This window comes from Idiotropiscis lumnitzeri, chromosome 1 (genome assembly GCF_059441095.1).
Source record: "Idiotropiscis lumnitzeri isolate Australia: NSW breed Sydney's pygmy pipehorse chromosome 1, RoL_Ilum_1.0, whole genome shotgun sequence".
Lineage (NCBI taxonomy): Eukaryota > Metazoa > Chordata > Actinopteri > Syngnathiformes > Syngnathidae > Idiotropiscis > Idiotropiscis lumnitzeri.
The window spans coordinates 10680274-10752362 of NC_142391.1; the positions used below are offsets into that span (position 1 = coordinate 10680274).

The window sequence follows — 72089 nt, forward strand, 5'->3', positions numbered from 1 at the left end:
CGGCAAAGAGGATTAGCCAGCAGGCACATTAGACTTATCATCGTATGTTAATGAGAATGATTAGTAATCAGTAGCTCCCCGAAAAGCAGCAATAGAAAGTAAAAAAAGAGAAGAAACTAAATGAGATTAGTTAGTTTTGAACACAATAAAGCCCAATAACTTCAGGGATAGACTGTCTCTCTGCTTCAAAAATATAATGTATTGCCCATTCAAACAAAAACAAAAAAATTAAAACTGAAAAAAAAAATGTTACATGCGTTTCAGTGAACAGCAAAGAATCACACTGCTTTTGCACCATTGACATTTGTTCGGCTTTAGAATATAACATCAACTTCTTGTCCAGTGAAACCCAAAAAATAACAGATGCCGGTACCTTTTTATATATATATTATTTATTTTATTATTTTATATATATATATATATTTTTTTTTTAATATATATAGTTTAAGAATTTCCACTATAAATAGAACATTTGTTCTAATATGTGAGACAGTGTGAATGTTTGATGTCTCCATTGCTGAATTATTTTATTGGCATGCCATTTACATTTTCTCCGCTATCGTCACGGATGCCGGAGTGCATATTTAAGTCTCTACATGTTGGCTGCTGCATCCAAATCTATAGCATCTGAAGGCTCCTTGCAGCCTCTTCCTGGTCCCTGCAGCTCCCTTGACAAGGGTTTTCTTCTCTGGGTGAGTGGTCTCTGAGGGCTTCATTTAGAATGGCTGGTCACCCCTGCTTTAGTTTCATGTTGGAGCACTGGGCCAATTCGCATAGATTTGCTCTGGCATGTTCACTAGGGTGTGTTAAAGGTCTCGGAGAAACAAAGTGTGACACGGGTGTTAAGGCAATACATGTGTATTCACAGTCGTGTGGTCACTGACGCTTTCTCCCTCCTGGCCTTTGTCCATCCGACAACAGGCGCTGATTCATAAATAAATCCGGCCGACACAAGCTATCTCGTTGAAATGGTGTGTGCAGGCATCGCGAAGGCTAACTCTAATCCCCAGCCTCCTTATGAAATCATCATGCCACAAATTATCTACAGTCCTAGGGCAGACTACGACTTCTTTTCCCGCCTTTCACCTCCAGGGACTCCAAAGTAGCTTCAGGAAGTTTTAACTTGAGGATGCAAGGACCTCCATCGACCACCTCTTCCCAATAATGAAGTGGTCTGGGAAAAAAATGTGATCCAAATTTCAGAGTGTACACATTCCTCAATTGGTGGAATATATTATCATGACAACTTTCACATGCTGAATCAATTTATTGTCTTGTGAGGGGTTGCTTTTCAGTCGTCTTCCATAAATAAGGCATATTAGGCTCCAGCGAATTCACATAGAGAAAGATAATGAGTCATTTAATGAAATGTGAGGAACAGGTCATCGTGGCTTTAACCCCATTGACTACTTATATGAAACCCAGCGCGTACTTTTAAGTCCAATCAAAGCTCTGAGGAGGCCGAGAGATGAGCTAATCCAAACATGGCGCTTCTACGAAACGATGGACTTTTGTAGTATTCAAAGCGAGACACATCATGAAACCACTTCAATATGTTCCCTTTCCAAGTGTGACATCCTCCAAAGCGTTTGTTTGACACGGACGAAACTAAAGCGACGGATGCTCTTGCATTCAGAAATCTCATTATTATGAAAGCCCCTTATATAATTGAGTTAGACGTTTCACAGTCTATTACTAATCAAGCAGTGAGAACATTTTAAAAGTCAGCTTCCGTGTCCGACACCGTCTACTCCGTCCTTTTAATGTACCAGAGCCGAACAGTTCGCTTGACTTACTTAGTTAAGGCCGATAGGTTCCTCTCGCTCTCTAGCTCTCCTTCAGTTTCTCTTGCAGCTATATTGAAAGGACAGTGTATGAAACATGCAAGGAACGATGTTTTACTCTGGAGAAAACTTTTTCCCGGCTATATACACCATGTCCTTGTTAGGGGTTTTGCTTTCTAAAGCAAGGTCAGAGCATCCAGCAACTTTTAGCTTTATTAGCCGAGGGCTTGTCCTGAGGCGCAAAGTGGCTCTCACACAACAGCATAGATTGCAACCTCTCTGATTGTGCCTTATGTCTGGCTCTCTTACTTTTTCATGTTGCGCCTTCTTTTTTTTTTTTCTCTCTCCCTCCTCTCTGCTGCTGCTTTCTGTATTGAAGTTTTCCCGCAGCTCAGCCTCAGCAGCATGGCTCCTCTTCTCTTCCAATCCTCCTCATTAGATTCTCCCCGGATAACCTGAGAAGAAGCCCCTCTGCCCCCTCCCCCCCGCTCCCCACCCTCCAACCGTATCTCCATCCCCTTTTCCAACCCCGACCACAGGATTCATCAGCTGGCGACGAGCGACCTTTGACACCGGCGCCTCGCAGGCAGGATTACCATTGAGTCCGGCTCACGCTTTGTTCCTCGCAGCCGAGGGAGCAGAAAGACTCTTTAATGAAATTCAAACTTTGGGCGTGTGGAGAGCTAGACATCTGAAGACCTTCTTGGCAATGTGTGGAGATCAAAACACCTTGAGCCAAGCCGAGAAGCAGAGAAGTATGTTGCTTTGCTTCGGCGAATGCACAATGATAATGAGACACAATGGTTGCCTTGGATGAGAGCCAAGGACTCAAACAAGTGCCTTCAATTACTTTTCATTTACTACTCTGACAAGTCAGACGGTTTAAATCAAACAAGAAACAAGGGTGTGAGAAGAAGTTATTGCACATTTGATAGGTAAGCATCACTTCCCACTTGAGGTGCATTTCCTGCTCGATTGAATCAAGGACGCGTATGTGTTTTCATTTTAACACAGTTCCTATCCCCGAGACTGCCAACGTACCAAACAGTATAAGTGGGCGGATCGATCCAAGTATCGATTCAATACCGAGTCAGTATCAATATTTGATCAATACTAGCACAATCAAGCGTTTCAGTTTCTTACTGTATGCAAACAGGCAGCAGAGTCACCCGGCAGGTTGCCGGAATCACCGGTTCTGTCTCAAGGGCCAAGGAGGCACAGTTTGCTCCCCAAACTCCCCCACCTCCCTCCAAATCCCCTCCCCTTTTTGTGTTGTGTCCGTTATGTGACTGAGCAGTGCAAACAAGGAAGCCACTGGCTCGGATCTGCCCATCCACCAGCAAGCATTCACAGAAATGTAGACTAGCTCGCTGGAGGTTGCTGACAAAAACATGCAACCAAAACATTTGTTCGGCACAGGGTGGCTTTTATTTTAACTAATAGTGTAGGGAGTTGTTTATACAATAGAATATAATACATTTTTACTTGTATAGAACATTTCACAACAGCTGCAGCTAAAAGATAAAGTTCAATGTTTACACTTCATTGATTATCTTTTTGTCAGTTGTTTGTACATTGTACTTGTAAACGAATTGGGTCATTAAATATTTTACAATGTTTGATTTTTTTTTCAATTTAATTTCATTTGTGGCGTGATATTGAACAGCTAGGTTGATTAAAAAATAAATAAATTAATAAATTTTAAAAAAGTCCAGAAAATAAGTTCAACAAGAGGACATTTTTTATTTAGTAGTTTGAACAAAACCTGGATTTTTTTTTTGTTTTTTGGTTCTGACTTTGTGTACTTTGTTTATTTAAGGGGCAAAAAAAAAAAAGAAAAAATCAAAATATTGTCATGAATGGGAATTTTTTTTTCTGTTTACCAAAAAATGTCCAAATTAGGTCCTGGGTTTTAACTGTAATAAAAAAAAAAAAAAATAAATAATAAAACAAAAATAATAATAATAAAAAAGGAAACATTTCAACAGCTTCCTAAGGGCATGGTAATAATTAAGAAATATCTATTTTAATGATGTATCAACCGTAAATATTAAAAAGTATCAGGATCTGCGACACTATAGGGCTGTATTTACTCTGTATCAGATCAATATCAAAATATGCAGTATAGCACACCCAGCAGTCCGAAAGAAATTGATGGATACAACTTACCAATCACAGGATGGTCTAGTGGTGGTAATGTGTGTTAATGAAACTGTCCATGTACAGTGGCAGTCCTCGCGTGGATGGCAGCTTGTGCGAAAACCGCCTTCACGCCCTCTCTGCTACCGACGCCACCTGCGTGAACACACGTTTCAAAGTAGGGTTGGCTTTGCAAAGCAGGATTAGGCTTACCAAGTAGATTTGACGTGTTTTCAAAGTCGGTTCAGTGTTTCAAAGTCGGGTTTTTTAAAGTAGGGTTAGCGTTTGAAAATAGGGTTTGCAAGTAAGGTTTCTAAGTAGGGTTACACTTTCCCAGAAAGGTTTTAAAGAAGGGTGACAATTTATTAAAATAGTTATTGTGCTGTTTATATCTTTTTTTTTGTGTTGGTTGGATGACTTTCTGTGCCATGTTACTTGTTATTATGATGAATTTATTTTATTTCTTTCTTTATTTCCTTGTTTTGGTTCATGTTGGGCAAGGGCAGTTTAGGAGCCAGTCTGATGATGATCACAACTTTGTGTAGCTTTGTGTTTCAAGTGTCCTTTCACTGTTTGATTTCTTGTTCCTCTTCAAAAGATGGATAGCGGACGAGTCCCTGGTCCAAACTTGTTCCACCTTGTCACCTTGAGTTCCACAATTCCGAAGTAGACTCACAGGATACCACATCTGGGCAGTACATTCCCGGCTTCGACCCCAAAATACTCCTAATGGCTTGAATAGTTCCCGCAACCTGTTCACATACGATTATTTTATGTATAGAAAATTGTAGTCCGACTAAAATTGGGTTTGAAAATTCAACTGTTCGAATGTTAGGTTTCAAAGGAGAATTTTGGTTTCAATTTAGGGTTCAATTTTAGGGTTTTCAATGTAGGTTCAGGGTTTCAAATAGGGTCAGAATTTATGTCAGTGTTTATAAAATTACACTGATTTAAGGTTTCAGGGTATGTTTTCAATGTATGGTTGTGGTTTCAACGTAGCATCAGCATTTTCAGCATTTGCAGTGTTAACGTTTCAAATTCGGTTTAGGCTCTCAAAGTAGGGTTTTCAATGTCGGGTTAAGACTGGGTCAGGCTTTTAAATGAGGGTTTAAAAGCCGGCTTTCAAACTCGAGTTAGGCTTTCAAAGAAGGTTTAGGCTTTCCAGGACGGGTCACAATAATGACAGTAGTTATGAAATTGACTTTAAAAAAATGTAGTTGTCAGAATGTGTAAACTCAGGTTTCAAAGTAGTTACAGTTTCAAAATAGGGTTTGAAATGCTTAATCCAAGTCGGTTTTGGGTTTCAAAGTAGGCTTTTAATGTAGAGTAGTCCATAGGATGTGACCCGGAATCAGTGAAATAAGTGACCTTAAAGTGAACATTGAAAAGATCTGATCTTCTAATCGGTCTATTAGGACGTGCTAAGCATTATTAGTTTACAATACAATACATACAGTACATTAAAACACTAACAATTAAAAGTATCAATAATTTGACTTAAAATAAAAAATATTTCATTTTCTATTTTATTGCTGCTCTATTCCCCATTCTTGTCCGACAAAGATAACGTAACAGTCTGTTTTGCAAATTTCCAATATGAAGAAGCAGTTTATTGAGAAGAGAAAAAAAAGGGAATCTAAAGCCTGATAAGCTCGTCCATATGGTACATTGAGATGAGACTCCAAAATCCCGAAAAAAAAAAAAAACAGAAAGGCAAGGAAGTAAAAAGAATAGCAAATCCTAAAGGCCTCATCAATCACCAGGGAGCAGACTCCATCGCTGGAAGCCCTGCTCTGCTTTTGTCATTGACAAAAAATGGCTTTCCATAGAAAAATGAGGGAGATCACACAGCCCGGTCGTGTATTGATTTTTATGGCGGATGATGGGGATGCTGGGTAGTGGAGGCAATGCTCTCGGAGCAGATGTCTAATGGTGTTTAGAGACTCTCTACTTTATCAAGCCAGGCCAGCACTGACAGTTAGATGCTGGAGGGCAATTAAAATTAAAGCCTGGCTGATTAGAATATCATATTCATCTGGATGGTAATTACTATGTCTGGCTCCGTATAAATAATTAATTATGCAAAACCCATGCAGCTGCCACTGGCTAGAGTTAACTGACTTTCTGTCAATGTCTCACAGTTCGAGAAAGGATAAAGAGATTTGGGAAATAAGCTCTTTAGCCGCTATCTGGAAGCCCGCTGGGTGCGCACGCCATGCCCGTTGAAACAGTGGCGGCGTGCCCTCTGTGTGTGCAGGTGGCGTTAACGACGCACGGCGAGGTTTCTTGTTGCGCATGTCGTCACATTTGAATGAAAAAAAAATGCTCCTTGCTCTCGCTAACTCTTCAGATTGTCTCACTCTGGGATACAACATCTCTCCATCGTTTCACCCACAAAGAACTAAGAGAAGTGGGAAAAGAAATTGAAAGAAACTTTTGAGGTCATAAAATATTTGTTAACTGCACAGACAAAAAAAACATTCTAACCTTCCCCACTGTCATATTAACATTCACTGCCAGCTGTGTTTAAAAAAAATGGATCTTTGACGTCTTTAGCCGTCAATGGGAGTAAATGAGTTGATGTAAAAATAATTCCCATTGAAAATTTTAGAGTGACGAGTGTATTTAACATTCTTACTTTTTAATCACAGTAAATTCAGAACCAAACCAGTCTGCTTATTTATTTCATCATACAACATTGACCAGAGGGTTTGTTTACTCAACTGCAAATATGGAAAAGCCTCGGTTAGGGTTTTTAAGCATCTACTCGGGGGAGTTTGTTATTTGCGCAAACACATGTTTGGAAAGTTTCTAGCAAAATATTTCCATTTATGTGAAGTGAAATTGAAGAATAAAGCAAAATATTACAAGGGGGAATGGAGTCAAATACCAAGAACCGAGGAAGACAATTAATAAACCTGTAGATAACTGTCTTAAAGAGTATCTTGTGTCTGTGGAGAGAATGGGAAATTTCAGTGTAGTTTATTAATTTATTTTTACAATTTATTACAATTTTCTTTTCGTTGGGGCAGGAAAGAATTAATGGAATTTCAATTCATTTTAAAGTTGGTCTGATTTAAAAGTGAATTGAGTTTCAAGCTTGGTCACAGATCACAAGACAAGGTACCACTGTCGTGGGGGGGGGGTGGATTGGGGAGTGTGGGGGAAGGAGGTTAATGGGGTGGGGCCACATTCATAGGTCTTAGCTTTTTTCTCTTTCCAATCACGCAAATACAAACAATTACTGAATGTTTAATAAGTGATACTGAAATCACGTTTGTGGTCTACTCTTCATTACTGTGACCTTCTCCCAAAGACAGCCATTGCACCACAAATTAGCTTCATGCTGTTAAAGACGTTAATATGGTAATCAAATTCCGAAGGTTATATAAGCAGGGAAGGTTATTCTGTTTCATGTGGGGGAAAGTGGAAAAGGCAAATTGAAAACAGCTAAAAGACCCCAGGATGACTTTTGTGTGTATTCTCCATTAGGACTTGTCCACTCTGTCACGCTTTCATATTTCCTCAACACAGTAAACAACAAATTCTATTCAGAAAGTTATGCAAAAAGGAGTCATGCTGGAAAACTGGAATATGTTTTCCATCTTAAAGAAAATATGCGACAGCGCCCCCCCCCAAAAAAAAAAACAACAACATTCAGCAACACCCATTGCTGCAGCTTAGTACTTCCCATACGTCGAGGAAGCAATCCTGCATGCACTTTTTCAATGTTCTTATTGATTTTATGGTTCCGTTGACCACTGGGATGAGGTAGCTAATTGTGTTTACCAATGTTTAACTTGATGTATGCATGTTTCCCCGTTAGCCTGGAGGAGTGCTACATGTGTTCTTTGATAATCTCTACACAGAGGGAGGTTTGGTGATTATGGAAATTTCAAGGCTGAAGCTAAGCTATGTGAGCTCCAAATGAGCATCATTGTACCACGGTAAAATTGTATTTCTGTCAATGCCTGCTTGGTTTACAAAAACTAGGAATTCAATTTCCATAATGAAGCAAATTGATTTAGATTTTATTTCAGTGGATGTCCGCTTTCAAAAACTGATCAATAATAAACCACAATGCAGATTAGGGGGGTTATTTATATTGATTTGTGTAGAATAAACAGAATTTAATTGGATGGAAATAAAAAAGGAACATGAGGTTTGTACAAGAGCAGAAATATGAAGAAATTACACAATAAATAATGGCTTCAAAATTATTATTGCGCGTGCTTTGGTTTGTATTAGTGATATAAACATTTCTGTAATTGCCATGGCAACTGCACACTTAGTGTTCTATATAACACATGGGTCACACATGGAGACAAAAAAAAAGCAGTCTCCGAGGGTTCACTGGCCAAGTTTATAGCCCATGAAAGTCTTCTTGCACGTCCTTAAAAACATATTTTGCATGCTTATATATTCTGTGTAGACTCCAGAAAATCAATTTCTGCTTCCACCATCAAGGACTATGCCACAATTTAATAGAAAATGAGAGCAGCCACTTCTATTGACTGTGAATTAAGTCGACTGTGTTCACACCCACAGCGGCGCTGCGTGTGTCTGCGAAAGTACCAAAACTAGCCCACAAACCAAATCAGGGCAAGAACTGTAGAAATGTAATGGTTAATTCATTTTATTTTCCACATGTAGAATATAACAGTTAATAATAGGTTTATTGGGCTGGATAAAGCACAAAACCCGCTTTCAAATATGACAGTCTCCATTACTTTTACATCTGTTGCCAACAGAGTGCGTAAAATGTTAGGACAAAATTTAGCACCCGCTAGTAGGGATCTTAATAAAAGAGCTCAATCTTGGTAGATCATGTGCAGTATGTCCATCAACGGTGCGGGCAATCCGAGTGAATATGTAAATTAGCACCCACTATTTAGGATCTTTCAAAATCGGGCCCTAAGTGTTAATCGGAAGTGCGAATACAGTCTTGGTTTCTTTCTGTGCTGACAATTACTTTTATATGTTTATTTCCTTCAGTTTCAAGTCATAAAAGTCACCAAAGAACTGAATTGGATGTTTTTAAATCTTTGAGCCGAATGCTGGTGTAACAAGCGTATTGTTCAGTCAAAAGAAATCCACAGTAATTGTGCAAATCATTGAACCACTAAGCCAATCAGTCAAAACCATCTATCCTGTGCGCTGTATTCTGATGTAAATCAGACCCTGAATGGCAGCCCATAGTTCCACTTGTGTGAAGGCACCTGCTGCTGCTGGCACACTGAACCTCACCACGGGGAACCTTAGCGTGAGCTTTTGGCATCAGCTCAACGCTTCTGTTTGCAAGGTCACACCGGTCTCCTAAGCGCCTTCGACAGCCTCACTGCTGCAGTGCTTGCCACCTCCTTGTGAGGGCAGACTGTGTGTTGTCATCGCAGTCATACCTGAGAAGGGAAGGCTAGTCGGCTCCAGAAGGTAGAGAAAAATGACAAGCATAGGCGAAGAAATGGACTGGTTTTATTGAGATACAAGCGACACATCAGCATCATTCACCCACACAGACTATCAATAAGACATTCAAAGAAATACTTTTTTTTTTTTTACATTTTGCAGCCGATAGATTTTGGGATGAAAAACACTAGCTTTCGATCTCCCCGGCAGAAAAGAGTAATGTGCACCCACAAACACAGACGGAGCAGCGGCTGATAATAAAGTGTGTCATCCGGCTTTGCCCGGAATAAGATGAAGAACGGTTATGTGAGCAGAGTGTAAATAAAGTTCCCAGTACTTTGCCTCTTTTTTAATATCACAGCTATCTTTGCGCTTGACTCGACACCTGCTGTGGACAGATATGGACTGGAGGGAAAAGGAAAAGGCTCAGTGGAAGAGAGGTGCCGCAGGACCATGGCAACCGTCCACAGTACATTTCCCCATTGCTTTGACTGGATGTTGAAAGGCGTGATTCCAGCCGTGGAGGGGGGAGGGGGGGTTGTGTTTGAAGATTTAGGAAGAAAAGCGGAGGGAAAATAAATCAAGACTGTTTCATGTAAGATATGAGTTTTGCATTGAGCCCTTTCAAATGAGCTCCTTTATGTTGGAACATGAGTGACAGTCATAATAGCCCCGGCAAGTCAAAGAAAGAGGAGAATGGGAATGGGCAGCCAGCCAGGTCTTCTTTCTTATTGGCAAAAAATGTGGCTTCCAAAATAAAACAACCAGCTAAGCTCATAAAAAAAGAAGAGAAAAAGTGACTACTCTACATTGAAAGTGAAAGGGAAAATATATTGTTTTGGTTGCACAAATTAAAATAGTGGAGAAACTAACACGTAAAAAAAAAAAAAAAAATTGGAGCTGGAGAGCAAAGCGGGAGAATAACTTGTGTGTGGTTTCGAGGAATGTGGACCAACAGTTGGCACGCACAATAATCACAATATCTTTTAGTGTCTGATAACAGACACGTGCACAAAATGTTTTTGTGCAATTGCAAATTGGAAGCTTGGGCTCTAGTGACGTCTTGTGACCAAAGAATTGTTCAGCTGAGTTGTGGAGATTTCTTAAAAGAGTCACCAGCCACCACATTGTACCAACTACACAGGTGCTGCGCCAGGATTTTCTTCTGTCCTGGGCTGAGAAAATAATCGATCACATTTTATTTGTGATAAAATCATAATACGTAACACGAGGATGTTTTAACTGAATTTGGCCCAAAAATATCCAACAAAAACAAAAAGAAAATACAATGTTGGTGACCACAGGCCGGGTAATCAATAATCTTCAATCAGCAAATGGCTACTTGTGAGTTTCTTAATGATTTGAAATTTTAATAAATGAATACAAAACTGTACTGTAATATTAGAGTAAGTGTAATATTTCACTCCATTCATTGTTTTATTCTTTTTTTTAAACCATTGCACTATTTACAGCAGTTACCTTGTACTTCTTCTATACATCATTTATTTTTATTTGTTATAACAGTCTTATTAATGTATTATTATTATTATTATTATTAGTGAGTTTCTTAATGATTTGAAATTTTATTAACAAAACTGTAATGTAATATTAGAGTAAGTGTAATATTTCACTCCATTCATTGTTTTATTCTTTTTTTAAACCATTGCACTATTTACAGAAGTTACCTTGTACTTCTTCTATACATCATTTATTTTTATTTGTTATAACAGTCTTATTAATATTATTAATGTATTATTATTATTATTAATTCTTTTTATAATATTTCCTATGGGAAACATTTTCAAAGTCTGAACACACGACAGTTCAATCAGCATCTCAGAACAGATTGGGTCCAACTATAGAGTTTCCAGATACTTTTGCTGTCCAATTACAAGCACACTCAACAGAAAGGTCTGTATTCGATATATAAACGAGATATATGAGAGAGAGACAGACTGTGACCACTCTGTATTGCTTCATATGGTGCAGTGTCCAATTAATCCCGCATTATCATGATTATCAGACGCTCCATCGTCAAGAATATAAATAGTATGTGATTTAAATTGATAATTCAGGACTGGGTACTCTGTTGGCAAAACCATCCATTGTTGTATCCGAACGCTTGCAAGTAAAAAGAAAGACAATTCCCAGCTCGTGGTATGAAACATATAAACGCTATGGTGTTTCATCACCAAACTCTGTGAGGTGTTGCAGACAAATGGAACAGGGAAAGGCTTGCTAATTGAAGCGGTCACACTTCCTGCTTCCCATTAGTGTAATTGGCATATCTATTTAGGATGTACATATTTTGTGAGGATGTGCAACTGAGCCATACAAGATATATGAAAGCGCCACTCAACAGATACCAAGACAACGATTCAAGTCTTTTAGATCATGTCAGTGAACAAAATGTTTCAAGTAAAAACATTTAACCACTCTGACGATATAATATAATATACCAGGTACAGTATGAATTAGTATTCACCCCTTTTTAGAGTCTTCACTGAACCTAAAACGAAACAAACTTTGCAAAAAATTAAATGAATAAATGTTTTATTTTCTAAATACTGTGGTTTTTCAACGACATACATTTTGTTGAAAAACTTTTGTTCACTGTCATTAAAAATTAAATATATTTTTTCTCTCCGATGAGGTGAGGTGATCAAAACACTCCATCCATCTGCTCCTGGTCTGGCCCCTCTGTCAAATTTTAGAACCCATTGTGGCCCGACAATCAAAAAGTTTGCCCACCCCTGGTGTACAGTATGTTGCGTTTGCGGAAGACTCGAGAAAATGGTAGCACACAAATAATGAATGACAGTGGGCGAACAATTGACCCTTGGGGGACGCAAGTTATTATGTCCTTCTTGTGGAAGGCAATATTCCGAATAGGCATACGACATAGTACCTCTCATGGAAATAAAAGTTTCAAACCAGTTTAGAAATAACCTGGTGCAGCAAGGGTCATTTTTTGCAGCTGGTGTTGTGTGGAGGTTATTTACAAATGTGATGAGTGCTGCTTCTGTATCATGGTGGGAGTAAAAAACAGACTTATGCATATCCAAGTGTACTTGCATCCAAATGATTCTTTTTCGAGAGTGCTTGGATGACAGCTGTTTAAATTGATGTGGGGAAATGTACCTCAGCGAAGAGAGCAGTTAATGATATCTAAGCCCTCCGGTGCTAAGCAGTTAGATTACTGTATTAAAATAAATAAATAAATAAAATAAAAAGCCGGGAGGGGATCAGAGCAGCAGGTGGAGTAGTTGCCCACTAAACAAAACAAATAGTCGACAAATAATAAAATAAAAGAGGTAAAATACACCCTTTTATTTACCAACAGGCACACTATAACTATAAACAACTATATGTTTTGGAAGCAGTTTTAAATTCCTCGGAATTTTCAGCGCATGCTGAACATAACTGAAAAAGTCATTTGCAGTCTAACTTATTTGCTTTTAATATTAAGTAAATAGTGATTACAATTGCAAACGTTATCATTAAAATTTTATTTGAAACTGAGTTTCCCACTTCATTTAAATACTTGAATGACCAAGAAATGAAGTAAATTTAAATAAATAATCCTAAAAATATGTTGCTTGATTGCAAAAAAACTGCTTTACTTGCTCTTCTCTGCAATTTCTCAACACCTTCCAGATTGGAAGCATTGGCGCTCGCTGTCATGTCTTGGCTCCTTCCTGCATTCCTTAAACACTTTCTGGAGCACTCCCATCGGTCGTCACCTGATGGTGGTGGTCTAATGGCGGAGATGACCCTGTGGAAACAGGAGTGGTGCCACCCTGGATCTTTCCCATCTGCTGCAAACAGGGTGTTGGGCATTATCTCGTGGTGCCCTTGAACAGAAATGGCTTCAAACTAACTCTGTGACCGGGAATGGGGAATTAAAAAAAAAAAAGAGATGAAAAACCAATGAGCCAGGCACAACTCATCGGTATGAGCCCTTTTCAATTAAAATGTTTGTTATTGCCAGTTTATTTCTTTGTCCATACAGCTCTTGAATATGTGCATTTTTATGTTGATTATGTCCCTGCTGGTTTCATCAGTAAGGCGTGTTTGGACCACAAGAATAAAGTTGCAGAATTATGAGAATGAACTAGGCCAGGTGTTGAGCAAACTACGGCCCGGGGGCCACATGCGGCCCATTAAATGTTTGAATCCGGCCCGCCAAACTTGAAAAATATTAAATGAATAAACCTTGTTAATGTTTTATTTTCTAAATACTGTGGTTTTTCGAAGACATATATATTGTTGGATTTGCTTTTATTTACTTTCATTTAAAATTAAATATATCTTTTTTTCTCCAATGAGGTGAGGTTACCAAAACACTATCCATCTGCTCCTGGAAATCAAATTTTAGAACCCATTGTGGCCCGCCAATCAAAAAGTTTGCCCCCCCCCCCCCCTGAACTCGGCGATTACATGAGAAAAGAGAGTGATAAAACGTTAGGAGGAGATTACTGATGTCAGAGTTTTGACAACAGCCATTAATATTACAAATGTACTCTGTTAATATTACTGCTGTTTTAGTTTAGTAACATGATCTCTTTTCTGACAAAAATGTAGAAATGCATTCTTGCAGTATTATTGCCATCATATTTCATATTAGCAAGCTGTCATTTTCTAATAAAATGTTATTCTTTGAATTCTGCAAATTTTTCTTTTACTATCTAGACTTTGAAGTCACTTAAGATTGTGACATTACAACTCTATTTATATCCCATCGTTCGACTTGTGATATTCTTGTAACAAAACATATTCATTTAAATTATTTACAATTATTTTTCGTGGTCATTTAGTGATATTTTTTCCCCTCAAAATATGAATTTAGCTCATAAAGTTTATTTTTTTATCATAACATTAAGATGTTTTGTTCATAGTATTCAAATTTCAGTCTTGTTTTATGACTTTTTGTCTCGCAATATACAGTATATATAATAAAAATACCACAGGTTTATTTTTGTAATTACCCTAATGCTCATTTGAATCAAGCAGTCCATTCAAAAGGTTTTTTATATGAGCAGAACAGAAATACTATCGGTGCTCATTTTGAAGTTGGCAGACAGATACTCACTTTAAAAGAGTAATCTGCTGGAATAGACGGAGTAAAAATAAATAGATGGAGGTGTTTGTGCCGATAAAATGACGGTCCAAGGTGATCTGCATATCCATGTGGTAGAATACTAGTCAATCAAAAATAACATCACCCACACACAAAACATTCCAAACAAGACCATGTGCTCCATTTGTTTACATAATTTGGCAGTGTTCAGCACCATCAGTGCTTAAGACTTCCATTGTTGTTGCTACTATTCTTTCCTCTTCCTTCCACACATGTGGAGGCAGCTATCTGAAGCGTCCACGCCGCCGGATTATCCCGCTAACCACCAATCCTTTTGCAACAGTTGAGAGGATGAGAGCGCCTGTTGGATCACCTCCAGTGTCTGCTGCTGCTGCTGCTGTCGCTTCTTTTGCTCCCCTTTCCCGAGCGGCTCCAGGCGGCCGCCCCAATCCCGCATCTCATCATCCACTCTCCCATCCCTTGGCCCTGCGGGCCGCGTCCCAGCAGCGGTTGGCACAGACGACGCTCTGAAGGGGAGCAACGGGTACAGATGGTTTTGCTTCATGATGGTCTGTTCTCACTCGCACCTGTCAGGACGGCACAGGTGGGAGCTTTTACACACAGAGGGAGGAGGGCTGCCATGTTTACATACCATGTAGTCGTAGGACCATTATTCGTAGCGTAACATAGTGCTAGGTTTACACACACTCAAAATGTTCCGTATTTTTCAGACTATAAGCCGCTACTTTTTTCCTAGATTTTGAACCATGCGGCTAATACAAAGGTGCAACTTTTCTGTGGATATTTCTTTCACCGGTAGAGGGCGCTCTATAGTTAGGAAAATACGCTAAATAAATCTCGATTTTTTTTTTCTCTTGGGTCTGTTCTGTTTTATTTAGCAAAGTTGTTGCCGTGTTAAAAGGCACTGTTTTAACAATCTGTTTATGAACCTTTATGTGCATTGACAGTACAAAATTGTTCTGTACATGCCGTAAACAACAATTTTTTTTCAACATAGAAAACTGCGGCTTATGGTCTGTATATCGTTTTTTTTTTTTGTTTGTTTTGTTTTGTTTTTTTTTCAAAAATAGTTTCCGCTGTGCTTATATGCGCCTTTTTGTCCGGAAAATGCGGTAATTTTTCTGCAATTTATTCACAGATTTTTTTGCTTTGGTTTATTCCTGCATGTACTCTGAGTATGTTTTGCATTTTATTTGATGAAACCATGACTGTGATTGTTGCCATGAAATAGCACAAAGTGACGACAAACTGACTTATTAATTCCTGCGCCTGTTCATTTTCTATCTACCTCGATAATCATGGGTTGCTGCAGCTAATTCCATCTGAGCCTGGCTAAAAACCCTGGACTGGTTGCCACTCAGTTATCGGACGACCTTTCAAATCTCACACTCTGAACCCGTGTTAGCTGCACCAAAGTCAGTCAAATAAATGTGCCACTCAACCATCTACTCACCATTGGAGCACTGGGAAGCCCCGCCTCCATGCACCTCATTAGACATGGGCCTCACAATGTTCCACAGACATGCAAATACCTTCAGACAATCAAGCCAATGATGAGGAGATGCTGTTCTGCATGTACAATCAACCCTCGAGGCTTTAGTTTAAACAATATGTAATCAGACAAAATAACTGCAAACGACACGGGGAGAGAAATGGATGAATGGGTCGATGGGGAGTGAATTGTTGTATATGTCACTTCCAGAGCCCGAAGGGTGATATTTTATTTCAGAGAAATACACTAACATGTCTCACTTGCAGTTTATGAGGGGGACTTCTCAACTCAAATCAACTCAACTTAACTGAGGTTATGGGTTAAGGTTTGGGTTAAGTTAATGTTTTGTCAGTTCCAGACACATTGTAATTTTTTTTTTTTTTGGTAGGGGTTGGATTTCATATCTAGATTACGGTTCAGCAACAGGCCATGACTTAAAATGTTTGGTTCAGGGATTTGTCAGTTGTGGACCGGTTGGCAAACCATGTTATGGTTAGAGTTTTGAGTTTGGGTTTTGTCTAGTCCAGACAATATTGGAGCATCCCATTTACGGGGTTATAAATTTTCGGAGTTGTGTTTGTTGCATCTAGATATGTTATTTTTGTTTTTCCAGGAACTGACGACAAGTCCCTTTGCAGCAAACTAAATATTGTTCAATAAAAAAAAAACATTTTGATCCTTTGTTGAGATAAGAGTTGCTACAAAAAACGCAACTCTGACCCTTTCAGCTGACACACAAACTCGGTGGAGGAGGCACAACGATATTTGTTGAATGTCTATCTTTGATTTCCCTGCTGGGAAACACTTTTTAAGTAAGCAATTATTTAAAATTGAGGACCGTTCCTTCCTGTTGCAGTGATGCTATATATAAAGTTGTATTGTGTTGTATGATAAATTCAGTCAGCAGCAACTTCTGTTAATATCGCGAGAGTTAAAAATGGAAAAATAAATGTTATTAATAAAATGTAATACCAACAAACACATATCACTGAAACCATCAATGGCATTTTACGGCCCTCACAACCCTAACGCCAATTGAATATAACCCTGTGAAACTGTAAATGCCACGGGAATTATTGTGGTTTTTTTTTTATGTTTCAAGCTAAATATTCATGACCTGTTTAATAGAAATGAGACAAATCAATGTGAATTCACTTCAATATTTATCCATCCTCCAGCGGTGACATGCAAAGCTTCCACTAAGAACGCAGTGCTGTGAACAAAGAGCGACATCGTCAATGTTACAGATTTTGGCAGTTGCAGGGATAACAGATTTATTGTTTTTTTAAACTTTAAAGTGAACCAAAGCCGAGTAATACATTTCACATGTATGTATGTTTTATTTGTGGGCCAGTCTCCAAAAGTCTGAATGCACCTTTTTAATGGTATAACCCATTAATTTATTACTAATTATTATGAGGACCCCCCCAAGTTACAGCATGTGGACCACAGGAAAGAGAATGTGATACTGCGATTTCTTTGTTACATTTCTTTGATTAGTTAAGCTTTGTAAGTTGGCCTTACGGTCAAATTTCAGTCGTTCAGGTATAGACATGAAACCATTTTAATTTATTTTTCAACCGTGACTACAATCTCACTTGTAGGAAGTCAGTCCATGTTTTTGAAGTCCTTCACTTGAGCAGGTTTTTAAGACAGTTGCTAAGACTTGAACGCTTATTCTGCAACATAAGTCTCCCGAGGGATCAATAAAGTATTCAGATTGACTGAATTCCATGAAGGTAGCTCGCATTGGAAAGCAGGAAATAAAGAGCAATGAAATGTCAATTGGAAAAGTTTACCGACTATTGCTAGTGCATGTTTTTTTAGCAAACAAACTCGTTTGAAGCTGATTTGTATGCATTTTTTTTTTTTACTGAGACCTTAATTCCTCATGCCGTCTCACCAGCAATGGACAGATTGGCTTCTAATGGTTATCCAATACTATGCAGCTGTGCACCTATGTGTTCTTTAATAAGGTGAACTGACCTTTCATCATGGTTATAAATCAATGCCATCGTCACACTTTAAAGCACTGCTAGAAATGCATATTGTTATCGGCCTGCCCCAATCTACCAAAATAAAACCACAAACACAAGAAGTCAATTCCGGCCTTTAATTCTGCTCACGCGTAACTTCTCTTTCTTATTGACGCAATTTTAAAAAGTGCCTTGAATCACACGTTTAGTAATAGCAGGATCGGAGGGGGGGGGGGAGCCACAGTTCATCTCCAAGTGACGCAGAGCAGTTTTTGGATCAAAGGAGCTGTGAAATTACCTTGACAAGTGGAACAAGGTAAAAGAACTAGATGATTGTGTTTGATTGCAGGTAAATGCCCTATGTTTTTGTTAAAGGTCTGTACTACGCCGCTATCTAAAGGAAGTGCCGGCTTTTATTTCTGGCATGATTATCCCTCGGCTGAGGCGTAATGGCCGAGGTACGCACTTCTGCAATAATGGCATTACAAGAAAGCCAAATGGAACAACCATCATGTCCAGAATCCACCCATTTAGCCTCCCAAATAATACTTAACTTCAGCCCAGAAGCGGTGGCGGTATTACCGGCAAAATCACATCGAATGCCATCTGCTCTGTCAGAGAACGCAATATAAAAACAATGTTATCATTATTACAATAGTTTGAGCACTTTAAGAGCAACAAATTGCTCCAGCCGCTGACTTAAAATGTCTTTTTGAATCATTAACACACGTGCGGTACCAAAAAATAATAATAATACAGCTTTCTGTGCGCATATTCTCCTCAAGGGCCTTGCCACAAGCCGATGTGTGGGGTGGGGTAGGAGAGGGGGTGTGTATTGAATTTGGGATACATTCCCTGCTTTCCTAATAAGCCACCGGCATGATGCCACTATCCTGCCTGGGATGAGATAAGAACTGGCAGAGCGGTGGCGTGGATTCCCATTCAAACCCAGTGTGCTGCTAAGTCCCCACACCGCATAGGGCAGCACACACACACACACCTGAACACACACTTCACAGAGGCAGTCAGCCAGTGAGGTAATGTTGTCATTACAGATGCAAGAGCAGACACACTGCTTTGGGAATATGAGGTGGGAGAGAGAAAATAAGAAATATTAAGTCCACTGAGACCGGATTAAAAAGCGTGTATATTCAAAAAAAACAAAAAAAAAAACATCTTTTTAAATTCATGCAGCCTTTAAATAAATTACCACACCAGCAATATTTCCTTTTTATGTTTCCGCAACAATCCCCGTTTGTGTGGGATTTCATTTGTATATCAAACCATATATAATGTTTTTGCCCACAGGGGAGTTAAGTTTGGTTAAGATTAACCCCATGCAAACGCAGCAGATTGCCCATTCCTCCAATAAGTTAACACTTTTAAAAAAAATTAAATAAAAAGAAAGCATGCATCTGTGGAATACATTGTTATGGAGAGCGAGTGGCATCTTCCACACCCGGCATGTAATTGCCAAACTGTTGCTGCTCCATCTGTGGAGTGTTTTGTCAAGGAAAAGAGGCGAGAGGCAGCTATTGTGTTGAAGAAATGTAAAAGTGCTCTTTTGCCTTTGTGGGAGCCCGTTAACACATTTAGCGGCCAGTCAGCCACTCTCGGGAGATGCCGTCAACTCGAGGATGCCTTGATTTGCAAATATTTTGGAGGAACCGACAACTGCTTTATCAGGCATTGTCACTTTTCATGCCTGCAGTTATAGTATTTGTTGCTTTTAGAGCGGGTCAACAAACATAAAAAACAATCACTTCATAGGGTTTCATAAGCGGAAAAAGGTGATGATAAAATAGTATGATCAACTTATAATTTATCATATTATTGGGTTTTACTTTTTACCTTAGTGAAAGGCTGACTTTGAGTGATAGGCAGGGTACACACTGAACTGGTCGCCAGTCAATCACAGTCCAGAAGAAACCAGTAAAAATTGCTTATCTTTACCCTTTTATATTTTGGGAAGAAAAAAAACCCACCCCTGCAGGAGGATGGCACAAATTATTCAGGGGGCAAAACTTTGAAGGGGAAAATAAATATACCAGGGTCATACTGAGATAGTAAAATACAAAATAATAACCTCACACTATAAAGGGGAAGTCAACCCCAAAAATGACTGCAATAAAAGCTGCACTCACCAAACAAGGCATTCAGATTAATATGGTGTTCATGGAATATGAGTTAAGTGGCAAAATTCACCCGCTTTTAGACATCTTAGGGGGCGGCCATTTTGTCACTTCTGTTGACTGAAAATGACATCTCAGTTGCTCTGGGCTCGGGTAAAGACCAATCACGGCTCACTTATTTTCTGAATCTGTGTCATGATTGGTCGTTACCTGAGCAACTGTGAAGTCATTTTCAGTTGACAGAAGTGATAAAATGGCCGCCCCCTGAGATGGCTAAAAATGGGTGGATTTTACTCCTTGACTTATCTAAATGTAATATTAATTAAAAAAAACATATATACAATAGTGAAGGTACATAGAATATATATACTATAAGAACTATTTTGGATTGAGTTCCCTTTTAAAAATAATGCAGTCAGAGCAGCAGGAACAAACTACTTTCTGAATCATTTTTTCACTTGCAACATCCTTTCCTGCACTATTATATCGGTTGGTGGCAGTTTTAGGGCACAAGCTGACTATCTAAAAGCAGGTGTGGGCAAACTACGGCCCGGGGGCCACACGTGGCCCGTTAAACGTTTTAATCCGGCCCGCTGAACTTGAAAAAAATGTAATGAATAAATCTAGTTAATGTTTTATTTTCTAAATACTGTGTTTTTTTTCAAAGACATACAAATTGTTGTAATGTTTTTGTTCACTTTCATTTAAAATTATTATTATTTTTTTTTTTCTCCGATGAGGTGAGGTTTCCAAAACACTCCATCCATCTGCTCCTGGTCTGGCCCCTCTGTCAAATTTTAGAACCCATTGCCCACCACTGGTCTAAAGCAAGAGAAAAAAAAACACCTTAGGAATTCCCCTAATAACAAAAACGTCCCGTCCGAATGTGGCCGCAATAGCCAGAGAGCAAACTGATTTTGAGAGCGGCTTGTGAAATAGAGAGCGCCATATAAGAACGGCAATACTGTACATGAGCAGGAAGAACGGAAAATATTTGAAGGGGTTTAGTATGTCATTTTTGCTGACAATATTATGAGCTCCTAAAACAAACTTGAGCATGCGTCTGAGGACACAGCTGCCTGTCAGCTGCACAATGAGGTCTGAAATAAGTCGTGTCGGAAGGAAATCTGGATTAACCATTCCTTTAAATGCAGATTTAATGTCCTGTGGTAGACATTCGGTTTTACTACGACATTACTTTGATGTCAAGAAACGGTTACGTTGGGAATCAAGGTGGGTTATGATGGTTTAAAGTGAAGTTATGGTGAGAGGGTGGGGTGGGGGGGGCAATGGACCCTCTTAAAAATTTCCCTCAACTGCCAAACAGGTTTTTATGATTCAACGATGTCATCACATATTACATTTTAATCGTACAATATTACATCCAGATACCAAGTTGCCAACATGGAAGCATATGGGACCATCAACTTCAGCATGTGACTTACGTCTTTGGAATGCTTTAACTGATTTAAAAAGCCTTTTTCCCACTGGCCATTGTCATTGAGATTGTACATTTTAATAACACGCAACGTTCTATGTGATAGTTTTGGAACATCTTCTGACAAGGTCAACATGTAATGTCTCTCTCTTAAGTACATGCTTGTCTCGGGTCCAAACAGCTTCTGTGACCCACCTGTGCTGAACATCTGCCTCTTTATGCAAATAACAATATTGTTTGACAACTTACTATGTCTTTTGTCTGCCTTTTCTACCCTTCACTGTGAGTTCCCCGAGGTGGTGCCCTCTCTGTTTGTGTGTGGCACAGCTCAGCTTGGAGCCAGACTCCATCTTGGCACAGGCCAAGGCCAGGGTGAAAAGTGGAGATGGTACAGATCCCTACGCAGCTGTCAAGGTCTCAGTAAAGTGGCCCGTGAACCCTTCACAGAGAGCTTGAAAGACTTGTGGGATGTGTGATGGTAAGCCCGAGTCAATCAGCATGACCCGCACATAAACGTGGACGTATAGCTTTTCAAGTTGGAAAGCTCACAAAGTCAAATGAAATAAATTCTCAGGTTTAGGATCTTCCAACTTATTTGGCTTGTGCTTTGGTAACATCATTAAATCGGTTGCATGCCGTATACAGAATGAGAATTTTTGCCACGGGGTTCAAATCCAACCCGTTCTTCCTTCCACATTCCCAAAATGTTTCCTTAACTGAAACTCTAAATTGTCTGTGAATACAAGTGGGATTGGCCGACCCCAAGTTAGCTGTGATACGCCCCAGCTCACCACGACTTAAATGATAACAAGCATTATCGAAAATGGATGGATGGAAATGAAAATCCATTAGTGAGCAGGTGGCAGAACATGGACTCGCGCTAAAAGCAAAAGGGCTTGATCAAGTAGGAAAAGGGAGGGCGACTCAGCCAAAGGCCGGTCTTGTGTCAAGACGCCTGTCACCTGACCTGCTTCTTCCTGTTACAGTGTACACACACTTAACACCCCCAACTCCCACTGCCCCAATCCTCCATGTCACCCTCCTTCATGGGGCCTCTTTGCCGTCATGCATATCAATGCTTTATGAGCAGCGGAAGGGAGGGAACGAGGGATTGGGTGCAAATAGAGGCGGGGTCATCCAGGGAGGATTGGGCAGTGCAGTGAGGCCGAAACACCAGTCGGAATCAATCTAGTTTCTGGGATTACTGCTCCACTGGGTTGTGATCAATAGATCCGGCACACTATCCCCCTGCTCCGAGGCCTGAAAAGCTAAATGAGGGTTCGGGAGATGCACCCCAAACATTTCCCTTATCTCTCATCCCTGCCTGCTCGCAGTCACCTCCGTTGCGTATGTTCGTCTCAAACGAGGAGATGCAAAGATGTTGTTTTGTTAGTGGTGACGAAGGCAAAGGCTCCTTATCGGTCCAGCGATTTTGAACAATAGCTGTAGCTGGGTTACATATTCGGTTGAGACGAAACACTGAGCCTCTGCACCCAAGGGTTTTAGTTCGAAGAATGTGACCTGTGACGGAAGGGCTTCAGTTTCGATTCCACTAAGCAGTATGGGGATATGGATCGGGAATAGGTACCTAAAGGCATCCACTAAACGTTAATGTCACATTGAGTGACCCATCTGATGAACGCATGAGATGACATCATTGGTTTTAAACTTGAGTTGAATAAACTTCTTACTTCCGATTCCGAGTTACGCATTCTGAGAGTCTGACTTCCTGACAGGAAGGCTTCAGTGCCGGTAATGATGACTTTAAATGTTGTTCAGTGACGTCATTCCTCTTCCCGCTCCCGTCTCTCTCACTCTCGAGAGTGTAAATAGATGGTAGTGCCCTTTGTGACCAGCAGATAGCACTGCTGTTATCCCAATCCGTGAGCAGGAGCCTGCAGCCAGAGTTTGGGACTGTTCAGGATTTTTACTATGTGTTAAAGTACTCCAGCTCTCAAATGCCTGCCTGCTGATTGGGAAGAGTGAGCCAAAGAAAGAGTGGGAGAGAGGGAGGGATATCATCCTAAATAACGGGTTCTCTGGATCAGAGCCAACAAACTCACAAACGCTCACACATGCTTCAACAGAACAATAAAGCACAGCCATTCTCCTGTTAATAGGCAATCTGTGTTGTCATGAACATTTAGTCTGATAACTGTTACTGCTGTGTAAATGATGTCATAGGCCTGTCAGTGTCTATAAATTAGGCTGCTGCCTCCAATGTGCCTCGTTGACAGTCATTCTTTTATTTTTTTATTTATCGCAATGTGACTTCTATTCTTAAAAGTATGTCGTCGCACAATATCAGCCAAATACTCCTCGTTGCTTGAAGCGGGCATGTGTGTCTGGTCAACAGACAGCTCCGTATTTAAGACCAATGGAGTAAATGCATTCCAAATGTCCTTAAGACATAATGACTAAAATGACGTCGTGTAGCTGAATTGAATCTACTATAAAAGCTATTAGGGGCCAAGACATTTCACAGAAGCAGCCAGCAAAGTTGACCCGGCACCAGACGAGCAAGATGGGAGATAGAGGATAAAAATAAGGAAGGCTTAACTTCATTAGTGCCGTCATGAGCGTAGAGAAAGATGTATGCATTTACGGGGAGCCTGTTGGCGTGGCTTACCTGCAAACTTGTAGCTGTAATAAGTCTGGTCAGGCAATTAGTTATACGCTGATGCAAGACGATGATCTGATCTCCTCAATTAGGGGACAGAACTCGAATTTGGTTGAACTGAATCGGACCGTTTTATTAGAACATTCTTGACGATCATTTAGGAGGCTTTTACAGAAGACAGTTTTTAATAAAAAGTGATCCAAATGTGACGATAATGACGACTTCTTACTTAAAAACAGCATTTTGGAGTGAGAAGTGTCCTGAAATTTAGTGTTTTCACTTTCTTCTTTGAAAAATCTTTTCCAGGCCTTTACTGAAGCCTCTTTCAGTTCTTGTTTGTTTCTGAAGGTTTCCTCAGTCTCCGCAGGAAGTAAAATTGGTTTTATGACCGACTGAATTGGTCAGTCTGTGAGCTTCCGCTGTTTCCCTTTGCTCAAGGCCCTTCTTATGTTGGCAGTGTGATTTGGATCATAACTTTTATCTTGTTACATGATGAAGCTTCCCTCCATAAATTAAGAGTTTTACGTAAATTGCCAGACCAAATGGTTTTGTAGACTTCACAATTCGTTCTGCCGCGACCAGCATGAGTTACTTCATCAATAAAGACATTGGAAGAAAAAATACACATGCCATTCAGACGTACATAGATGAGCCAATAAAGTTTTGCCACACTGTTTTATGGACTGATGAGATTGAAGATTAACCTCCTCTACCAAAGTGATGGAAAAGCCAAAGTATAGCGAAGGAAAGGATCTGCTTATGATCCAAACAAACAAGCTCATTGGTGAAATGTGATGGAGGTCATGTCGTAGCTTGGCTGCTTTCGGAACGGCCTCATTAGTCTTTATTGATGATGTAACTCATGATGGTAACAGTGGAATGAATGAAAGATGTAGGTTATAAAAACCCATTGACGTAAGAAAACAAATCAGAACAAAAAAAAAATTCTCTCTCTCGCTCTCTCTCTCTCCATATATATATATATATATATATATATATATATATATATATATATATATATATATATATATATATATATAAATATATATATATATTAGGGGTGTCAAAATGTGCAAATATTGTGCCATATTAGCTGTACATCTTTAGCACATCTCAGACCAAAACACCGTGTTCAAGTTACCACTGGGCCTTGCAAACCAACATGGCTGGAGTATGGCGCTTGGGGGCAGTTTTGGGAGAAAAATGCCTGTAAAGATGTCTTTATTTAGATCGTATTCAAGAATCAAAGAAAGCTATTAGAACAGTCTCTGAATTAAATATACTTCATATTTGGTCATTTAGCATCAATTCCGAGATATTATTCAAGTAAATATCTGTTACAAGTTTTGCAAAAAATATTAGTTGAAAAATGTGATTAATCGCAATTAATCATGGAATTCTTATGTGATTAATTACTTAAAAAATAATGACTTGACGGCACTAATATATATATATATGTATATATATATATATATATATATATATATATATATATACACACATACACAAAGTACCAGCGGTTGACTCACACTGTGCCGTAGGTTCGAAAGTAGGTGTACAATTACGCAGCGTACCCGCTTCAAATAAAGACAGAGATGTAATGGCAATATGCAAATCAAATGAGTCTGTTCTTCCCCATCTGGCTGATTTGCAGACGCTGTCACGGCATCCAGCCGCTGCAGTATAGCTGATATGTACAATATATGATCTAAGGCGCCTTGATTGGAACATCGTGCACTGCACCCATGAGACTCCATGGGAAGCAGCAACAGCATAATGTGCAGCCGTGAGGTCAGCAGGCATGTGTCGCTGGCTACAAACTGTTACGGAGAAGAAATGAATGGGGCGGCGCGGTATCGACACACACACACTTACTCACAAACAAGACAAAAAAAAGGCTAAACACATTGCAAAGTTGTGTTTCAGACCACACCGCCTCCATTGTGAGCTCCCTTTCATGTTCCTCTATTGACTGCTCTTATATCCTGTGGCTTGATTGGACCACACGAGACAACATCTCGCACATACGTCGTCTCGCTTCCCCTCACTCAAACACCACCCCCACCTTCTTCCTCGCCCCTCTCCCCTCAATGTTTGCCTTTCATTAGCTTTCATCTCTTCAGCTTATTGAACTCCACCACTGGCACCAAGAGTGTGATGCTTTGATGGTACGGCCGCTGCCCAACATACGTCTATATTTAGTGCCTTTACATATTTCCATAAGAAATGATTTGCAATGTCTGCCAATTCGCAGGCCGTAGCGGGACATAAGGGGCCATATAGTATATGTTGCCCAGAGCCGTTCAAAGGGTGCCTTTGGTCTCTAGATACACTGAAGAGGCCTCACTTAAGTTTTTTTCTTCTTCATGTTCTGCCCAGAAGTGTGTTCCTTAATAAGTCTCACACTGTGATATAACATAGAAACAAGAGAGGGCATTTGGCAGACGTGGGAACTGTATAAAACTGTACAGCACTGTATCGTATAGTGTGGAAATTCTGAAAGTTGAAATAGTATATACCTTCATGCTGGTTGGTTGTCCTCCAAGTTTTATAATTTCACAATATGATTAAAAATAATGACTGCACAATGTTTTCAGTAACATGTTTTTAAATACATGTGTAAAGAGAAATAAAATAAAATAAAATGTGCACTACTGACCATTTGAAGATGCCTGACGTAGATGCAAAATCTAAATAATTTGTTTAAAAAAATTCAAATCATCAATTCCTTTCTTAAACTGTCATTGTCACATTGTTCTTGTTATTGCTAAACAAATTTCTATTTTAAGGACTTTAATATGCTCCAAAATTCAAAGAATGACACTGCTCTGCATGTTGTGCTGGGCCACCTGGAACAACAGCAGAGCTATGCAAGGATGCTCTTTGTGGACTACAGCTCGGCATTCAACACAATCATCCCGGACAAATCCAGAAGCTTTTTCACCACCCACAACACAACCATGCTGTGCTGAAAGTTCAAAGTGAGAAGCAAGGTTCGACAAGTGACAACAGCCCATTAACGGAGGCGATACCAAACGAGAAAACATCTCAGAGGTGAACATGATAGCCTAGCACATGGCTAAAGATTTAGCTCCTCTAGTTACAGTGGCGCGCACAGGATTTAAACGCTTCATGAAAGCCGTATTTCCCGATATGGACTACATCGGGCCGGGAGCTTAGACATGTCAAGCATTTTGCATCTACATCCGACTTGTGGTCGGGTCGCAACATGGATCCCTGATTGAGCCTGACTGTGCATTACATAGATGACAAGTGGCAACTGCGCACCAGAGTACTCGAGACGGCACATTTTCCCAGATGATGCACACATGTTTATTTGGCTTGCATTGACATTTTCTTTCATTTTATTTGGCATTTTTTTATTTGACATTATTTACATCATGAGAGCATCTTGGCGCAATCTATTTGCAGAAAAAGATTTTGCAAGAGGTACCCTTTTTCTTTGTGACATTGTTCAAGTCATGCAAAGCAACCTATTTGGAATGTTTATACAAATGATTTTTGTACTTTTATTTTTCATTGAAAGTAATGTGTACCAGTTGGTCAATAAAAAAAAACAGTCAATATGCATTTCCTGCATTTATTTAGATTTTCGTTCACGGGGGGAATTTATCGTGCATTTATCGTTATCGAGGTAAAATTGCTCAATTTCTCGCAATATTGATTTGAGGTCATATCGCCCAGCCCTACCTCACACGCATCTGGATTAAGGACTTTCTGACCAACAGACCCCAGACTGTGTTGCTCGGCCCCTACACGTCCTCCACCCGTACGCTGAGCACCGGTTCCCCTCAAGGATGCGTGCTGAACCCTCTCCTTTACGCCCTCTACACCTACGACTGCAGCCCGGCCCACGGTAACAACACCATCGTCAAGTTTGCTGACGACACGACAGTGGTCGGTCTGATCTCGGAAGATGACGAGACAGCCTATAGAGAGGTGGTCCAGAGACTGACGGCTTGGTGCGAGGACAACAGACTGCAACTCAACATTGCAAAAACAAAGGAGATCGTCATCGACTTCAGGAGGAACAAGACGGTGCCGCCCCCCCTCTGCATCGAAGGCGTGTGTGTGGAGAGGGTCCACACGTTCAAGTTCCTGGGTGTACAGATCTCCGATGACCTTTCTTGGACACACAACACCACAGCAGTGGTAAAGAAGGTCCACCAGCGTCTGCACTTCCTGAGAGTCCTCAGGAAATTCAACCTGGACAGGAAGCTGCTGCTGGCCTTCTACCACTCGTCCATCGAGAGCCTGCTGACGTACTGTGTCTCCACCTGGTACAGCGGCTGCACTGAGGCGGACAGAGTGAGGCTCCAGAGGACGGTCAAAACAGCGCAAAGGATTATTGGCTGCCCTCTCCCCTCACTGTCGGACATCTACACCGCCCGGTGCCTCAGAAGGGCTCTCAATATCGTCAAAGACAATACCCACCCAAACTCACACCTGTTCGACCTGATGCCCTCTGGCAGGCGCTACAGGTGCATCAAATCAAGGACCAATAGACTGAGAAACAGTTTCTTTCCAAGAGCCATGTCCATTCTAAACTCTCTCACACACACACGACCACCCTTACCTTGCAGAACAGCAACGTGATGTGTTTTTATATATCCTATTCAGTATTATTTTCCATTGCACTAACTATTCTCTTATTTATCTAATTTATATATTTATCTGAATTATTGTTGTATTGCACTGGAGAGGGGAGCTCTCTAATCTCGTTGCACACTTGAGTACAATGACAATAAAGGGATTTTTTTATTCTGATTCTGATGTTGCCCCTGGTGCCCCTGCTCCCACTGTTAAGGTTGGTATCAACCAAGGAGGTGAAAAGAGGACCCAAGAGCAAGCAGAGTAAGAAAAGGCAATGGGGAAGGATTTATTGTGAGGGAATGGAGGTGAGGCAAGGTGTCCAGAATCTTTCGGAACTAAGGGTTGAGTCAGCCGAAGCCGAAGAATATGCAAGCAGCGGTGAGGAAGTGCTTGGTCGGGTCGGTAGGAAGCTTCGCGCAGACGAGAAGAACAAAAACGGAGACAGGTTAGCACAAACTGAACAAAATACAACGCAAGATAAATCATTACAAGCAAAGACCAGTGCAGTGGTACCACTACGTAAGCAGGAATCATCTCCCTGATTCCCGGCGACGCTGAGCTTTAATCTGGCTGCGCGTGATGAGCTGCAGGTGCGCAGGAGCAGGAGCCTGACGCCTCAGGGGCGTGGCCAGGAAGGAAAAGCGGGAACAGCCCAAGCTCTGTATGGAAACACAGGAGGTCCAAAAAAGGTTATAAACGCAGGAACACCACACTCACCCTGGCGCAGAGTGAAAAATGGCAGAAGTCTCAAAAAGGATTCATGAGGTGTGTTCAGGTCGCCCAAAGCATTATGCAAGTTATTGTGACTTCGAACATATTTCCATCTTACTTTTGAGGTTCCTCTGTGTTTAGTAACTGGTGAATAAATGTAAAATGCAAAATTTTTGACTAATGACTGTGACTATGATAATATTTAATGAGAAAAAAACAAAACCAAAACATGCCAGCATAATTTATCCATGAGTATCTCAATTGATCATACACGCATCTTTCTTGAGCAACTATTTGCCGAGGTGAGCAAATTGATGACGACTCATTGAGATCACATTAACATAGAATATTAATATTGCATGCTAAATAGATGTAGCACATAAATACATGACTTGCAAATCTAGCAAACTCATCCTTTCACATCAAGTATAATACCAACGAGCAGACAGAAACACGCCCTACGTTGTTATTTAGTCGATCTTGGCTCAGCGTTACATCACACTATGAAACATGGCAAGGTCTTGTTTTATTTGAGCAAGATTTGCTGTAAACTTTTGAGAAACAAAAGCAAAATAAGCTCACTCTCCAAGCACCCTGTGGTGCAAATCTTTTGCTTTGTGTGTCATAATAGTCAACAACACAAGACCCGCAGAATATCAGCTTTTCATTTTTTTTTTTAACATCATTAATTTCTTTAGGCCACAACAAAAGTCTAATGTTAAAATAGGTTACTTGCAATGCAAATGAGCTAAAGTGATGGGGCTTTTATTTGAAGTTGAACCTTTGTTGTCACTTCCAACTGTATTCTCTGTTTTTCAACCCAGCGAGGGACCTTTTTACACATTTCAATGGGGAATTTGCCTTTGAATTATTCAACAGAATAATCCACCATCGCCAGTGCTTTGGTCTGTGTGGGCCTGCTGTTCGAAGCATCAGCCAGTTCAACGTAAATGCTCAGAGAAATAGATAAAGAACGACACCGCGATGCAGACAACAAAACCTTGGAGAATGCCAATGATATCAAACTGTGTTACTACTAATAATGTAAATACATTTTCTATTTGTACAATATGTGTATATTAAGAATATGGCTGGAGTTTCTGGATGCCCTGTAAAATTATCCTATTGGGGCCCATCAACCATTTAATATTATGCTCGTGCCAGTTATGGACCCATAGATTCACCCTTTTATGGCAACACAGTGTGTACCAAAAAGCAAACAGATGGTAAATTAATGAAGCAAAACTACACATGGCTTTATAAATTAAAGCAGTTGTAACTTTTTTCTGCAACTATTGAAATTGCTGCAATGTCATTGACATGAAGATGGAAATTTTTGCTGCCATTAACTTAATGCTATTTAACATTTACAAAATTGTAAGTTTTTTTTTATAATCATTGTTGGGCCAATTAAAAATATAATGTTTTTTTTTGCACTACTGGCCTTCTTTCATGAAGCAAACAATTTCCATATCCATGCCATTAGTTTAATTTTTTTTGATTATGCCCATGAAGGTCAGTGTGACTACTACTACTAAGGAACAAAGGATTTACAGATGCATGTGCCATGAATGAATGTATTTAAGACCCTGGAGGTGTCATAAAAAGCTACTGTTCTGTGTACTGGTCGTGCATAATGATCGCCAATGACATGCAGTAAATCAGTGCTGATTAAAGACGTGTCAGGTCAATTTGCGGTTCACGTTTTAGATTGGAGACCCCCCCTGTGGTGTACTGTAAAGCAGACGAAGTAATCACACATGTTTCTAGCCCAATAAGAAAGTGTACCGGTACCTCCACATTAACTTGTCTTGAACTTGTGACTACAGGGCACATGCTGTTATGCTAATGAGCCAAAACCATTGCTTTGGCAGTGCACGGTAGTTATGAATCAGCCTTGCCATCGGTACAGTAATTATCATAGTCGTATAATTTTGTGTGTTGCATGATCAATTATTTAGTTCTCAAAAGTACAATATTTCTAACTCATCGCAGATAGAACCTATGATGGTCTCAGCCCATGATACGTGGAATGAAATCGTTTGGGCTCCTTCCAGGAATAAAAGTCATCCTCTGTTCAGTGTTTTTCTGATTATGAGGATAAGCGGTTTGGATGATGGACGGATTTTTTTGTCTACGTGTGACCTCCCCCGACCCCATTCTACCCGCATACCTGTGTAGCAGCCCACGGGCGTGTTTTAGTAAATGGAATAAAGATGATAAGAATAATAATGCCCTCAATTAATTGATAGCTATAATAATTTAGCGAGATGTACAATGATTTTATATCTTTGAATGAAATACTATACAATCCACCACATACGCGCCGCAACTTGGACCTGATTTTAGCTGGTCTAAGGTCTAGTCTGCTACCAAAATTGATAGGTGCGTGGAAGAGAAAACACCCTTGCTTCACAATGCCTAGCATGGCGCAGTCTGCCAAATTCACAATCACGGTAAACTAGACTTGCCCCAGCGCGAAAAATGAAGACGCACCAGTTTTTATGCCATGTGCACGAGTGCCTAACTATGTAGAGCCTAGTCTTGGACGGGAGTCCCATCAAAAAACACATTTTTTTTTTAACGATCTTCACAGCGCTTCCCTTGGTGAATTTGCCTTGAATGATAATTATCCTGATGATATAATATTTTTGAAGCTTCTAGAACGATATTCAGTATGACTACCCCCACTAAAGTTTCCCACCCTTTTTGGAACCAAGGCACATAATTCACGTTAGAACAAATCTTCCACACCATCACAAAAAAAGTCTGCCATCTAGTGGAAGAATGTTTAATCGTTGTTTGATTTATTATTTGTAAAATAAATACAAATAAATAAATGATTTTTGGACCCTCCTTCCATTCTACATTGGCCGAGAATAGCTGTCCCAAAACTACAGATGCAGACATCTTCCCACTCAAACCACATGATGCAAACACAAGCGTCTGTACATGCAGTGTCAGAATCCGAGCCCCGCACTAAGCTTCCTACATCGGTCTCACCTCAGAAAACATTCCCTGTTTTACTGTACGAAAGAGCATAACAGAGAGCGGCGAGAGCGTGTGGGAGGACGCGTGAAAGGATATAGCAGCTCAAGTGTTTCTTGTTATGGTGGAAAATTATGCAAAAGCTCTCCGACTAGCATGAAAGATCAAAGATAAAGGCCATAGGGCATGCACATTAAGAGTTATAACGAGAGCCCTTAGCTGTGCACTGTTTAATTATTGAAACAAGAAACATCTTAGATATTTTAAAGAGCCTCTAATAATGTAGTTTGAAAAGAAACACCCCGGTGAAGACAAAAAAAAATGGAAAAGGAGCGAAAGAGCCTTTTAATTTGCTGAGTCGTTTGAGCGTTATGCAGTTTTGCCCCAAAGTAAGAGAGAACTTTCCACAAATTAGGCCGAAAAGAGCCACGCTTGCTGCAAATCAGTTTCACGACGAACTCTCCAATTATCGCAATTACTTCTAATTAGCGAGCGTGATCAACAGACAAACACAGCTCAAATCTCATAAACCAGACGTTGTCACCACTGTGGTGTTTATGATGCAAGCATTTAATCATACGCTCGCATTATGGGCAAACACGTGTTCACTGGCCAGGAATAAATCAGCTGATTCGAGTCGCGTGTGCATGTTGTCGCAAGATGAGTTTTTACAACAAAAATTCACTGAAAGCAGTTTTATGCTCATTACCGGGATTATTAGTCCTGTTGCAGGTATATTTCAATCTCTGAAAAAAAAATATAAACAAATAGAGTTAACTATATTGTCCACTCTATAAAATTCCCATTATAGTGATTATGGAATAGAGATTAAGAAAACATTTTTTTAGATTGCATTTTATTTATTTTTTTAGAATATATGGAGCAAAAAAACGAAAAAAAAAAGACAGCAACATCTAAGAATGGATTCAGCACGCCTATAAGGGCAAAAGGTCATTTCACGGGAGGTGGTTAGTTTCCTGGTGCTCAGTATTCCACCATAGAGCTCTCACCATTCGTTGGGTCAAACATTTGCGTGTCCAAACGCAGAGGGAGGAACAGGGGATAAGGGCCACATTCATCCATGTCAGTGCAGGACAAATTATTTATCACCTTGCGCAAACAAACTGTGTCCTGGACAGCCTGTCAGGGTGGGGGGTTTTGGGGGGGGGGGGGCGTGTGAGGTCCGTAAGGGCTGCCAGCTACTCTGCAGCCTGACCCCCATCACTCTTCCTCTTATCTCCCCTCCTCGGCCCGCTCCTCATTACTCCTCGCGCACAGGCAAGCAGGACTATACACAGAGCTGTGCATGCAGGAACCCCAATGAGATAACAGATGAAGTGGTCCCGTGGCATCTTTGCCGGATTGTATTTAAAGCACCCAACTGCTTCGCTGATCACGTGGGAGTGCTGTCCGCTACGTTATGTCTCCAGTTGTGCCCATGCTTGTTTGTGTGATTCTGAGCAACATGTTAGGAGGAGGGAAGACGGGGGGGGAGCAGGGGAGGGCGATACACTCTGGGTGCATCTGGACTCTGGGAAGCAGCCTCCTCACCCTCTCTCACCCACGGCCGAGACCAGGCAGGCCGGGGAGTTCCGATCAATAAGCAGTCCCCGTAGCTGCCCCGAGCAAGCTGTTTGAAAAGTCAGAGAAGCATGAAATGGCCATTATTAAATTACTGGGATGGACACATTTAGGAGGCCATTGCATTAAGAGAGCCAGCTCACCCAATTAGTGGATCAGCACATTAATAGCTTTGGATGAGAACATCTGATCACAGATTAGGCGTACACACAATCTATTGACCTATTTTAGCGGTCCACTGAAAGCTTCATATAGCGTTCGCACGGTGCAACACTAACTCATGTCCCGTAGCCAGAATGGATGGTTTATACTTCATGCATGATTCATTTGTGGATTCGCAAAAGCTTTGTGATCTTCCTGCCGTTGCTCTTTTGCTGAGTCAAACCTCATCCATTTGTAAGCGGCAAAGCCAGATTGGAGACAAAGAAGTATTGTTCCCTCGCTCTTTTCCAAGTACATTCTCCAGAGGAGGAAAATGAGAACTGATGTACTTCCTTGGTTGCGCCACACGGATTGCAGTGCCATACGGTAAACCCAATAGCACAACCGGCAAAGTCATTTTTAACTTACTGTGACCAAATCAAGAAAAATACAAATGCACTTGCTAAAACAAAACAAACATTTTTCTCTTGATTGCCCAACACACTGAAATACGACGCAACTAACTACTGTATGCAATTAGGCCAACAATACGTTTAAAAGGAGTTAAGGAACTGCATGAAGGTATGCTAAACTGATTTTTTTAGCGGCACATATGAGTGTGTCCAGTATAATTCAAAATGATTAAAAAAATGCAAAAGGTGGGAATCCAATGCGAGCCTGCTCTCACAAGGAATTAAAATGACATTTTAATTAACTAAATCGATACTTACCACCTAACGGCTTCAGAATTATACAAAATACGGTAGTGTATGCAGTATAAATTAATTAATAAATAAATACAGTAAAATAAATGAATACACAAATTGATAAATTATACATACATATCTATTTTATTTGAAAAGAAATGCACCTTAAACATTGTTATTAGTCAAAACAAAGTTATTTTGTGGCAAATGATTTTCAGGTGGATTTTTATCGGTAAAATATTGGACACAACTGAAATAAAGTTACACTATTCATTAGTTCATCCATTTTTTTCCTGTTTTAAGTGAACCGTCATCTATCCGAGCATATACAAAAAAAAGAATTATCTTTGTCCCATTGTATTGCCTTGAAAGTATATATAAGGATTGAAATTTTTTTATCATCACATCACAGGCATGGTGGTCATATTCATAACTCTGGAGTTTTGATGCACAAGTTCCCAGAAATGAGTTCTAAACAAGTGTAGTTTTTAACTTTCTACACCACTCGTTACAAAATTTCTATGTGAAAACATTGGTGTCTCTTCAGAAGTATCATTGCTGTCAATGCATTTTAAAACAAGCATCCACTGACTTGGCACGTCAAGGGCTCTTCAGAGCCCTGGGCATATTTTAGTGCTTTGGTGAGTGATGTTTTTAATATGAATTATTTACCCGAGAGAGGCGCAGCTTTGGATGCGAGCCCTTGTTTTTAAAGAGCACCTTGGTTGCTCCTAATTTTACAGCTGGTCAGGCAGAAGTACAGCGGCTAACCTGCAGGTCAGACTGGCAGATGGGAATTGCCATCTCCCTGTGCACTTCCATTGCCGTTCTAACGCCTGTGAGCACACACGCACACACGTACAGACATAAGCAAACCCACACACACGCAAGACTAGTTGAGTACTCGTAGACAGAGGTTACAGGGCTAACTAAACCGCCGGGATGCCAAGATCGTTATTTCACTCTCATCACAGGGTTGTGTCCACCTCCAGCATGCTACGTCTCAACAGCACCATCACCATCAAACACACAACCTCGACACTCAGCCCGCGGCGGCGATGTTTCCAGCAGGCCGTGGTAACAGTGTGCATGTGTATTGATTCGGCTTTGCTACGTTCACCCACACAGAATCTAGCCTTTCACTTGTTAGCCTTTGACTTGTTGGGAGTCTGGACTGCAGCATAGATCACTGCTGCACTCAAGTGAAATGTACGACTTGGTGTTTAGAAAGACATCGTTATTATTGGTGGAGTTAAGACAAAAAGAAATCTAATTAAGTAGAGGCTTTGGAATCAATTAATCACATTTTAATGCATCCATCCATTTTGTTTATACTGTTTATTCCCATTAGGGTAGTGAGAGGACTGGAATCAATCCCAGCTGACTTGACCCTGAGCCCGGTTCGAACCTCCAACCTCAGAACTGTGAGGCGGATATGCGGACCACTTGGCACAGTGCCACTCACATTTGAATAGAATATTTGATATAGTATACTCCGTTTTTCAATTCGAAGGCTACCACCCAAAAATTAGGGATCTACGCACATTTTTTTTCAATGATGATAACAGGTTTATATGTCATTAAATTTGCTACCAGCCAAAAAAAAAAAAAAAAAATAGATCTTTGACGTCTTTAGCCGTCAATGGTAGTAAATGAGTTACATAAAAAAATGTGAGTGAGTAAAAAAAAAAAAATGGTATGAAACAATTTATGAAAAACACATTTGTCACAATAGTGGCTGTCAAGACAAATTAAGAATTAAAGTAAATATTATATTTCAATGAACAATAAACGCTGATGCCTACAAAATGACTTAACCGTTGACAAATAACTCAAAGATAAAGATGCAGGCACATAGACACGCAACTTAGTCTGCTATATGAATTCATCCAACTGTTCAGTGACTGCGCAGGAGAATATGTTGACCTTTTTTCGCCCTTTACGGAGCCAACTGAGCCTTGCTCTTACTAGATTGTCTAGAACTGTCGCTCTAGTGTTTGTAGTGTGTTCTTAATAATGGGCAACATCGTAAACATGAAGCTTTGGTGCGAAGCAAAAGCTTTGTTGCAATGGCTTCTCTAACCCACACTTTTATTGAATGCCACTTTATGCATCTTGCACATCACTGTGCCACTGACCAAAGTATAAAATGTAGTAGATTAAATCGGTTATTTTTCAAACTGTTATTTTTTATCTGACATTATTTAATCTAAATTAAGAATTGTTTGTAGTTGATGGTTTTTTACTATAAACGAATGCAATGCTGCATGATTGTCATTTTAGTAACTTCATCATTCTGTTTTTGACTTAAGAAAAAAAAAAAAAAACACGTGTGAAGAATCGCAAGCCCCGAAAGGCTGACGGTGTTTTGTGTGGAAAAAAAAGTTACTTGTGAACGCTGCCCTCAGAAGGCTTGGATTTCCCGTCAGCAAAATTGGCCCAGACAGGCAAAAATGTCTCTGCAAAGTGATGAAATATTGAGTCTGTTTTGATTATGAACTCCCCCTTACCTCTTGCAGCTCCTGCAACTTGGCTGAGGTATTGACGAGGTGAGATTTATTCGCATTTATTTTCTCCTGTTTTCCTGCTTCCTGGCAAAGAAAGTCAGTGTTGTCTGACAAAAAAAAGCTTTGCAGACTTCCAGTCAGCTGACCTGAACGCACCCTATTTTCTCGAGCACAGCTTCTTTGCAGTGTGGTCCAGGACGAGTGGTATTATGGGGTGCTGATGTCGGATTGTCTGCTTGACAACAATATAATCTGTTACTTTGGTGGGAGCTGTTGAATTCATAATAACTGCCACTTTTAAAGTTTTCTGTAATAAAGCGATTATGAAAAAGGAATACCATACCTGCGTCACCGTGATAACACGCTTGCTCACAATCACCTGAGCATTTGCATCTTGGACCGGGTTCGGGCCTGACAATTTTTATGAATAAGGCCGGCGGGTCGAGGGTGGAACCTTACCAAGATAGAGGCTGTAGGGCGAGGGACTGAGTGACAAAAAGGGTCAAATGTGCCCAGCTCTGGTCCGATCAAACAGTGTACATCGAAAGAACCGACTTCAATTAAGGAAAACTCTCTTTGAGTTTGAAGCCGCGAAAACAAATGTTGGCTACTAAGACTACTGTGAAGTCCCGACACTGTGGCTTAAAAAACATTCTGCCTTATTCACAGACTTTTATCACTCATGGAGCTTCACAGTTGTGTTGACTGGACATGAATTTTATTTTTCAATTAAATAAATAAAAATTAATAAATATTAAATAAAATCTGCACATTTTTAAGTATGTCAAACTGAGTTGAGATCTGCTCTGCGCAATCACACAACCTTATCATGCCGAAAATGCCACGCAAGTAAACTGCCATTAATCTTGGCATTGAAAAAGGAAATCTACGGGCTCCTTCGTTTCAGGCTGTTATTTTTACTGTGCATGTCTTGTGCTTGTCTTTGTGTCACTTTGTAGCATTTCTGTTTGAGTTATCTACCTTGGGCAGTTTTTGTTTTCACTCTATTCTGCTCTCTCCCTGAACGTGCAGTGTTTAATTTGGCAGTTAGCTCCCAATTCTCCCAATGAGAGGCTACGTCCTTTTGCTTGAAGCTGTTTCGTTATTAGCTGTTAGATGCCCATTAAACAAATCGATACAATATCACCACCCATATAATTAAACCAAAGTTCAGTTTAAATATTTTGTCTGTGTAGTGTATGCACTGTATTCTGTTTTAATGCATGTTTTACCCAACTTGATTGGAATTTGGGTGTGACCATGTGGTGTCTCAGTCTTGTAATAATCAGTATTAAATAGAAGTGCACTACTAAAGAAGTGGTATCCATTCCATTATCTGTTCCTCTTTAAGAAGTGGTATCCCTACTTTTCATTTTTGTTTTTCTGCGGCTTTTTTGGTGACACTTATTGCAAACGAAGGGCCAGCCTCAAAAAGGTCTGTTAAACAGAAGAAGAATGTGAAAAGAGAAGGAGAATTTACACTGGGAGTTAGGCAAAGTCATGAGTATTTTAGGATTCACATTTGATGTATTAAATCATTGTCATCAAAAGCGTTTCAAGCAATAAATTATGAGATAGCAATCAAAGTTCAAATAAGTTCCCATTTAGACTGAAGTGGGGCTGTACTTAGTCCTCAGTGATGATGTTCACAAGTGTGGGAACACAATAGCAGACAAGAAAACATATGGAAAAACACTCACAGAAACAATCCCTGAAAAGTTGAGAAAGACCAAATACAAAGCCAAGAGTGATGTCATTCGCTCCAACCTATGAGGATGTAAAAATCCTCTGTTTTCTTTTGCACTTTCCATTATCACCAGTTTCAATTTATTTGGTATTTCCAAGCACTGGCAGATCAACAACAGCATCATAAAATGGGCAGAATGGATGGAAGTGCATGCATACCCCAACAAAAGTCCAAATGCCTTTATGTACCCTACATTTCATCTTCTCGTCCCCAGAGCTCCTCAGGCAAACATCACCTTTAGGACCCCAGAGGACCTGCTGGTATTCCTGATATGTTTTCTCCAGTCTATTTCCTTTAGTGCTCATCGGCAACACACTTGCAAGAACAAACAACAGATTAGAAAGCAGCAAAAAAAAAGGCAGCCTGCCTGCTGCTGGCCCACATGGAAATGGCCCAGATCTGGTAGGGAGGGGAAGGAGCTGTGGAAGCTTGCTGCCGGGCCGAGGGCCAAGGTTTGATCCCCAGCCGACTGGCGTCCTTCCAGCCCAGAGGAATGAGTGTTCTGCCCACACACCCCCCTGTCCTCATCATCGGCAGCTCCCCCCCCCAAAAAAAAAAACATTTGATAGATGCTCTGTCCGCTCCCTACAGCAGGGAGAAGGCATTAGACATCTGTATAATTGACTGAGGATGAGGGAAAAGAAGGGCAAAAGGATGGAAAGACGACGGGACAAATCGAGACGGTGAATGTTTGCACTTGACTGAGGCGTCGGGCAAAGAGTTGATGTTTTAGTTGCTTTTGTCTGGGTCTGAAGGCCAAATGAGACGCATTAGGAAACGGGAAGAGCATGCAAGGTGAGGGGGAAGATGGCGGCTAAGAGGACATGGCTCCGAAGAAGCTGGCTTCCACGCCACAGGACATCCTTTCACACACATTACACATGTCTTCTCCAATCCCCTCACACAAGCGGCTCAGGAGCAGCACGTCACAAACAGGCTTACACTTCTGACTGATGAAACTAGTGCTATTTCACAGTTATGTGCTACATTCATATGCTCCATTTTGGGGGGGGGGGCTGCAAAATCTTCTAGGAGTTTAAAATTAGGAGTTAAACTTTGGAGTTTCCATTGCTATGTATCAGCTAGTTCAGGGGTGGCAAACTTTCTGATTGGCTGGCCACACTGGGTTCTAAAATTTGACAGAGGAGCAAATGGATGGAGTGTTTTGGTAACCTCACCTCATTGGAGAAAAAAAAATACATTTAATTTTAAATGAAAGTGAACAAAAGCATAACAACAATATATATGTCTTTGAAAAACCAGAGCATTTAGAAAATAAAACCATAACCAGGTCTATTCATTTCATTTTTTTCAAGTTCGCGGGCCGGATTAAAACGTTTAACGGGCCGCATGTGGCCCCCGGTTCGTAGTTTGCTCACGCCTGAGCTAAAGTCTAGATTATGTTGATCCAAAGTGTGTTACTTAATGTTATAAACACAGAAAGGAGAAAACGAGAAAAAAAAGAAAACAAATCCACCTAATGGCCTCATTTAAAGAACATGCTCCTATAAGTGCTGGCTATTGTCCACATATCAAAGGCAAAGTTTATTTGAAAGCCACCAAGGGTGCGCAACTTTCCAGGGAAAATAACACAATTATAAGCGTACACAGACTGGTTCATTATTAATGGACACTGCTTTTCAAGCGCCTCACTCAAAAGACCTCTCAATAATTTATCTCCATGGAGACACATGTCAAGGCAGTGTGCTTGGACACTTCATGAATATCAAATAGATATGCAAAACAAAAGGACTAGCTATACACTACCTCATTAAGCACACTTGCCGCTCTGCTTGCGACCAGTCAGGGAACTGTGATTGTTTGCCGCACCTTAAAAGCGACGGCGGCACTTTGATTTGCTCTTCATGAAACACTGTGGAGGCCACGAAGCCGCAAGCTCTATGGCACTTTGGCATCCTAATGATCGCTTTTTAAGGGAACGGGTGGGAGATACACGGCGACGTAGCGATTAGATTATACTTTAATGACCATCCTTGATCAGTTATTAACGAGACATTTCTCATTAGTTAATTGAATAACTTACTAAATGTGCGCACACTACGCGCCTCGTGTCTTTGGATTCATTTCAAGCATTAGATGATGATGAACTTGAGATGTGAGGGCTGAGTGATACTCCGTCTTTATCGCCGCTAAGTGCTTGATGAGACGCCGGCGACAACGGCAATGGGACTGTGAGGTTCGGTCATTAACACCAACACATTAGATAATGTTGAGAAACCTCGAAGGTCTGGCACAATTTGTCTGGTTTCAGTCAATCGAGTGTACGAATAAGTTAAACAATGCTATTCGGAAGATCCAAAAACACGCTTAACTCTAATGACAACGTCACGTAATGAGCCACTCCACGGATGGAAATGTTTGTCTGACATACAGAAGAGTTAAAAAAAAAAAAAGTTACCTACTGTCAATAAAGTAGTAATACACGATCAATTAACCGTAACTTGATGTTGGTGGCTGACTGCTTTAGACTGCTTACTTTACATGAAATTAAATGTACATCAAATCTCCCCCCAAAAATTTGGGATAATGCAATTGCAACCTCTTTACGAATTCACAGGCTCATTACGGAAACACTTTGCACGGCATTTACAAGAAACGTCTAGAAAACCTAAGTGAATTTTACTGTTCAATAACAACAAGCTAGATCAATGACTGCCATTGAGTGCGGTACTGATTGACATTTGACAACAAAAGAATAAGAATGAAACATATCTTAGTCACGGTATTCCTTCCATCCTACATGTATTTGGAACATAACTAATAATTAACAGATAATAAGATACATTCCTGGAAAAAAAAAAAAAAAAAACCTTAGAACCGGTTGAAGTGAAGTATTTTGGGACTTTAAAATTCAGCATTCATGCCCAGAGTAAGTGATGTCTCAAATGCGCAATGTAACATTGCAACACATGGAAACTTGAATTTATTATTTTTTTTTTGCAGTGATCCAACCACTGGGCCACGAACTGGTGTGTGACAGATGAACGAAAACGTTACTGTTCTTCCGGTTTATTAACTAGCTGAGACGAAAAAATATTTTATTTTGAAATTTTGAAACGTGATCCATCCATAACTGACTCATGACGTATCTGATGGTGTCACAGTTGCGAAAGTCAAATATGAAATCCACAAGCTAGCAAAATGACTAAAATAAAGACGTATTTAGAACATTTCTTTAAGCCAGAGAGGCGAACATTTCTAACTGTTGGCAAAGGTAGAAAAATTGGTTCGGGTCCGGGTTAGTTCAAGGTCAACAATGGTCGCCAAATGGTGGTCAGATGTTCACAAGGGAGTTTTTTAGTTCAAAATTTCCTTGCGACAAGAAAAGTCTCTAAAACACCTGACGACCATCATTTTACGAACATTTGCGTCATTTGACAAAAGCAACATTGGCTGCCATCTAAAACACTCGCCATTGGGGCTTTCTGGGGAAAAAACGCCCAGTGAGGATTCAACACAAGAGCCTATGACAAAGAATAAAAAAAAAAAAGTTGTATTTCGCAAACAAGACTTGAAATATAGATTAACGGTGACAGCACATGCACGATATCCATCGAGCGGCTCTCCAATGGCTTCAAATTTCATTTGAGAGCATCATACTTGGTGGCTAACTGCAGTGCTAAGGCTGAAAATTAATATTATTCAATATTAGTGAGAAAAAGAGCACTAGTGGGAAAGAAAGTGCTGCTTTGATTCTCTTCTACATGGAACACATTATGCCAAAAAGCACTTGCTCGAGAATTCTCTCATTCGCACTTCCTCCTCCTTATTGGGATAAACACATACCTGTAGCACGAGTCACTTGGTCACGTTACACCAGCAGGATGTTGCAGATTGAAGATGCTGCCATGACTTTCATTAAAGGATCAAATTTGTCCAAAGAAACATCGGCTCTCCACTTGCCAAACAAATTTATTTCCACTTTGCATCTATTTGGGGAGAAAAAAAACAAACACTTCATTCGGATGAACTGATTGGATGGATTGAAAACAGACACGACCTGCTGTGTTGTGCATGTTGTGCATGCATATGCACGCGTGTTCAGTTTAGGTACATGTAGATGGAATTCATGTTTATAGATGCATGACACATCCTATTAGAGTAGTCAGTTCAGAGTTGAGGGTCACTGTAGGTACGTGTGTGTGTGCGGGAAGTGGAGATGTGGGCCTGCTTGGGGGGTCTCAGAGCAAGCAGGTGAGAGTCATGCTGGGTGTTCTTTCGGTTCACCGCTAATGGACTTCAATCTGGATACGTGGAGATCTACTTTACTTTCCACTCGCAGCTCGCTCACTATGGAATTGCACACTTTGGCTTTGCGTGATATGCTTGTTTATTTAAAACAGAGATAGCAAATGTGAGGAACATATACAGAAAAGACAGATTCTAAAATAAGTGCACTGGAAATGTACATAGGACAAAGACATTTATGTTAACAATGCGGAAATGGTATTGAGTTCTCTTAGATGTGAATCATTTCTTTAACATAACACTGGGGAATTTTAATTTGCTGGACAATCCCATGTGCCGTATGTATCGAACTATACGTACATGTATATAAGACGCAGCAACTCTCTTTGAAAATAAATAAATAAATACATAAATAAACTATATACAAGCCGCACCAAGCTATCAGCCTCATTTTTCTATGTTGAACATTTTTTGTTGTTTACTGCATGTACAGAACGATTTTGTACCTTGAATGCACATAAAGGTACATAAACAGATTGTTAAAACAAAGCCTTTAAACATGACAACAACTTTGCTAATTAAAACAGAACAGACCCAAGAGAAAAAAAATTGAGATTAATTTAGCATATTTTCTGAACTATAGAGCGCGACTTCCGATGGTAGAAAAATCCACAGAAAAGCTACACTGTTGTATTAGCCGCATGGTTCAAAATCTAGGAAAAAAGTAGTAAGATTACGATTCTTGACTTACGATGTTGAGAATAGTAAGCTATAATGCAGTTCATCATTTCTGCTTTGTTTTGTTTTGTCAAGTTAAAGTTAAATCAAATGGTTATATCAACGAAGGCCTATAAGGAATGCTAGTTTGTTGCAATCTCATAAAAGCTGTATGTTATCACCATAAATAAACAAATAAACAAATTGTCAACTATAAATGAGCTAATGAAACATGTTAACAGCCAGCAATTTGTACATTTTTACTATACATTTGCTATCTAGGTCAGCTATATAGTTGGCTAAAGCTAGCACATATAGTACAGCTAACACAAATGCTAGACATATGTTAGCTAACTTAACAGGTAAAAGCTACCAGATATGTATATTGAGTGAAAATGACAGTATAGAGTAATGTAGCTAATAGCCTTAGTCATTAATAGCAAGCAGATTCTCACATTAGATATAATCATTATCAAACTTAACTTACAGATTGTAGGAATGTACATCATTAAATCAATATGTTAGCAAAATGAAAGCTAGCTCCAAACATTAGTGACATGTGTGTTTACATGATTAGTAGCTTGTAATTTGAACAAAGAAAAACAAACAAAATACAAACTTCTTTATATACAACATTGACAAATATATGCGAAGCATCCATAAGTATGTTTCTGTTTATAACTGAAGTGCGTGTTTAAAGCATGGCTGCCTCCAATGGAATGATGCAAACTCAGATGGATAATACCATGTGGTCTCATTTTCATACACAGAAAATAAGTGTCACCTTGTTTTGCATTTGGCCATTATCTATCAGCACGCAATTACTGTACTTGTTGGTATAATATTTCAACATGTAAATGTGCTTCCAGGAAGTGAGGCAGAACAAATGCATGACAGCACAAATTGTTTATTCCCACTTAATGGATATGTATGGCCTATCAGCTATAACAACACGACTCTTGGTTGCATTGCTGAGCTAATTGTGTTGATAAAGCAAAAAAGAATAAAATATGTGTAAGTTGTTCGGCAGTGCATAGAGAAACTTTCACACATCACTTGATAGTCCAGACATGAAACAGCCTCTCTGTACATTGGGGGGGCAGTGGTGGTGATTCCACTTGACTAGTGATGGAGTGCAAGGTGGGATGCTGGTACCATGGGAGCAAGGCTGAGCCAAAGGTCCGAGGCGTGTCGAACTGCCAATCACTGTAGGATGTTAACGCGCTGAATAATAATCGAAAGCCAGCTGTCATTATCATGTAACAAACATAAGTAACACCCCAAACACACAAAATGGATGACACTGCCAAGAAATTAAAGTGGTCTTGTATTCCATTTTGTAAAGTTTTTAAGGGTTTTGGGAATGTTTGCATACTTTCCAATTAACAGATAGCAGATTTAACAAAATAAGGTAAAGGTTCATGTAACCATTAACATCTTGCAAATTTGTACAATTAACTTAATGTTGATAGCGAACTGTAACTAATCCAACTCGCACCAGTTTTATTTGCCCATATCTTTTTCTCACTCCTACATTCAACCAGCCACAAACCTAAGAAAAAAAAGAAAAAGAAAACGTCTCCATGCCGAGAGAGCAGAGATTACAGAACCCGAGTCTTGACAAGACTGATATAAAAAAGTGATGAATTGATTCACAGACATGGCTGAACGAGTGAAGTGACACCACATTCCTCCAGAGCTTTACATTCAATTCCATCTCCAGCATGGCACCACAATATAGCTTTTTCTTTTTTTTTCCCCCTTCAACTCCTGAGACACCATCGCACACATAACATGGTCAGCAAAATGCGTGTGTTATACACTGCTCTTCATTGCAACCTCGGCATTGCACTGCAGTTTCATCAGCCGTGGTTCATGTTTAACAAGCATTTCCTTTTATTAGAACACCTGGGTGGGAATGTGCTGTGTCAGATGTCACGTGCCACAGCAATTTTGTTTTGTGTTTCTACAAAACACTGAAATTGCTGTATCGTGATACTGTATCTGTATTGTTAGAAAAAAATAGCACCATATTATCTAGCATGATGTTTTATTGATACTTTTTGTGGGTTGAATAAATCACTTTTTTTTTTATCCCACGTCTGTCACAGATATTTGCAGGATTCTCTGGTGATTATTAATCCACATATCACAAAAAATATGGAACTTAGCGGCTGGCCAATAGAGGGCGCTACATAATGAAAAGAAAAAAATCAAATTTAAATTAATTTAAAATAAAATGACCAAGATAACTTGTATATTAAATTGATGAGTAAAGTTGTGTTTCTTCATCTATGGTGTATTTAACACAAATCTTAAGCAATTGACTCAAGTTATCATCATTTTGCAATGGCAAGGCCTGAAATCGGCTTCATGGTGGAAATAAAGGAGATATTAATTCAGTGGAGTCATCCATGGCTAATGCTCTAGTCTGCCTCCTTTTTCCAACGTCAGGATCCGATCAGCATGGATTAAAACATGATGAGTCATGTATGATTAATTTCTATGATAATCTTAATAGCAAACAGCTTTGTACATAGCTGGCAATGTTATTCTTTTAACTGCTGCATTGACAATATCATAATAATAATAACTATATAATATTCTACTGTGATACAGAGTCCAATGTTGATAAACTGGCAGTAAATATTTGACTGTCACAACTATTTAATATTATGTTTTCATTTTTTTCATATCACTGTATTAAAGGCCATTATTGGAAAGATATAATGCTCACATTTTAAATTCATGCAATTTTCATTATTGGTGGGAATAGCGAACATCGGTGTGGATTTGACGAGCCCCCAAAAGGATTGTAGATTCCAAAAGATTGTGGCAAAGCACTAATTATGTTAAAAAAAAACCCTCCTCAATTCATGTCAACATATTTCCTTAACCAGATGTTATCAGACGGCTCTAGAGCTTCACAATCATTCATTTGGCTTGAACACAAAAAACGCAAACAGCTGACTTTTTTTTTTCAGCGAATAACAGATGGTAGGTTCCAAAATTAAATCTGCAAATGCTGTACTGTGAAAATGAGAGGAAATAACTTATCGTGTGACCCTATGCAATTCATGCAACTTTTGTTAAAAGCGAAAGATTCTTCACTAACAGAATGAGCATGAAGTGAACACCACGTTCACCGCATTGCTCCCTCCAGTCACAAGTGAAAACAGTAAAATCTTGAGAGAGGTGCTTGTCTACATGAAATCAGCGGCTCTCACTTTGCTCGACTTGTAGCCGGGGGGCAGCAGGGCCGAGATGAAGCCGAGGTATTTCTGGGTCTCCGGCGTCACATGTGCTGCTCCTCTCCTCCACCAGCAGCACACCTTGACAGTGACTTTGTGTGACAGCAGATATAATGTGATTGCTCCCTCGTCCCTCGGGTCCGCCGCAGTTGATGGAGACTTCTCGGCTCGCCTCTGCTTCCCAGCGACAGCAGTGACAGCAAAGTAGAGAGAGGGGTGAGAGGTGTGGGGGGGGAAGGAGCAAAAATAAGGCTTAAGCATGATGACCAGTGGCGGTTTTTCACACGGCTTGTGTGCCTGCACTTTTGTCTTCAGTAAGTGAAAAAGCACGGTTAGCTACTCATTTGAGATAAGGCCACTCTGGCGTCCATTTACTGTATATATTCAATTTCTTTGCCTTCAAAAAGCCTTTTAGTTGCTTTTCACAGTAACTTATAGCAAGACAACTTAAGTGGATGATGGCAGAATCATTTCCTCGCTGAATCATTTTCTCAAATGGTTTCTTTTGATAACGCTCACTTCCTTATACTGTATATTATTGTTTGCTGCTATAACCAATGAATTCCCCCGCAGTGGGCCTTATGTAAGCCTTTTCTTCATCTTGTTCTTCTTATTGAACAGCACTTTACAACATCGACAGGCTTCATGATTTGGAGAAGTTAGGATGGGCAATATAAAAGTCTTCAATGAATGTTGGTGCTTACTGCGAGAAAAGGAAAGCCATAATGTGTAAACATACAGAAATAAATACAAAGTAGAAATAAAAAATGCCTCAAATATTTGCTCTGTCAAAATTTTGGACACACAAAGCAAGCAAAAAAGTGCTTTTGCACATTTCATCCCATGATACACGACTGACCGGATGACGTTTCTCTTTGAATGATGAAGCAAAACAAGACTACCCGAGTGTCATTTCAAAATGCTGAATGTTACTTTTTTTGTAAAACGTCTTCAAAAAGTGCGTGAGTGACATTTGACAGTTACCTAACGCGAGGGTCCATTGGTGGTTGATGGAACGCTCTTCTTAAAATGAGAGAGAGGGACGGAGACTGACTCAGCAACGATTTTTACTCAACACACGGTAGCAACCAGCATACACTTCCTGACACACTCTCCCACCTGACACTCACTAACCAATCAGGAGCTAGCAGAAGCTAGGCACGTACAAGTAAATGAGAATAACAGATAAATAAACACATTAGCTCAGTTTATTGTGCAACTCAAATGAGAATATCAAAATGTGTGAATAATAATTGGGCAAATATAAAAGTAAATAATATATTTTAACAAATTGACTTAAATATATGAATTATATTTGAATTTACTTGTTAAACTTAATAATTCTCCGTATAAATGCTTTCTGATTTCTGAACCTTACATTTATGTATCAAATTCACTGCGGTGCTTTTTAAAGTCAAATCCACAGCAGCGCTGCCATCTTCCGCCTAAAATCCCTCAGACAAATCAAGTCTATTTTGACCCACGCTGATGTATGGAATTCACTTTATTGAGTTTTACACCGCCAGCATGAGTCTGGAACACTGCGATGATGTGGGCTGCGTACGCCGTCACGTCTACTGTAAGTGTGTCAAATCAGGTAAAGCTGCGACGTCTCATACCTGCAGGCAGTACACGCCACCGCTGTCTGTGCAGCTCATGGCGGAATGCGGTCTAACTTCTTGTGTCAGGCCCTTTTTGTCTGTTCAACACTTAAAAAAATGGAGTTTACACCACCTGCACAACCTAATGCCATCTAATACAAGCTCAATAGAACTTTGTGAAGAAATAGTTTAAATATTGATTGACATTGTTGGGAGGTATTAATTTACAGTACTAATATTCCTTACTGCACTCCCCTTTGTTTAATAGTGACAAAAGCATATCTTCTTTTGAACAAGACCCAAATAATTTGAGATTAGGCATCATGAACTACTGATTAGGCAGTATTTAGCGGCTGCATAATAAGGATACTTCCGAATCATTTTAAAAATCTAAAATAAAAAGCCATGAAAATTGCAAGCAAAAAAAACCCAAAATTAAGACAGGGAATGAATTACAGTCATTAAAATATTCATTCATCCATTCTCTTCCGCTTATCCGAGGTGGAATCGTGGGTGTGGCAGCTTAACGAGGGAAGCCCAGACTTCCCTCTCCCCAGCCACTTCATCCAAACTCCTCGGAGGGGATCCCAAGGCCATACGGGAGACGTAGTCGCTCCCCCATGGATGGGTAATGTGATGGCTCAGGGAGGAAATTTCCAAATGTATTTGAATAATTCATCATCTATGAATAATATTACAAAAATCACGGTTCTGCACTCATATCTAAACCTGCTTCAACTTATGGGTTTTGCCTTATCGTTCCTTATCCTTTTCTTAAACGTTAATTTCGCATTCATAACAGCATGATTGAGATCTCAACACGGGTCAAAAATTGGATGACTCCAAATCCGATGACTGTATAAGATTTGATTCTCATGCAATTCGACTTTAATCAAAAGACACCTTTCCTTATTATTTAAACTTCATTTTTTATTTTTTAGCAGCATAATCGTATCTAGTGTCGTAAATATCTAGAGGATGGCCGGGGGAAACATTGTGCTTGCCTAAATCCATGTGTTCGCACTTGTCTTTGCAAAGGCACAAGCCTTGTAAATGGTTGTGATTAAACCGTGTAGGTGTGCCTAATGTTATGTCCTGGAGGGAGCTGCGTGCTTTATGGAAACTGGTGGGATGAGCATCCTCTCATCATTTTCACAGCACATCTTATAGTACAGCAGGGAGAACTTTATATTTTCCGGTCCCTCCTATAAGTGCTTCAGCCTTTGCTTGATGTGATCGCAATACGCCATCTACATAATGTACGATGGAGGAGTGTGGTGAAAGGACATTCCGGTTCCTGGCTGGAATTAACTTGCGCAAAGCGAGTTGCCTTAACTGTCATGGTTAGTGATGTGCAATGAAAAGCCTCGCACCGGCTATCCACACCTAAAATACACAACCAGTTCACCTTCATTGTGAGCAGTGGTGAAAAATACCGTAATCAGACTGGAAGCCTGGGAGAAGCCAACCCTAGCAGATGATTTATTTGATGTCGATTCATTTCATTCCCCTCCGCTTCTTGGACAGGATGCCCTTAATTATGCTTAGTCTATTGAAGAGCAAATGATCTTGACAGCGTTCCATCTCGTTGTCACAGGAGAGGGAGAAAAGGAGTGTGTGTGTTTGCGTGTGTATGCGTCGGCACTTTCGCAGGTGGAGTGTGTCGTATGCTTTCTCCTTGCCGCTAATCCGCTCGTCGCTAATGAAGTGTGGCGCTTAAGAGTGGGAGAGAGCGGGCGTCAACCATTAGCATTAATACTCATGGATTACGTATTATTTTCCTTGATTAATAAACAGTCTTCAAAGCAGCCTCTATAAGGCAAGCTTTCTTAATGATTCGTATTAAACCTATTCATAACCCCGTTAGCGGCATGGCTAGCCAGGAGAGCCTCAACCTGCGTTATTATGTTTTGTCAAAGCGCCTCTTGTAAAAAAGAGGAACAAAAACGAATAAAGGTGCATGTGACTTCTTCCAAGGTAATCATTTCACAAACAATGCACATTAGCTTGGTGTTTGGACGTCGCAGAGGAAAAAACGAATAATCCAATTAGTAAACTGAGCGAGGCCATATTGATTTTCGGAGAACATTAGCAAGGGGGTAATGAAATTCCTCCCCAAAAAAAAAAAAAAAAATGCAAACGATTTTGCTAGTCAAAAGCTAAGAGCATAATTTCATGTTAGGCATGCCTCTCAGGCCACACGCTAATGGGTGGCACAGATCTTAAAGATAAATGTGATTAGTGAGTTGGAGCATTCTTTTCTAAAGTGTTTAAAGCAGAGGTATGGAAAGTACTGCGACAGAATTGTTCACCATCTAAACAGTTGATAAAAAATTAAAAATAAAGTATTACCTATTCATTTGATGTGATTTTCCTAAAGCAAATTAATTCAGAGATTCCTTTGTTCCCGATCCCAACCGGTGCTCACAAACAAATTGTCACACTTGTCGACATCATGACCCCACTGAAATATTCATTTCAGACTGGACTTGATCATCTGCCACCGCAACTCTTAGTTGGATTAAATATTGGACACAATTACATTGTCGTGGTGTAGTATAAATAGCCTGGGGATGTTTGCATGAATTACACCATGCCGGAAACTATTGTAATGCATTGTGTAGCATGTTCACGTCTCCCTGCTCTCACGACACTAATCCTTAACATTGTAAATTCGATGTTGCCTCATTTTACAGCAATCCGAGGATGGTTTTTTTGCAATACGCTCTCAGGCCAGATTGACTTGATTAGACTTCAAAAATAATCATAACAACAGTATGTAAATTCATGAAAGTCATCTAAAGCGCAAAAATCATTTGGGTATTAATTTCTCCTTTTCATTTTTAAAATTAGGAAACACAATATATAGTATGGTGTTGTTTTAAGTTATATTAAATGCAGTTGAACAAAATCTCAATGAGATATTTTTGTTCACATTTTAAATAAATTCCCATAGTATCACACAACATTATTTATCATTCAAAATCAGGAAATTTCTTTGAATAAGCACACGGTGGTCAAATTTTCAATGACAAATCTCTTTGTCAGACTACAAAAAAAAGTTCAACAAAACCTCCCAATGCATCACCACAAGCATACCATTTTGAACTCTACTCATGTAAATGTGTGTCCCATGCTAAAAAAAGTAACCCATAAAGCAAAAATATTAAAACAGTAAAAAAAAAAAAAATGTGTGTGCTATATACTTCACTTGTTCCTGAAGTCATTACTGAAAACCTCCGATTTTATGTGCAACGGTCCAGCCGCAGATTCCTGATCATGTCGTTATGATAGTTATTATAATGCGCAGTAAAACATGTCCACTTTATAGTCATTGTGGAGAATGGAACGAAGGGTGTCATTTTGAAATATGCCACTCTTCAATAAACTGTATATCATACACAACAGAGCGGCCGTGGGTACACCCAACACCGTGATGTCTCCACCATTAAAGAGCTTATTTCATTTGACTTCCCGTTGACAGTTTTAGAGCCAAAGTCACCTCTATTGCTCGCAATTTCCCTTGTGAAAGTGACTACTGTAATCATTAATAACTAAATAATGTCTCCTGGATTGAAATGATTGCGTAATAAAACTAGTCGAGATACAAAGTGGCTGAAATACCCCCCAAAAAAATAAAAAGCACAGGCTTAATGACCCTTGTTTGCCATATATCGGCGATAATAAGGAAATATCTTCCTCTGGCATTTTGATTCCAAACAAGACCAAAAATAGTTATGAGAGGTGAGTTGAGGCGAAGGCGACATGGGTTGTCGATGGGTTAGCACATCCTCCTCACAGAGAAGTGTGTGGAGTTAGCATGTTCGCCCCGTGGACAATTTACGGCCTTTGCAGACTCCACTTGGTTTTGCGGTGCTGGGCAGCACGCCAGGAGGTCTTGCCCATATTTGGAAGTGTTCCTGCTCATACCTACAGACAAGCATAATGCTAGGTTCACACCAAATCCGTTTCTGGCGGTGTGATTGAATCAAGGCAATGGAGTTAGCGGAAACGGGAACAGTTGCGTGTATAGTGATGCGAATGATGCGTGAGCAAAGCACCCTCTCAGCATGATCAATAAAATGTAACTTTCTTCGCATGGCATCGCGTCAGCCAATCAGCTCCAGGACGTATGACGTCACACTAAGCATAATGTACACTTGGCGTGTTTTTTGAAAAGAGGAGAAAGAAGAAGAATGGAGGAGGAAATTATCGTTGTAGTCTGTGTACATCCAGAGCTTCACAACACAGCCAGCTACCAAAACAAGGACAAAAAAAAAAAAAAAAAAGAAAAAGAAAAACATGACCAGGCTTGGAGACAAGTGAGCTGGAGGCTGGCACTCCTGGTATGTTTTTTTTTTTTTTTTACTGCTGTTGATCTTTACCAAGATTTTCGCACAGTGTCGGCCACTTGAATGCGAAGTCCATACCTTTTTCTCCTTTGTTTTGCCACTAGACATTTGCCGTAAGCTTTACACACAGTTTCATCGTCACAAAGCAAAGCCTATTTCTGTGGGCGTGAATGAGCGGCTGACTCCAGGACCACCTCCGCGGTGAAATGCCAGCGAATTAAGCGAAGCGGAACACTCAAACGGATTTGGTATAAACATCGCACAAGTTTATTTCTGCATTTAATCGGCAAAAGTCTGCCTAATTAAGTCCTCATATCATTCGATGTAACAGGCCGGCCGATTAATCGATCAGGCGCTAATTGTAACTGATATAAGCTCAATGTTAGAATGCATAGCACGACATTATCAAGGAAACAATGAAAATAAAACTGTTTCATTGTTCAAATGTGACTGGACAGTCATTTAAATGCGGTTAGGAGGTGCGACTCTACGTATGAAGACTACACATGACGAACCGTAGTGTATTCCCATTTTTCTTTAATTGTCACTGAGGACTTGAATTCGTAGTTCTACCGCCCGCTGATTTAATGCCAAACAGTCATTTGGGGAGTCTGTCTTTCGCCTGAAGTCAGATGGAATCGGCTCCATCGCTCTGCAATCCTGAACAGGATGAGTGCTATAGGAAATGTAAGGATGAATAGATTATCATTAAACTTCTTCTGTGCCGTCACTAGAATCCTTTTATGGCGCCATCACAAAAACCCCAAAGACAAAGCAGAAAGTACAACCACTGTTAAATGTTTCATTGTATATTCCACCACAATAATTGTTGTGGTTTTATTGTTCTTGTGGTGATCTAATGAACCATTGGTAAAATAGCTTTGCAGCAAAATATATTTATATTTGATTGCATCATGCGGAATATCTATTGCTATACAACCTCCTGTGCAAGAAGCCTGCTCCAACACACCTTGCACAAAAAAAATAAATAAAAATGCTGCACCATTCGAGTAGTATTTGAAGCGTTTATGGGATGAATGCACAGTGCATGACCTGGAATGAATGCGTTCGCAATCAGCCAATCAATTAGTAATGCTGCGGGTGATAGCAACTCAACTAATCCCCGGGGGGCCTTAGGGGAAATCTGAATTATATTGCATTCACCACTCAGTTGCGACGGTTTCTGCTGGAGCCAGACCAGACTAATCAAACAGCATTACCGTAGACGATCAATAGGCAGACAAAGTGATACATGGGCCTGTATATTCATATCATATAACATAGAGCATTCACATACACATGCATTCAATGATGGCGTGTCCTCTGAGATTCATTAGTGTTACACACAAATATTAATATCCGTGTGTTTGGAAAAAAGAATGTGCTGCCTTCACAGTTTGGCTATGCTGAGTCAGAACAGATTTCTGTTGTATGTGAATAATTATCACGGCTGTATGAAATAAATAGTCATGTGGAATAAGTTCCACGGCGATTGAAAAAGTTGGTTTGCTGCTGATTCATCGCTGAGTCGACACTCGCGCAGACAGTATCCGTATCAACAGTATGTAGACCAATGGGAAAAAAAAGAACATGAGACCGCGAGAGATTTCTTTTAAATCAAACAGTTTTTTGTTGAAGATAATATTGTACTGTGACATTGTATCTGTAAAGGACTTGTGTGTGTGAGGGGGTAGGCTAAACCTCACTATAAAGTAGCAAAGTTGCATACACTTCTTTCACAAATAATCTAATCTTTTTAATTTGAGCGATAAGGTTGAATTGAATGTAATTATGTGCAGCTGGCTCTGCAAGGGTTTCATAAAAAAAATGAGGCTAAGCCCATCTGCTGACTGGGAAAAGGAGGTGGGGGGGTTGCCAGTGACATTGGAGAGAATGAAAGGAAGAGAGTCTAAAAATCATTAAATCGGCCACTATCTCTTCTCCTCTGTCACTCAGAGAGGAGGGGGAAAAAAAGAGGCTCTAATGAAATATTAATGCCTTATTTGGAGATTTACATTAATCTTTCCTCCCTGTTTCTTGCCGTCTCCGCCACTTTCTGTCGCCCCCGTGCATGTGAAATTTGAAAGCCGGGCTTGGGATGGCTTGAATGTATCTTCTGATGAGATGCATCTGAGAGTCTCATTCGCCTGTTTTGCAATCTACAGTTTCACATATTACATAGTCTGACTGAAATTAAATTGCTTATTCCCTCCCACCCCTTACTTCTTAACAGCGTACATCTGCTGTGTTGATGTTCTCTTTTTTAGTAATGTATAGCCAGGAAGTAAGCCTTTATGTAGCTAGATGATTTTGACATATTCATGATGGCCATTATTAGTTACTAAGTGTTAAGTGGGAGTGCATTCTTGACAATTTCAAGAACTTTTAGAATAAAATTCGGACTTTAGTATTGATAGATTCATTGTCAACTGGGTGGCAATGGCGGAAGCAAGACATTTGGTAAAGATGGCCCAACGTACAACTAAGTCAAATGTATCATGTTTTTGTCTATATCTGTATTAAAGAGAACCAATCCAGTACAACGCACGTTATACAAAAATCCTTTGCCGAAAAAAAAAAAAACAACAGCCAATCACATGGCTGCTGAGAGAGATGTGAGTGGTGTCCTTCGGGCAGTGTTTTTTTAAAAAAAAAATTATTTATATTTTCTTTTTGCAGTCTGTTGTCTAAAACTATGAGGTTTCTTCCTTGCAATAACATGAATGATGATTTGTCCAGCTTCCTCCTGCACCATCACCCAAAAATGTATTCACATAATGTCTTTGTCACAGTCAATTCCAGACGTAGATGTCTCATACTTTGGCCAGCAGGGTGTGCTAATATGCACTCTGAAATTCCCCAAGGGGATCAGACCCAATGAACGAGAGAGTTACTCAGTCTATACAATGGGCGTGTTGCATGACAAGGCGCATGGTTTGTTTTGGGGAAAATTTGGGACTTTAAAGTGCGCCTTATGGTTGCGAAAATACGGGACTATAATCACCTGCCAATCCACAAAAGTGCAACCCTAACCCTATGGTTAGTCCTCACTGGTGCTAAGGATCGGTCCAGGGTCTGGCAGCTTCCTCAGGTATGGGGTCTCCCAGGAGGCGGTTAAGAGTGTGTCAGGTAAAGCAGCTGCAGTTTGCCCAATGTCCAATCTCCACTGAGAATTGCAGCGAACAAAAAGCTGACACCACTGACGCTAACAGCTCTCCCGCACACTCCGGCACAGGGGAGCTCGTGTTGCCTCGGTTATGAATAACAACCCTGATGCCGGCCCCTGCAAAACCGTAAATGTACTCTGGCGAGTTGAGAATTGGTTCTGAAATTGAAAACGATAAGGCCCCCTGATAACCGATCAAAACGGTTTTACCGTGACATCTTTGGTGTGAACTGTCCACTCTCGCATTGAAGCCCTTTGTGAGAAATGGTGGGAACGTTGCAATTTAACCACTGTTCCATGGAACAAGATTAATGCACATGCTCTAAGTATGGATAGTATGGAACATTGATTCTGGAAGTGAGCATTTTTCTGCTAACAGCTATCCCATTAGCGATTCATCATTTCCTGCGCCAGACCTTCTTGTCAGAACTCAGCTTTCCATTCCTGTCCTTCAAAAGCCAGTCATTTTCTCCCAATATTCCTATTGCACCTACATATATTGTGCCACCCCCGTCAGTGTTGTGCAGCAAATGGACTGATGTGGCAGCTACTGTATAGGCCACACACCAATGCACACACCATCCAAACTCACCAACTGCTAGTTGACACTGCGGCACAGACGCTCACTCCTGCCTGAAGGCTTCATGCAGGAGTGAGGGGGTGTGCGTGCGTCTGTGTGTGTGTGTGTATTAGTGGTGCAATGGCGGTAGCGTTAGGAGGGGGAGGGTCCATCTGGAGTGAAGTCGTGTCGAGAGGGAAAAAGGTGACATCATGCAGCGTCAGTCACAATGACAAACGCACTCGATCTACCATCAGAGCCGACGAGAACGAGAAGACCTAATAGGCCCAAATGGCTTCCAAATTTGACATGTACATGTTAAAGACAACCAAGAAACAATGGTAGGCATGAGATATTTAAACATACAATAAGACGGTGAGCTGATTCATGTTCCGTACGGTTATAAATAAAAGGAATGAAAATGGGAATGGAGAGTTGAAATAATCAGTACAATTTTAGACAACAGCGAAGCATTAAGATAAGTATGAATAGTTCCAACGGCAGAGCTTCCCCAAAAGTCGAGATTGACTAAAGAGAAGGAGAGATAAGTTAAATCATTTATCATTTATAAAGTGATTAATATTTTTTTTTTTTGTGAAAAATTGCAACAGTCTAAACTATTCCAACACTTTAACACCGGTACTATCAACGCTACGTTCAACTAATAACCAAAAAGAAAGAACTGGTGTTTGATTCAGGGGCGCCTTTTGCCAAATATATGATTCCAACATCTTACAAGCATAACTTATTTGAGCTTATTAAAAATGTACGGTACAGTTATCCATGACAACAGTTGAATCAGGGCAACCGGACTTTTCTTGTTTATTGTATTGGTTGTGGGTTTTTTCACGCTTTTTGTTTCATTTTAAAATAATTCTATTCAGTTCCATTCGATACACTCACATTTTTTTTAAATCCAAAATGATTTCCCGATTCATGCGGGTTTTCCAAATAACAGGTTGGCATCCATTTTTGTCTACGTGTGGTTCACTTGAATGTTTTACCCTTTTTTCTTGAAATCATCTGAAAATATTTTCTGAATTTCCCTGACATCTGAGCTCAGTTCTAATTCTTCAAGTTGAAAGAAACTGACTCCTTTAAAAAGCAATAACATTCATAGGGACCAGTCTGAAAAAAAAAGAACAGGGCTATTTTATTAAAAAAGCAAAAACAAATAAACTGCACACCCTGGTTTTAAGAGTGTTATCTTTCTACAGTGACCACATCTCTGGTTGTGATACAACATTGTTACATTACATGGTTGTTTTTACAATGACAGTATTACCTTTTGTGTAAAAGTCATCTGATATCACCGCTCTAGTAACCTCACCTAGTGGCGCTTTCTTAATATGGCCGAATTGGTTCAGTGGACTGTCAGTAATTCCGATGATTAAGATGAAACTGAGGGTCGGCCTACGCTAAAATGGGGTCTGGGCTCTGAGATGAGACAAAAAAAAAAATATATTTTTTTTTTTAACTGCTCCATGATGACTCCCACCTATAACTGCTTACAAGGCAAACTTGCACCAATATCATCCTGTCAGGTAGCCATTTAAACAACACCTTGACAATGTTTATCTGTATCCCTACACTTGCGGCTAGAAGGCACAGAAAATATCCAGAGTCTCTTCACTGCAAATGTGTTTGATTGATGCACGCTCGCTGTTTTTCTCTCTCTCTCATTACCCAGTCTGAGCTACCAACTTCCATAATCCTGGAAGGTTTTAGCACCACTATGTTGTGATTGGTTAGACATTACATCAGGGTGATGTAATACTCCTAGGACTGGCTAGTGTGTTGTGCGTGGAGGAGAGTAAGGGAAGGGGTGGGTGTATTGGCGGAGTACTTGGTGAGGAGAGAAGGTGGAGTAAAGCAGGGTGTTATTGAGGAGAAGTCTCTCTCACTCTCCTGCTCGCTCTCTCGCCTCGCTCTCTCGCCTACAGCCAGCCAGTGTGCATGTGCAGCCACCACAGAAAGCCTCGATAATCCCAAAGCACACAGCAGTGCTTTGGAGAAGGAGGGAAATAATCAAGACTGTTTCCATAGGCCCCCCCCATCTAAAGGCTGGAGATAAGCTTTGCTATGCATGTTGTGTACTGTTAGCCGTTGTGTGTGTTGCGGATACATACACAAAACCGAAATGGGATTTTGGAGGGGACTGAAATTCAATCATTAATTGCAAATAGACATAGGAAAGGGAGGTGATTGTTTGGCAGGGACAGAAAATGCCAAGGCATTTGGTGTTTGTGCATAATGACTTGTAGCCAATTTCCCACTCCAGTGCAAGGTGCTTTTTCATGGATCCAAACGGTGTTATAGCATATCTGGGTTTTGAGATGAGGTTAGTACAAAGGCGAGCCAGTGGCACCGGCAATGTGTTTTCGCCTGATTGCTTTCATTCCACGGCAAGCGCTGCTTTTCAAATGGTAAAAAACAGCATAAGGTCGTCAACATGAATCTGCAGTTTAAGGATTAAACCGTTCAAGTAAACAATAAAGAGAAGGTTCGCCTAAAATATGGTTTGTGATAAATGTGATATATTTTTCCATGCGATCATAAAATCAAGAATGTTAACTTCGTGAATAGATTGTGTGATACTATCTCATCTTCAAAGGAGGAGTGGAACATCTAAGGTTGAACATAATCCATTCAGGAATGTTGGTGAGCTGATTTGGAAACTAATTTATACAGTAAATAATGGAAGCAGAAAATTATCCTTTATTGGGTTTAGAACAAAGAAAAAGCAAAACTTGAAATATCATCAAATAAGTTATTTGCTGTCAATAGTAACAAAAAACATGTGTACACTAATATTTTTAAATCAAAGAATAACAGTTAAACTCATAATTTTTTTTTGGTACAAAACATTTTTTTTCAAATACAAAAATAATTTAACCTCACACCTATTTTTTGTAGTGGTGGGGGGAGGGGGGGCGGGTAAGTGTCTCAATATAGCCATAAAAAAATAAAGTGAAAAAGAAAAAGTCATCCTGCATGAACTCTGAATTGTTGTGCAATTTCAGAGGCCCAATTTTGCTGAAACTAGTTGTTCAATTCCAAATTGTTGGAGGTGGTGTGGTGAGATTACCCTGTATTTCACGGGAGACATATTTTTTGATGCAATATTTCTGCTATACACAAACACATCTTTGTCCTGTATGAAGTTCTGAAGTGCGATCCCAGCCTTTGGAGTTCAATACTCGGGGCTCAACAATTAGAGGTCAAGCTATTACAACATCACATAGCATCCAACATCAGACACAGAGGCTGCAATTTGGCCATGAGACTGGATGCCTTTCATCACACCCATCTAAGTGTCCTTGGCACAGAAAAATCCCCTTGTTTTCCAAATTCACAGTTAATGACCACAGGTGAATATGGCCAAAACATGTTCATCATTAAGGATACAGTAAATAAAAAGAAGGACTTTATGAGCCCGCATACTTTTTTTTCAAATAGTCTGTGCCTGTGTAATGGGATTGGAGTGTGAAAAGAGGCCTGAGGAAAGTGGCGGAATCGTTGAGACTGCTATAAAATGACACATTGAATTATGGAAAGAGAAGCTTAACGAGATGGGCAAACCAAGAGATTAACTGTGAATCGCTGGAAAGCCCATTGAGAATGGCGTCAAAAACCTCTTTAAGGTCACATATTACCCTAAGATAAAATCTAATGCTGTGTAATAAAAATAGGAGCATGGTCCATTGCATAGAACATCATGTACACTATGTGCAATATTGTAGGGAACTTTGTGGCATCCCCTTATGCAGACCATTTGTCCTAAAAATAAAACAAACTCCACGAGTTATAAATATTGTCACGAATGAGGTAAGCACAACTTGTAAATACTGTATACTATCATAGATATGTCCAGTCCACCCCTCAAGAGTTTCTGTTTGCTCCAGAAAGACCAGAGTGGCTTTGAAGGTCTTCAAAGACCCGTGGAGAACCTCAGCACATGTTTTTTAATATGGACGTTTCCAAAAAGGTTCCTGGAAAAACCCCTATGCTGTCCACCAGCATTGGCGCTGACCCATTTTTGTAAAGTTCTGAGGAGGCCAACAGTTGTAGCACAACTTATCTCAAAATCAAGATGAATCAATTCTGACTGGGTGCGCCCTCAAGAGAGTCGGAAATCTACACGTCACTTAAGAAGTGCAACATTTTTTTCCCGGTCATTATCTAAAACCAATATTAATACAGCTAGATATGGAAAAACGAAACTTCAAAATGCTTCATGAGGCAGTTTTTTTCGAGGGGGCGAAATAAAAAAAAAAACTGGTTCATGAGGCTTCATTTTCCCATCACTAGAAACAGCTGTGTACATTAGTGCACTTATAGAAGTCAAGTGGATACACACTTCTAACATTTCCCAAGAGGCAGAATAGAACGAAATAAACAAAAAAGTGGGACCTAAAATCAAGCCATGAGGAACCCCAGATATACCAGGGCAAATTTTCCATTGGTGGCATTTTTTATTTACACGGAATGCACAAATTGGGTCAAAATAAGGATTGGATGGCACAATTGTAATTTACATGCCAACTCCATCACTGATTTTTCGTCTGTTCATCACCCATTTCTGTGGTTTGTGAATCATTTTAACTGAGAAAAAATAAAATAAAATCCTGGTTGATATGTCTCACTGTAGACAGTATTGCACATAGTGTAAATCCAGATGAAAACACAATTTCCTTGGTCATGAACAAGTTAAGGCTACCTCTGTCTCTCGTTCCATGAAGTTCACTCTCATTTCCATTTTTGTATAACCACTAAGCGTGAATCCATGGACGATTCTGCCCCAGGCAACCTGTCTGCAATCCCCTTTTATAGCCCACCCCTTGCTGTACTTGTAAAGCATCTCCCACTGCACTATAAGACAGCGCCTGCACTGTTATAAAGCTGTCTGGCGCACACTGAACTCCTATCGCTGTGACAGAGGTCAGCGAGTGCTTGAGCCCGCCTGACGTCATTCTGCTGCAACCCCCTGCAGAAGCGCCAGCAGCACAACTTGACAGACCAGACACAGCGGGTGCCTTTCCAGTCTCTTACTTATCCTGTATGCACCCCACAGCAAGCTGCATGGCCGGATACGCCCTAAAGGCGGATCCATCTCATGCATGCCATGTTTTATTTTGTAAGTATATTACCATTATGAATGTTTATGATCCAGAAAATACAAGTGCAGAATGATTCATTCGCGTTTTGAGATCACTTCTTACCTTTCTCAGCCACTGAAAAGGTGTGCCTTTTAATATTCATCTCCCTTGCTAATGAACACTTTGCGCTGAAAACCTAATAAGGCAGCAAGGATGCGCGCTTACGACAATATTTTACACCATTACTTTGCTAATAAACTGTAGGATGCAACTGCCATTAGCACTGACGCTGATGCGGATGTTTACCTCCCATCGGCAGGCTTCTGCAAGCTAATCTGCTGTGTGCTGTATGCAAATATGAAACGGTTACTGTCAGGACGCATTTTAATTCCACATTATTCCTCGGGTAGCCGGCCAATCAGGTTGACTTTGAAATGGATTGTGGGTGATTAGCTGGGAACGCTGCAAGGATGCAGAGGTCCCTCTCGTGAACCCCATGCAGCTGGTACCGGAGTCAGCAGAGCAACGATCCAGGTAATTAATTCTTTGACAAGCATCAGTGATTTGGAAAATCAGTAAGAATGGCAGACGTTGATCAAAAGGGAAACACGTGGCGAGATGTTTAAACAGTGGGTGATGGGGGTGTCAAAGACTTGGGGCCTTGAGCACAAACACTAAACACAATACATGGAGCTAATTGTCGAACAACAGGAGGGCCGTGAGCGTGTTTTGGATGAATATCACATATACTTGTAACCTTGATGAAGTCCAATTTGCAGAGTTTGTAAGAGTGGAAGGTTAGCATCTGGACGCATGTCTAGTTTTCACCTTTTCACTGTTCCTACCCAACTTGATAAAGCTTTACTTGCAATTGACACTTTTACTTGGTGGTAGCTAGCTAGCCATGATGATACCAATTGGGTAAGGCACTGGTAAAATTAAAAGATTAATATAGTAATATCTCATTTAGCGGACTGGATACACCTGCAAAAAAACAAAAACTGCAAAGTCGAAGTTAAGTTTTTAATATTATTATTCATTTTTATTTGATTTATTCTTATGTTGTCACGCTGCCACCAATATGGCCTCAAACTTCTAAATATTTGTTACACAACCAATTTAACTTTAATAATGCAAAATGAAGAATAAATACCAAGCTCCAGGCATTGTCCTATTTGTCATTTTCTGCCGTCCATTTTGTTGCTGCCCCCACTGTCTTATTCTTGAAACAATTTGCCCTCTTATTGTGGCAAGATTCTGTCAGGAAATTACCGTCATTGAGTGTCGATTGCAGATCTTGTTTTGTCAAATCATGAACATGTTCTTTTTCAAGTGACACTTTTACCAGGTGACTTGATTTTACTCAAAGTTTCCAGCCTTTTTCATATAGTTTCTCTAAATGTGTTTTTTCACCCCGCTTGATTTAAGAAACCAGTTTTGTGTGTGAAAATGACTCCGGATTGATTCTGCAAAAGTATACCACACTATATATAAACATATACATAATATAAGCATACTACTATTACACCGTGCTCCAAGGCTACAGTAAACAAATCATGTTTAAAGTCACAAAAATTGAGATAACCCTCACATTTATATTCCATTGACAACTCCTTGCCCGCAATACAAACACAATGAGAACACGTCCCAGAAATATAACTCAATATACACGCGTACACATGCGGTAAGGATCAATTCATTTTCCATATTTATTAAACATATCCCACTAAGCCTACACCGTTGAATGAAATGCAAACAATGGCGTGGTATTCACAGGCATGATATCATATGTGAGCCCACATACCCACAATACTGCTCATAAACACACAAGAGGTTGGGTTGACATTACTGGCGTAGCCTTGATTAAATCATGTGGATATCCTTTATTTGATTGCATGGACGGAGAGAGAGAAAAAAAACACACAAGCGGAAAAAACCATAATGAAACATCATTGGCGCAGCTATCACAAACACGGGCCAGAATACAAATTCCCCATGCAGGTATTTGTTTTCATCCATCAGTATTCATTATGTGAGTAAATGTATCATAGGAGTGTGGATATTGATCCGGTGCTAAATCTCATTGTTACATTTCCACTCAGCAGCGAGCCAGGTGAGGGAAGAAAAGAAGGGTGACCAAATGTCATGGTGGCAACATGTATTGGAAAAAGTAGCTTTATCGATTAAGACAGATATAGAAAGAGAGGAGCGAGATTTCAGTTGGACCAGCCAGCTGACATTTAAAATAAGTACAATAAAATAAAAAGTGTGCATTATTTTGATCACCCTCATTAGTTTTCATCCAGTCTGGCGAAGAAGGTACGGGGTAAGCAGACAGGTTGGTTCATGGGTCAAGGAAGAAGCAATTCAAATGAATGAGCAAGGTGGAGCTCACGGGACTTTGTAGCTGTTACAGTCCACTTGCATTGCACTGCCAAATGTAACTCACTTGATCCATCAGATTCAGCCGTGAGGGGCATTTGGGCTATAGTGTAAGTCTCTTCTACTGGCCCAAGACAGCTGGGATTGGCTCCAGAACACCTGCAACTCTTTTGAGGAGAAGCGGCTTTGGATAATGGATGGATGAATGTAATGATAATGAATCAGATAAATCCAACCCACCCTAAAATTTTTTACTTGACTTGAAGGGCAAAACCTTGGGCCACATTGCTAGGGTATATTGTGCACTTCCGCTCCGGCCCCAAAAGGATTTTTATGAAGGCCATAATGATAATAATGCTATATTAAAATGTTACTTTGAAGGCTACCTCTTTCAGCAGCATATATGCCCATTAAAAATGTCAACATTTAGTAGGCTTACAAGGCAAATACATCGAAGAGCCATGTTTACTACTGAGCATGAATGCGCGTTTCATGGAGCGGATGGTATGATTACCGGTAGTTCAGGATTGTAGTGGTGCAAAAAGTCAATTTTCAATTCCGTACGTGCCATCACTAAGCATTTAAAATGGGCTGTGTGAGGGCCGCAGAGGTAAGATGACAAAACATCCCAAAAGTAAATAGTGTTGCATACAAATATTGCATATAGCAATAATATACCGTATTTTCATGACCATAAGGCGTACTTTAAAGTGAAAAGTTTCCCCCAAAACAAACGAGGCGCCTTGTCATGCGACGCGCCTATTGTATAGACTGCGCAACTCTCTCGACCATTGAGTCTGATCCCTTTGGGGAATTACAGAGTGCATTTTAGCACACCGTGCTGGCCAAAGTCTGAGACATTTATGCTTCGTATTGAGTGTGACAAATACATTATGTGAATGCGAGCTAGCATGCGCGAGCTAGCATGCGCGAGCTAGCATGCGCGAGCTAGCATGCGCGAGCTAGCATGCGCGAGCTAGCATGCGCGAGCTAGCATGCGCGAGCTAGCATGCGCGAGCTAGCATGCGCGAGCTAGCATGCGCGAGCTAGCATGCGCGAGCTAGCATGCGCGAGCTAGCATGCGCGAGCTAGAATGCGAACATGCGCCTCGTAGTGTGGCACGCCCAGTCTAAGTATTAAATTCAGAAATAGCACCCTCAACTGGTGCTGCACCCTTTTGGCTGTAAAAATACGGTAATTTAAAATAATAATAACAGATATTTATAAATTCACACGTGCCATTCTTATTGATGTTGAAGTAACATTATCATTCTTAGAAGTCGTAGAAGTGTAAAAAACAAACAACAAAAAAAAAAAAGGATTTAACCACTATTGACTAAAAACAAAAGAACGACTCTTTTATTTGTCCATGAAAAATCCAGAGCAATTACAGAAATGAGGAGAAGGGATTGATGAAGGGGAACAAACAATTTATGAACTGTAGTCTCGCTAGATTTACTGTCTTCCCGTATGATGTCACACATGATGATGTTCGACCTTCCATGTGTCACGAGTGGCATATTGTTCCATAAAATTTGGGTCGGCCAATCAATTCTTCAAATTTAGGAGCATTCTACTTGATGGTTCCTCTCAAATTATTATGTGGTTGTTTTCCAACATGAGAGCATTATACTGATATTTCTATTTGACATTTTATTGATCTCGTTGTCCTACCTTAATGCTGAAACATTGAGAATGAATGTTATAGTTTGGGAGGGGTCCAATTAATTTCCCAGCCATGCAAAGTAAGTCTCCAGAACAACCTTGATGACTCAGACACGTTGCCCGTGGGACTTGCATTTCCATTCGGTATGCCTCGAAGCATCGTAGGACGACAATAAAGCTCACAAGCGAGCCGATGGATGAATGAATTAACGTTGTCGGCATCAAAGTCAACCGCCACCATGACGACGACAAGCCTCAGCTGCTTGACTGAGTGGGAGCCTTGCAGCAAGAGTGAGATGCAGGTCAGAAGGTGTGCAGGTTTTCTGGCAGCGCTTCATATGTCTCTGCCTTGTCTGACTCTCTCAGGTAATTAGCGCAAACTTGCAAATTTTTCTCTGTGCATGGCTTCAAGCGTCTTGTGTTAAAGCAGTCCACATCAAAATGGCATGTCATACCACATTATCTTCAACAGTGCTCCCTTCAGCAAAAGCCCGGCTCCCAAGTCAGCTCTGCTCTCCATCTGCTTCCCTGCATGTTTATCTGTTGATAGCACCGGAACATATCCACGCTCATTGTTTTTCACCAGAGGGATCAGCAGAGTGGATTAAGTCGATCTCTTGATCGGTGGATTTACATTGCATTGTAAGGCAGTCATCAGGAGAAGGTGGAACTCGCTGGAAACACATCCCTAATAGGTGGGCAGAAATCTTAAAATGCATTTTTACCTGCATTTTTTTTTTTTTTTTGTCGCTCCTGACTAACAGATGCTCTGGGAAGACCTTCCACAGAGTTTTGTCTATGGGAATTTATCTCCATTCATCCAAATAAACATTTGTGAGGTCAGACGTAGCAGCTGTTTAACGGAAAAGCCGAGATCCAAATTCCGTCTGCGGTTCATCACAAAGTCGGTCTGATGGGGTTAAGTTTTTTCACACTAGACTCATCTAAACAAACCTTTCAGGATCTTGTGTTGTACACTCATCTCATTGGAACAGAAAAGGGCATTCTCCAAATTGCTGATGATTGTGTGTAAAATCTCCAAAATCTGGAAGGAATTGATAAATGAAGTGATTAAGAGGGGGCAACTCAATACTTTTATCTCTACACAATCAACGCAGATTTAAGAATGACGAAGGAAGAGCGCTAGATGTCCTTCGAAAACATTCTTACTTGCGTTACATCATTGTTGCATGAAAACACAACGTTGCCTTATCTCATTTCTCCTGTGCAATACAACAGTGCCGGCAAATTAGGCCAGGCAGACCGTAAAATATGGGTGACCTACACTCAATCTTTGGATGTGTGCTTTTTTTCTTCTAAACATGTTGCCTCATGTAGAAATTGTGTGACAGCTCCCCTAGTTGGAAAACAAGTCTTTCGACATGTTGTTAGAGTTAAAACATGAACACAGGGAAGTTCCGTCAGTCTGAAGTCTTGAGGGTAGAAACTTTGAGTGAAAACCTTGCGCAGCAATAAAGTGATACATGCATGAATAATGCAGGGGCATTTAGTTGAGCGCTTAGGCAGTGAGGGAATCAAGATGTCCCTGGTGCCCTGAAGGATTCCAGTCTACTGAGCCAGCGTCTCTGGTCTAGAATAGACCAACGCAGACCCAAAAGAGAATCCCAAAGTCCTACCAAGGTGCACACATTTGCAAAACTGTGCGCAAAGTATGCATTAAATCTGGGGTGGGCAAACCTTTTGATTGGCGGGCCACAATGGGTTCTAAAATTTGACAGTGGGGCTGAGCCAGGAGCAGATGGATGGAGTGTTTTGGTAACCTCACCTCATCAGAGAAAAAAAAATACATTTAATTTGAAATGAAAGTGAAAAAAAGCATCACAACAATATATATCTCTTTGAAAAAAGCACAGTTTTTAGAAAATAAAACATTAACAAGGTTTATTCTTTTTTTTTTTCAAGTTCGGCGGGCTGGATTAAAACCTTTAATGGGCCACATGTGGCCCCCGGGCCGTAGTTTGCCCACACCTGCATTAAAAGGTTGTTTAACCATCCACGAGTGCACATTCAAAAACCCTACGAAAGGGACATAGCACAATTACCTACCATTTCCTTCCTCTTGAGTGTATTTTGAATTATTGTGATTACAATGTAATTACAACTAATTTTGGCTCACCATCCGGTGTTGGGCTTGTATGAAATGACCCTAAATTGGTACGGGCCATCACACAACCAATACACTGGAGTGAACCTTAGATTTTCCTTAAAATTATGGTGGCTAGTATATACACTTCACAGTTCTGAGGTTGAGGGTTTGAATCCAGGCTTCATATGTCCTGGTGTTATATGCTGCGTCCTGTCAAACGGTCGTGGGACATGTTTGATCTCATGTGGGTTTTTATCTAAAATTTGAAAACGGTAATCCTTCTACAGAGGGTCACTCCACAAGAGGGTGGATATTCCCAATTCAAACATTAATGACCAACTAACTGAAACAATTTCTTGGATCATTTTTAAAAAATGATTTTAGGTTCATGTGTCGTCTTGGCTGCTACACCGCACTGTGTTGCAGCACGGAATGCGCATACCAGAAGTAATGCAGAGTTACAAACAACAAATTAACACTCACATACATAATAAAAGACAATTAGGAGTCTTCATTTAAAATAACCTGAATGTTTTGTAATGTGAGAGGATGTTGGAGTACCCCGAAAATTAACAAGAAAGGATTCCAACCTCATACCTCAGAAATGTAAAGCAGTTATGCTTATGACGACGACAGTGCTGTCTACTTGGGGAGTTTTGGAATCTAAATTGTTGTGGCAGGAAGGGGTCCACAAAATAATTGGTGGTCTCAGTCACATGAATAATATTAGTTACATAAGGAAAAAAAGTCTATTAATATATTCTGACCATTAATAAAAAACTGAATTAATGGGAGATTTGATGTCCTACACATCACACATAACTTGAACCTTGTTTGCACGACATGTCGAGGAGAAAGTCAACCCTTAGTTTCGTCATCCTTAGCCAAGGACCGAGTACATGAGGAGGCCGTGCGTAATTGCACAAACATTCCCTTATAATTTTACTTTAAGGTCATTCCAGAGGGAATTAGGATTTTAAATTAAGCCGGAAGTCTCTCAAGTGGAAGTGAGTGGGCAGAACTGCTGAGGAGATTTCATTTACTCGTCTCAGCTGACCAAAGAATCAGCTAATGGCTAATTAATTACTATATCCCAAGTCAAGATGTGTGCTTCTCCTTGATATATAGTACATGCAGCCTTTGTCTTGAATTTAGGAGAAGTCCTTATGGACAGAAAAGTAGCAAATTCTCTTTTCTTTTTTTTTGAAAAGCATAGGACTAATCCCTGAGCACCCCCTTTACCCAAGCGGTATAATAAAAGAATAGTTTAGCTTTTGGGTCTGCTTTGATCCATATGACATTTAAGCTATAAAATGTTTTTAATATGTCAACACCACCACTGTTTACCAGCTTTGCCTTGACATTAAACCATTTGATTTCCATTCTTTCAATGCAAATGAGAGCAGGAAAGCATCGCCTCCCCTACATATGCAACTCCTCGTTTGCCGCCGCACGGGGCCTGTGAACTCGGGCCAAAGGGCGGGGCCGCTCCTCACATCGGCATGGTAATTCGCCAATCAGCCGAGTGACATGTGCGGCGAGAGAAGGGAGAGCGGGGCACCTCTGACAGGGACATCAGTTTTACGAAACATTTCCTCCTTTGCACCTGAAAGCGCGGCATAATCACGGGCGGGGGCGATGCACCATGAAATGGAATGGGCGCCAAGATCTGGGGGAGTGGGCACAGTGCCGTGTCCACAGAAATTAGGGTCATTCTTTACCCAGAGATGCCAGTGTCAGGAGGAAATGCCCCGCAGGTCCGGGTCAGACAGTCACACAGGCTGCCTCATCACACCACACCATTGCACGTCAAATATTTGACTTAGATGATGTGGAAATAGCTTGGTTAGATTCAACAAAAGGCACAAAGAGTATGTTCCTGACAGAAAACAAAAACAAGAATGAGGGGATGTTAGAGAGTGTTTTCAACATGAAATTTTACGGTATTTTGGTTGAGGGTTATTGGTTGGTCTCTCATTGAAATTAGAAGTAACCTGTCTCAGGGTAAAACTCGCCATCAAAAATTTGTAATATTATTATAATATATATATATATATATATATATTTGCAATCTCAGCAGTCATGCATTTTTCTTTTTATTGTGATTAGTAAAGTACCGGTATGTTTTTTTTTTTTTGTATGTACTATATGTATGTTTTGTGTCGGTATAAACTGCATTTCACACAGCTAATTATTACATGCAATCCAAGTGTAAAAAGCAGTTAGCCACTATCTAAAATGGGTAATAACCAACTATATTTTCTCCGGTACATTTACTAAAGTAACTTCGAACTTGTCGATAGTGATGAGAAAATGAAGCTTCAAAATGCTTCATGAACCGGTTGTTGTATTTTTGACTCCTATATATAGCACTGTTGGTTTGAACTTTGCCATTTACTTATTTCAAACAATTTCTAAGCATCTTGAAGCTTCATTTCCCTGTCATTACTTGTCAGAGTCAAAAGAAAAAGGTGGATCCAATTGCAGAGAATCAGGAGAAGTAAGGCAGGTGTAATCTCCAAATAGCATTTATTGAACAAACATCAAGTAAGAAAACGGCAAGGTATGTGGGAAAATCTAAATACGAAAATCCCTCACCAAAAATTCTAAATTCAAAGTAACAAAGAAGCACAAGGTAACAAAACACACACCTCTATTGGTAACATAACATGACAAAAGCAACGTGACATTTGACCGTAGCAAAAATTTACATAAACCAAGAACCTAAAAAAAAAAGATTAGACAACAAGGCTCACCTGGAAAAGACACGAGGGACTAGAGAAAGTAGATTTTTTTCCATGGAACTGAGCTGATGAGTACAGGCGGAGGTGAAAACCAAATGAGTAGGACGTGGAAAATGGGGCACGGGAATACTTTACATAAATTGGGGGAAAAAAACTAAATCTAAATCAAAATAATGTCAACAAAAACACAAATAATGAAATTTTTTTAATCACTTTCACCAGTGATTACACAAGTTATCCAAGTGCCCTAACGAGGACAAGCACAATATAAAATGTCTGAAGGTTTTTTATACGATTTATAAAACGGACAACTGACGCAACTTTAAGCATGCTCATGCCCCTTTAAAATTGCACAATACAAATACAAATCATAACTATTATTATAATTATTAGTGGTGAATATCGAAATTACCTTTGTGGTAAATCCACCATTTCACAAGGAATCTTCACCATCACGATGAAGTGTGTTTTTATTGGCATCATCTTGTATCCCCTTCCACACCCCCTCCCATCGGTTTTGCGGATAGTGAGACACATTTAAGCTTGTCGGGTAGCAAATGTGTGCCCAGCGAGATAAGGAAAGAGCGCATTAATGGACTTTTGCCACCACAGAAAGTTCAATCTAGCCCAATAAATAAATAAAATAGCATGATCTGAATTCTCAAACTAGCAGCTTGCTCTATCTGCGAGATGTATCGCTGTTTCTCCAAGCAATCAAGAAGTAATTCCCTTTATCGGTCAACATGAATATTAAAGTTTTGTGCTTGAGGGATTGCTTGTATAAAGCCCAACCGTCACCGGCACCTGTCAGGGACCGTGGAGGATGGTTGATGAGGCGCATGAGTGGCTTGCCATTGCAATAGCACGGCTGGAGTGATACGGATGACGATGATGGCGGCTGGAGCTAAAGAGCAGGATTAGTGGGTGCGATTAGAATCTTAGTCTTCAGGTGCTAGTTATCCCATACGTGTACATTTAAAAGCCAGGGCGGAACCACATAATGCTGTTGACACCCACAGCAAATGAGCGGTAAACAAAACAAACGTGTATACAGAGCCATCATAAATGACTTTTACGGTTATAAAATTGGTATTTCTCACGGCTTACATCCTGCAGGAAATGAAGACAGAGAGTTGGAATTACAGAGCACCAT

The 72089-nt window shown here is 40.2% G+C and overlaps 1 long non-coding RNA gene across 2 annotated transcripts; it reads right to left on the reverse strand.

Annotated features, from left to right (window-relative positions):
- Positions 1-28735: 28735 nt before the first annotated feature.
- On the reverse strand, positions 28736-48387 carry LOC148343157 (uncharacterized). 2 transcript variants are annotated; one of them, XR_015845111.1, is made up of 5 exons: positions 48246-48387; positions 47238-47435; positions 42892-43034; positions 29216-29361; positions 28736-29112 (listed from the first exon to the last, which is right to left on the reverse strand). It is a non-coding gene; the product is annotated as an uncharacterized LOC148343157 (long non-coding RNA). The 2 variants fall into 2 exon arrangements; XR_015845112.1 differs by lacking the exons at positions 28736-29112; positions 29216-29361; positions 42892-43034 and adding an exon at positions 43480-45234.
- Positions 48388-72089: the final 23702 nt, after the last annotated feature.